Below are 72,089 nucleotides of genomic sequence, written 5' to 3' on the forward strand. Positions count from 1 at the left end.
GAACATTCCCCTTTCCATCAGACCTCGTAGGTTCCTGCCAGATTATTGCTCCTGGATGTGGGTTTCTTCTCATTTATTACCGGCTGAAATTCCTCCTCAATACTAACGCTATGTTACAGGACATTCTGTGCTTGGATTCTACTCTGGACTCGAAATGGAAGATGTTCATTTCACCCCAAACTGTAAGTGAGGTCCTGTGTCTGAAAATGAACATGTTTCTCCACGCCTCAGCTGTGGTTTGGGTTTAATATGCAGACATCCACAGTGAATTTAACTCAAGCTCCGAATTCGTCTTAGACTTTTCTGGATAATTAGTATTAGCTTCTGTTTTTTGCATGTATATGTTTGAGGTCTTAATTCATGTAGTATTCTTGGACATAAATAGAGGTGTGGAATTCCAATCACTTTGCTCTTACATCAGAGGTCTGATTTCTTGGTGCCACCGATTCAAAGCCAAATAATTATGTAGTTCCAACTTTAGTAGATAATGTGTCTTGAAATTGTTTAAGCTCCATCATTTGTATTTTAACTATTATTTCTCTTAGTTGCACTATCTTACGTTCATCCTAAAAGTCACTTTATTTTATCTTCGTATCTCCTTTAAATCCAAACGGTGCAAGTCTGATACCATCTCAGGGGCCAATTTCAATGAGGTCGGAAACGGTTCCAACAGCATCGAAATGTCCTGTTCGAATTCTTTTCTGACTGACCCATTATGATGTGTTCGGTCAGAAAGGAATCCGAACGGGCTTACCGAATGGCTTACGAGAGGCTCGGAGAGCCCGTCTGCCATTCGTAAAGGGACCAGTAATCCCAAGGGTGGCTCTTTCTGCCAGATGTATTACGATGGCGGATTCCCACAGCGTTTCGGTGCCAGCCTTTCCGACACAGAAAGGCTGTCGGAGTCTGACTTGGGAGGCCCCCAGCAGGGCCCCATGGGTGCAAGGCGTCCAAATGGCAGCTGAGGGGGCACATCTGGTGCCCCCCTGTTGATCCCTGCACCCCATGGCAGGCACCAAGGTGCCTGCCACAGGGTGCAGGGGTGAACTGCACCTCTGCTCTTTACATTGAGAGCATGCATTTTGGTTGGAATGCATGCTCCTGTTGTAAAGAATAGGATTGTAACCGAACAGTGTTTGGTTGCATCCTAGTTGCTGGTTTAGGACCGCCAACAGGAGATTGGTTGGTCCCAGTTCGAGATCGATGTCGGACTGAAGTCGAAATCGGCCCCTAAAATCGAATTTTAAAGGTTAAAGCATACTTTTGTACGGTAGGGAACCAAATTCTACTCTTGTGAAGTGGAATCTTTGATTTATACAGTCACATTTTGCATTCAACTATTTGTTTCTGATACACACACAAGAGCTGTGTGCTTCAGTCATTTTTTAATGTATATATATTTTTAGGAACAATTAATTATTTATAGTACTTCATCCTGGTACAAACACCGAGGTCTATCTTCACCTGCAGCTGGAGATCCAGTTTAATGCTTTTGCTTAATCTCTGTGCTGGCTCTTACGGTTTGATATTTTTTTATTAAAAACGGCACAAAAAAATTCAACTGTAACTCATTGTTTGTGTCCATTAGTACAGTTCAGTTGTTATTCCAGATCTATCGAGCTTGGAACAAGCGGTGGCCAATCACAACATATATACATGGCTCATGCAATAGGCATAGTGACTTTAATGTAGGTGTTATCGAGGCCAGATATGTTCATATCCTTGCCAGTCCAGTTTGAGTAAAATGACTTTCACTGCATATCTGGAATGTTTCCTGTGCTCTCACTATTTCTCTGGTTGGTTGATTCTTTAATCATCCATGTTGGAGTTAAGGGTTTCCATTTTTGCTACCGGACCTGTTACTATTATGTCTGTGCTGTTATTCTTTTTTTGTGTAGCACGTCCAGAAATGTTTACAGAAGTCTTTCCTCCTTGATGAGCTTGCCCACCTCCTTATCATTCACAGTGTGGAGTTACATGACAGGACCCAAGTCTACTGCCCTTAAGTTGAGAGGGTTGGAAAACTCTCTTTGAGTACTCAGGTCCTATGTTTCTTCCTTCTCATTTTTGCCTGTCCTGTTTGTCTTAATGTATATACTGTGCTTCTTCAAGATTACTCCAGGTTTCAGGTTCTGGAAGATGAAGTGTGAAACTGCACCCTTCTTCAACTACATGGGGTGTTCCCCGTCTCTCTGTTTTGTTCATCATGCTATTTTATCTCTATACCAGATCTTCCAGTGCAACACCAATACTCCTCCCTCGAATTTCCTAAGGATCTCTGCAGTCCTGCAATCTCTTGTGTATCTCCTTGATTTTAATTCTGGGTCCCACAGGGGTTTGTTTTGCCATAAGGTGCTTTGGGTAGAGCCTGCCATTTTGTATACAGACCTGCATATTTATTCACAGAGCTGGTGGGAAAAGGCCTGGACTGATATCTCTGCTCCTTCAACCATCTCTTTCCTCAAATGCTGTCAGCCGTGGATGGCCTGCGTTATCTGATGCAGATCATCAGTCTATCTTTAACGGGTGTGATGCTATCTGAAGTCACCCCAAGCCAAGCTGATTGTCAGAGCTCTCCTGAATAGCTGTGAAAGTGCAGTCATATCTCATTCCATTCCAGTGTTTAATAGTAAAGCATTTTAAGGGTTCCTAGTGATCAGAATCCCTACATACGTAAGATCTTGTGGTTCACAGTTTAGGTGATATGTCTCATAGCCATCTCTCCTATAAAGTTTTGTTATTGTGTCCTGGCTGACATACATCAATTGATTTGATACCTAGAGATATGTCCATAAATGTCCACCCCCTTTAATGGGACAGGTGTGGAAGATAAAATAGATGATACTAGGATCCATGGCAGCTGAAGCAGGTATCCAGGAGGGTCCTAGACCTTGACCTTGACAAATCACATAAAGTGTGACTACAGGTCGGGCCCCTGCATGGAACTCATGGGGCACTTTCCGGATATTGTCTGAGGAAGTGCCATTAGAAGAAATCCTCCTCTACCACATACCACACCTTAGCGCGTGTGTCACATTTATGGTCTTTCAATAACACGTTTTTAGGCCATTCACTCTGCACTACATATAGGTCCTGAAGAAAGCCATACCAGTAAGAGAGCATGGCTGAAACATGTTGACCGACAAGGATATTGGAGTTACCTAACATCTCCTTAAATATCCGTCTCTCGTTTTTAGGTCGAGCTATTATATAGCTCGAACATATTGTAGGGGAAACACCACACTTGAACAAGCGGATTCCTCCCAATGCATGTGATCTATTGAAGCGTGACGCTTCGCCAGCGCGCGCTTGGCCTCACTCACACCCCATATGCTCGTTCCCTCCCACTCGCTTGCTCCCCCGCCCCCCCACCCATCAGCCTCGCAGCACCAGACTTCACGTGCAGTTCATGTTATCCAGTCGTGTGAGACGCGCGTAGCCTCGCACCCATTTACTCCCAAGGAATCCCTTCCGCTCCCCCCACCTCACAAACCACCATTTGTCACACGCATCAGACCCGCCAGAGCGAGAGCTTCAGACTTCAAAGGAATGCTCTCCCCCGCCCCCCTCTGCTCAATGCCATCACACCATAACATTGAATTTTAGAATTTCAGAGCACACATCTGGTTACCGCATCATTTCAGGGATAGCCGCACAGCTGCCAGCTTCCCTGCTACCTTGTGATTTAAATATTAATGTATAGATAAAGGGAGTGCAGCCTTTGTACATCCCGACATTACACCACACCTATATAAAAGATCCGCGGCACCACTGAGCGAAAGAAACGCTAATAAACTCGCTTCACAACAATTAAGTTCCCGGTTAGGGTGGGAGAAAGAAAGCCCTCATTTCATTCCTTTCAGAGATAAGACTTACCTTTGAAGTTTCAAACACATCACAGGAGCCGCGCCACTGCCTGCAGCCAACCCAGCCGAGCACGGTTCACCCCAGCGCTCCATAGTACTTAAGAGCAACTACCCTGCAAGCCTGCTCCAGGTCGCAATAGGCTTATCAAGGTTATGTGCATTGGCGGAATGCACTGATGGCACGGGCGTATTTTACTATTTTTACGTCTTAATTCCCATAAAATTACATTTTTATTGCGGGGGCGTTTCTTTACAAAGCCAATCACTTTGGTTCTGTTAGGGCAGCTGAGCAGCGCCTTACCCCACAACATCCCATTGGGAATCTGCTGCTTTCGCTAAGAGGCAAACAGCTCATCTCTGTAAACAAATACCATTCATTAACCAACCACGCTCTAATTCCCCCACCAAAAAATTAGTGCATAACTAGCCTCAAGATCTTATTGCGTGCTATCACACATGTCGGGCATGTTCTCCTTACCCGTTGCCTCATGCACAACCTGGAACACTTATTTTTTTGACTCCTCCCCCACTTCTTCAATCATATGTAAATGTTTCTTCTTTGGCTTTAAATGTTTACACATCCTGGCATAATGCCCCTTCTTCTTACATTTTCTGCATACAATAGAACACTCAACGCCACAGCATCCCTCAACGCAACAGCATCCCTCAATGCCACAGCATTGCTCAATGCCACAGCATCACTCAGCACCACTCAACGCCCCAGCACCACTCAACACCACAGCACCACTCAACACCACAGCACCACTCAACGCCACAGCACCACTCAATGCCACAGCATCACTCAACGCCACAGCATCACTCAGCGCAACAGAATCACTCAGCACCACTGAATACCACAGCACCCCTCAATGCCACAGCACCACTCAATGCCACAGCACCACACAACACAACAGCATTACTCAACACCACAGCATCACTCAATGCCACAGTATCACTCAATGCCACAGCATCACTCAGCACCATTCAATGCCACAGCCCCATCCAACGCGACAGCACCACTCAACGCCACAGCACCACTCAACACCACAGCACCACTCAACACCACAGCACCACTCAGCATCACTCAACGCCACAGCATCACTCAGCGCCACAGAATCACTCAGCACCACTGAATGCCACAGCACCCCTCAACGCCACAGCACCACTCAATGCCACAGCACCACTCAACGCCACAACGCCACTCAATGCCACAGCACCACTCATCGCACAGCATCCCTCAACGCCACAGCATCACTCAACCCCACAGCATTACTCAACACTACAGTATCACTCAATGCCACAGTATCACTCAATGCCACAGCATCACTCAACGCCACAGCATCACTCAGCACCACAGCATCACTCAGCGCAACAGAATCACTCAGCACCACTGAATACCACAGCACCCCTCAATGCCACAGCACCACTCAATGCCACAGCACCACACAACACAACAGCATTACTCAACACCACAGCATCACTCAATGCCACAGTATCACTCAATGCCACAGCATCACTCAGCACCATTCAATGCCACAGCCCCATCCAACGCGACAGCACCACTCAACGCCACAGCACCACTCAACACCACAGCACCACTCAACACCACAGCACCACTCAGCATCACTCAATGCCACAGCATCACTCAGCGCCACAGAATCACTCAGCACCACTGAATGCCACAGCACCCCTCAACGCCACAGCACCACTCAATGCCACAGCACCACTCAACGCCACAACGCCACTCAATGCCACAGCACCACTCATCGCACAGCATCCCTCAACGCCACAGCATCACTCAACCCCACAGCATTACTCAACACTACAGTATCACTCAATGCCACAGTATCACTCAATGCCACAGCATCACTCAACGCCACAGCATCACTCAGCACCACTCAACGCCACAGCACCACCCAACGCCACAGCACCACTCAACGCCACAGCACCAATCAATGCCACAGCACCACTCAACGCCACAGCATCACTCAATGCCACAGCATCACTCAGCGCCACAGAATCACTCAGCACCACTGAATGCCACAGCACCCCTCAACGCCACAGCACCACTCCATGCCACAGCACCACTCAACGCCACAGCACCACTCAGCGCACAGCATCCCTCAATGCCACAGCACCACTCAACGCCACAGCACCACTCAACGCCACAGCACCACTCAACGCCACAGCACCACTCAACGCAACAGCACCACTCAACACCACAGCACCACTCAACACCACAGCACCACTCAACACCACAGCACCACTCAACGCCACAGCATCACTCAATGCCACAGCATCACTCAGCGCCACAGAATCACTCAGCACCACTGAATGCCACAGCACCCCTCAATGCCACAGCACCACTCAATGCCACAGCACCACTCAATGCCACAGCACCACTCAGCGCACAGCACCACTCAGCGTACAGCATCCCTCAACGTCACAGCATCACTCGTTACAGCATCACTCAACATCACAGCATTACTCAACACCACAGCATCACTGAATGCCACAGCATCACTCAACACCACAGCATCACTCAGCACCACTCAACGCCACAGCACCACTGAATGCCACAGCATCACTCAGCACCACTGAATGCCACAGCATCTCTCAGCACTACTGAACGCCACAGCATCACTCAGCACCACTGAAGGCCACAGCATCATTCAGCACCACTGAAGGCCACAGCATCACTCAGCACCACTCAACGCCACAGCATCACTCTGTGCAACCATTTAACAACAACTGGTTCTAATATGTTCTCTCAATATTTCAAGCTTTATTACAAATGTCACAAAAATATGTTAATATTTCACTGCTGTTCTTGGATTTTCATCACAATAAAATACAATGACCATAATCTTCCCAAAAGTTATTTACAAAAGTTTAAGCTATTGCCATTATAAATTACAATAACTTTTATTTAAGTATTAATTATAAAAAAAAATAAAAGCCATTGTTATTTGTAATATTAATACATCTAAGTCATGTAAATACAACCCATATTGCATTACAAATGCTATAGGTGTCACGTTTGCGAAAGTTAAAACTATTGGCATTGTAAATGACAAAGCTATTAATTTCGCTATTTTCAAAACCAACTCATAAATAAAATATTTGTCATTTACAATACCAATAGCTCAAACTTTCCTAATGCGAGACCTATTGCATTGCAAATGCTTGTTATCAACTGCCAAGGGCCCGTTGATTAAAATAGTCTTTTTCATCCCAGGGACTGTTAGGACAGCTTTTTTAACATTCACTCACTCCTTCTCACTGCACTCTCACGGCACAATACCAGCTCTGCTGTATCCAGGCGTCGTAGCACACCCAAGGTGCACTCAGTGCCTTGGGTGGGGCCGGATGATGAAGCATGTCACCAACTAGGTTGGTGAGTGAGGTCTTTACTATAAACATAATGTGTTTTCTTTCCAAAACAAACATACACTAGGAGCACCCACTCCAGAGCTAGTACTCTTTGATAAAACATATATACCAGGGGACGTGAACTGGCTCCAGTACCTTTCCTCCCTCTTCTTTTGATTCTTATTGATACTAGGCTTGATATACTACTTGGAAAGAGTCTGCTTTTCCCTTCCTTTCTGAGTTGATTTGAAACCTCAGATTTCATCATTACGGTGTGCGACTATTGGAATGGGCATCTAAAGGCAATAGAAAACAAATGGGAGATACGGGAAACACTTGTTTAGTTTGTTTGTGAACTTTTATCTCATAAAAAAAAACAGGAAATTATTATTATTAGCCATTACAGTCAACCAAATATGGAAAGCACTCATGTTGTTCTAAAATTCACATGCTTTAAGATCTCAGATAAATGATACCTGCAGCCGGACGGAGCATAGCATGAGATTTCAGTCACATTAGTACAATACGCACCATTTACCTGAAATTTTATTCTGCCTGTAAGAAACCCAGTTTGACTATATTTCTGTGCCTATGAATGCTTCTGTGTTTTAACAATTGTTAATGCATTTTTTAATATAAGATAACAGCATCACAAATGTCAATACAGTATATAATTGTGAGGTGAAATATACAAGCGATGGCTCAGCTAATTAGATAACAATGTAAGTGAAACATTTATATTGAAATGATTAAAAAATGTTTATCAAGTTTTTGTAAAGTAATTTAAATATATGATAAAGGAGTTATTACCATTACTACAAAAGGATGCGGTGACATAAAGATTCAAGGAAACAGGAAGAATGGGAAAGAGAGAAAGAAAAGAAGAGAAAATAGAGCCAGAGATGAAGATCCTAAGTATAAAATTACACATTGGTGGAAAATAGTTGAAATAAAGAAAGAAAATATACAAAGCGAATAAAAGTAAGAGAAGATGATGTTCACTGAGTTTTAAAAATGTCATCTTGAGAACAAGTAGGCTAAGTACGGAAGTACTTCAGAGATAAAAGAAACAGTTAATGATAACCAAAATATATCCATTTTAAGGAGATTCAGAGTTGAAAGTGGATGTGTTTTTATCAATTCTATGACTTGCAGGGATATCAACGAATGCTTTCTGTGACTTACTGAAATGTGATCAATTCTCTCCATCAGCACCGCAGCCTACACTTCCAGACCTTATGCTAGGTTAATCATTATTCTTCTGCCTCCTCGAAAACATTCCCTGACTAATGGCGTGACTCATGAATACTGGGAGTGAGTGCTGTGTAGCCGTCAGTCAAGTATGGTAATGTTTATTTATGCTGGTGATTTGTGGGGTGGGTAACCACGCAGGTCAAACATAATATGAACAACACATACATGGAATGTAGTTCGGAAATGGATAAAAATTAAATGTAGATGGATAAAATGTCCTGTCTGAAAAGACAGTGTACAAGATGCACTCTCTCTTACTCATTTGTGCTGAATATTTAAAGCAAGTTCTTTGCATCAGTGACCTCACAGCAACAAATTCCATTTAGTATCAACGATTAAGAGGGAGGAAGCGAACAAAGACATTTGCGCTCACTTTAGCACTTCTGTTGTGAGCTGAGTGTAGATACTACTAGCTCCTGTTTTTTGAGTGTATCTGGCACTTAAAGCTAGCTCTTAGTTTGTGGTAACTGCCTCCATAAAAAATGAAAAATTGGGGAATAACATGCCCTAAATGTGTGCAAACGCAGTTTTCTCTCATTGTTCCAAGATCATAACCTGATGCAAAAAATTACACAACAGTATTTTGAACCTGATATTGCATCTTGTGTTTAAGCTGCAAACCTTTAAAGCTGTAGATGTTTTTCTATGACTGGCTTCGGGGCTTGACCAGTCGCTATATGTATGAAGCCAAAAATCGGTCGCAAACGCTGCGAATCGCAATAAATAGCGTTAGCGACTAAAAAATCGCTAATCGCTATGTATGAAGCAAAATACGTTTGCGAAATAAGGAATCGTTATATAGCGAATCCCAAACGTTGCGAAAGTGCAACATAGCGAATACAAAAGCGATTCCTTATTTAGCGTAGAAATCCGTTAGCGAGATTCGCTAAAGCGGAAATCGCAATTCTGAAATCGCTATGGAATGTATCAACCAATTTGCATTAGCGAATCAAGCAAATTCGCTAAATAGCGCCTCGCAATTACCATCTAGTGGGAGCTGGTGGTAACCAGGTGCAAACTATAAATTGAAACCCAGAATGCAACACACTCCCTACCACAATGTCCGGGTTGTACATGATAGTGAGGAGGCGAAGAGTGAGAGCTCTGGCGCAGAGGAGGAGACGGCAGGAGAGGATATTCCGGTTGCGCATCACCATCTTCCAACGCACTGATGAGGATATCCACACCCATTACAGACTGGAGGAAGAGAGCATAATTGAATTGATTGAGGAACTCAGGCCCTACCTAGAACACCCCACCCGCAGGACCCAAGCCATACCCACACACATCCAGGTCCTGTGTTCACTACACCTGCTGTCCTCAGGTAGTTTCCAGGGGGTCATAGCCACTGCAGGAGGGGTGTCACAAAGTGCCCTGTTGCGCTTTTTCCATGCATTCCTCGACGCCATGACACATAGGATGCAACATCACATACACTTCCCCAGCACCCCACAGGAACTAGCACAGACCAAGCAGGATTTTTATAACATAGCCCAATTCCCCCACGTCATAGGATGTATAGACGGAACACATATTGCCATTTCACCCCCCACAAACATAGAGTATGTATTCCGGAACAGGAAATGCTACCATTCCCTGAACATACAGATGGTGTGTGATGCCAAAAACATAATCACCGATATAGTGGCAAAGTACCCAGGAAGCACACATGACGAATTTATATTCCGTCACTGTGGCCTATACCGTAGACTCTCAAGAGGGGAATTTGGAGAGGGATACCTACTAGGTAACAGCACACATTGTCAGCCCATATTACTCATGACCTGCATGTGCATCACATTGACTGACCTTTAAACTCTTCCACCCACAGGGGACAGTGCCTATGCAGTCAGGGACTTCATCCTGACACCCTACTTGAATCCTGCCACTGCTGGGGAGCACCGCTTCAACCGGGCACACATTACCACAAGAAACACCATCGAGCGAACATTCGGGATTCTGAAGAGCAGATTCAGATGCATCCACAAAAGTGGAGGTGCCCTTCAATACAGCCCTGAGACATGCTGCAAAATTGTTGTAGCTTGTGCCATGCTCCACAACATTGCAACCAGGAAAGGGACACCTATGGAGTCGAGTGACTCAGATACCTCGGACGTGGAGGGACCCGTACCCATACACATGGAAGCTGGCGTAGCTGCTGCTGCAGCTGGGCGCCAGAGGCGTGATGAGATCATGCGGAACTACTTCTAGGTGAGTAAAAATGATACAATGACAACTTCTTGCTCTGCAAACGTGTTTAATTTCCAAAACCAACAATGTGACTTCCAAAAAAAAGCAGGATGAACTCTCCTAAACCAAAGCACATGTTCAAATCACAGTGCAACTAAATCAGTCATTGGTATAGCAAGTGCTACCCAGTTGCTGGCCCCATATCCCCCCTGTGTGGAGTAGTCATTTTGATGCAGTCCCTATTGTTGTGTGGCAGGCCTGCTGCTCCGGCCACTACGGCGCCTCTCAACAGTGGGTGGTGGTGTATTAGAGCTCCGCACCGACTGTGAGTCCTCCTCACTGGGGGTAAGCACCCCGGGTCCAGCAGTACGCAGCGCACGCAGCTCATCCAGGGTGGCAGTTGACTGCACTACCACAGTGGCTATGTCCTGGATACCATGCGAGAACTCTCGCTGGGTCTCTATGGCACGCCTTGCCAGCATATTGGTGGAGGAGGCGAGGCGATTAATAGCACGCGTGTAGTGGTCCATGCGGGCAATTTCTTTGCGCCTGGCTGCGCGTTCAGCTCTCATCTCTGCAGTCAGCTCCTGCACAGCCCCCCTGATTTCCTCGCGTAGTCCTCTGTTCCCTGCCCTGATCTCTCTCTGAATGGCCTTCATGTGTTTCGCTTGCAGGCGGTGAACCTGGAGCATGTGCATTTCAAGACCGGCGAACACTGATTCTTCTTCTTGCACATTGGTGCTGATGGCCGTGCGGGGTCTACGCCTGCCTCTGGACTCTGTTCTGGACTCCTGCTGCTGGGGTACTGGTGCTTCAGACTGGACATTGACATTTTCCTCTTCCTCATCATCCATTATTCTGAATGGCCTCACGTTCCTCCTACTGTGTCCCTGTGTTTGGATTAAAGGACTGTCCTCCCCATCTGGATCATGGCCATGCCTGCCTTCTCCTGAGCCTCTGGCTCCTGTCTCAGTTGCACTGGCTGTAGCCTTCCCACTTGCAGGTGCTGTGGATAGAACAGCACACATTACTTATTTGATCATCACAAGTGATGTACTAATACATTTTTCACAGTGTTCCCTGACTTTACTTGTGTCATTCACCTCTCCTGACCTGCACATGTGTACAATTTGACAATCTCATGCTACTTTCTACATTGCTGACTGTTGTAACTACATCTCCCATAATGCATTGCTGTGTACTTGGTCTAGCCTGACATGTGGTTGCCCTAATCCCTAGGTCGCCTCAGGGGGTTCTGGGGGTGGTTTAGGGTGGGGAGGCATGCTTCTTACCTGGTCTTGCTGCTGGTTGTGCTGAGCTGTCGAGCACGGACACGCCCGCAACACTCTGATGAGGCAGTGTGCCCTCTACCAGCTCCTCCAGTGGTGTAGAGTCTGGGACGTTGGAGGTTCCCCCACCGGTGAGCTGGGACTGCTCCAGCCTGGCAGCCAACCTCTCCTTGGAGCGCTGGCGCAGGTCGTACCAGCGCTTGCGCAACACATCAACTGTCCTGTGGGTCACTCCTAGGGCATTCACTTTGGCTTGGATGCCCTCCCAAATCCTTCTCTTGCTGGCTTCTGGCACCTTGTGGGAAGTGGCCCCAAATAATGAGTCATGGTGTGGCACCATTTCGGTGATTAGGGTCTCTAGTTCAGCCTCTGAGAACTTGAGCTTCCTCTTCCTGGCTGCTTCCCCTGCTTGCTGCTCCTGCTGGCTTGCTGGGACATCCTGGCTTCCACTTTCTGCCATGGCTCAAGAGTTCCACACAACACTCTCACACTCTCTGTCTCAATCCAGATGCCCCATGGGAAATCACTCTCTTCCTGGTTGGTGATGTCATCATATAGCATCAGGATAGCGATTGGATGTTTCCAGATTTGTGCAAAATTGCGATTTTTCCCGGGGGTACCTCTCAATTTAGCGCTATGATGGGCGCGGTCGCGCTATTTAGCGGCGCGGTCGCGCTATTTAGCGTATTTAGGGGGCGGTCGCGCTATTTCACGGCGCGGTCGCGCTAATTAGCGTATTTAGGGGCGCGGTCGCGCTATTTAGCGACACGGTCGCGCTAATTTTGCGTATTTAGGGGCGCGGTCGCGCAAATTAGCGACACGGTCGCGCTAATTAGCGCTTTTCGGGGCGCGGTCGCGCTATTTTGCGAGTTTTGGCGTTTATGGAATCGCTGATTCACATTGTGCAAATATTTAGCGATTGTGGCCGAATCGCTAAATATTTGCTAATGCGTTGTTACATCCCGATTAGCGATACAGATTTAGCGTTTCGGTAATTTTCGCTATTTCTGAATCGCTAATCGGTTCCTTCATACATATAGCGGCAGAAAGCATGTGATTCTCTGCAGCTTCCTGTGGTTGTGAATCTGTTAATAAGCGTTATGAGAAAAACACACTCTCTCAGTCTCATGTCTCACCACTCACTCCTAATCGCATTTTATTTTCCCTGCTCTGATCTCATCCAGATTCATAGGGAGGGGTGGTCTGGAGACTACATCAGACCTATCCTATGAAGGTTTAATTTATTTGGGCACCCACTTGTTTCTGAGAATTGAGAGAATACAAAAATGTTATAATTACAAATCTTTATCATACACTAACATAGTAAATAAACAAGCATTGGTAATGTGAAAAGACCTCATTTTTTGCCGACGTATTGGCTCGGCCAATGCTTTTTTCCAAAGCCCTTTAACATCAGCAAAATAAGCAATAGGTACTGGCGATGCTGAACAACATTGGCAAAACAAAAGAAAGAGCAACGATGTATACGCAAGCATGTGTCATCATGTATGCATACGCACTCATCATGACACAGGGGCCATTTGCTGAAGTCCATTTTATGGAGAAAGGAGTGGCCCAGCAGCAAATTGCAGCTACCATGCCCTCCACAGAGTTCTTAAAAAATGAACAGGTGGTTGTGAGCAGGAAGAGTGGTGGGGGGTTAAAATAAAAGATGCTGGAAGCAGTTAGGGGTAGCTACCACGGACAGTGGTGGTTGGGGAGTTTCAAAGTACGAAAAAGCAAGAAACTTGAGTGGCACAGAGAGCAAAATAAAAAGTATGGTGAGTGGCAAGAAGGGGTGGGAGTGGAAAAGCAATAGACAAGCTGGAAGGAGGAGAGAGAAGTAACATGGAGAAGAGAGTGTTGGTGAGAATTTCACTGGGGAAGCAGCACGTGAAGGCGAAAGCAAAAAAACACATGCACTTTCACAGAGTGCTAAAAGAAAAAGTAGTTCCCCAAATACAGGCAGCGGAAGGATACAGATTGTAAGAAATCTGATTACTGGTTGAGGGGGTGAAATCCTTCTCAAGCAGCAACCAGAATTCTTCTCATGGTGAAGTCTCTAGGAAATCCTAAATTAAACTGTGGTCAACACTTGTGCAGCTAGGCACAGAGCATTCAGGCTTCGCTCAGAGGCAATGTGTAAAGTATTTGTGCAACACTTCAAACAGTAACAAAGTAATAACACACCACAACAAGAGCCAACAACAGAGTTAGAAAAATAGAGTAATTGCTAATAAATAAAACAAGGCCAAAATGACAAAATCCAATCAGTAGAACCGGGGATATTCAATTGTAAAGATTATAGTAAAAATAGTTCCTAAAAGTGTAAAGCGTGAACGTGGATAGCTGGCTGCGTCGAACCAGGACAAAATCACAAGTTCAGGCCCACCGCAATAGAGCGGGGGCTTGTTACAGAGACCCAGTTTGGCCCGCTGAACAGAGTAATTTAAATCCTGGTTTGCGGAGCGTTGCGATCATGCGTGGCAAAGATGTATCGCAGAGCCACAGCAATGTGTCGGTTCCGAGATGCGCCAAGGCTGTGGTGCGCGCATCCCATCGACGGGGGCTTGTGGTGCAAAGTCCAGCATCGAGGATGTGCTGCACTGTTAGGACGGTGTGCCAATTCCGATGAGCTGTGAGCCTGCGATGCGGAGGCAGGCATCGTCTTCGAGGCTGCCATCAATAAGAAAAGCGAGGGCCTGTGCCAAGGAAGCATCATGCAGAGGAGGTTCATGTGCTGCGATCGGCTGCTTTGCGATGCTGTTCTTTGAAGCTGGGCCAATATGTCAGTTATGCTCAGGTTTGCACCATGCAGCAGAGGAGATGTGTCTGTTCCACTGGATCCACAGAGGTAGGTAGAGCACATTAGGCCCACGCCTAAGGGTCTAAAGGGACTGGGATGACACCACTTGGCAGGGTAGATTCACAGGTGGCAGAGTCAAGGTGCAGGAGCAAGGTTGTTGGAAGCCTGTTGTATCCCTGAGACTTTAGATCAGGAGGCCAGCTAACTGGGACTTGGAGTCACTCTGGGGTGTAGGGTTCAAGAGATGCAGGTCCAGTCCATCCCACCCAGGCAAGAGGGAAGCAGGTCAGCACAGTCGTGCAGAAGGTCGTTCAGAGCAGCAGTCCAGCAGAGTGGCAAGCCTTTCAGCAGCACTGCCGTCCTTCGTGGTAGAGTATCCACAGGTCCAGAAGTGTACTGAAGTGGTGGTATCTGAGGTCCACTATTTATATCCAGTTGTGCCTTTGAAGTGGGGACGAAGCTTCCAGAGGTTTCCCTATCAAGTCCATAAGCATTTTTCCTCTGCTGTACAGAGGGTATGCAGCCCTTTGTGTGAAGGCAGAACACAGCCTATTCAATCGTAAGTGGGGCTGTGTCCAGCTCCCCCTCCTATCCTGCCTGTGATGGCTCATCTAGGTACACCTAAGATCCCCACTGTGTGTAGCTGTCTAGGAGGAATACACAAAGCTCAACTGTCAGCTACACACAGTTATGTGACCCAGATACAGGCCCTAAATAGCTAGGGCTGGAAAATGCAAACTTTCCAAAAGTGTCATTTTCAAAATAGTAATTTAAAATCTCACTTTACCACAAGTTAGGTTTTTTCAAAGAAACAAAACATGAACTGGTTACCTGTTCCCATTTGGAAATTACAGCTTATTAAATGTAATAAGGTAACTCCAATATTAGTCTATGGGAGAGGTAGGCCTTGCAGTAGTGAAAAAGGGAATTTAAGTTCCTGATTGTTTATTAATTGCTAATCATAATTATATCGTAGCGCTAGATTGCCAAAGTGCGCTTTAACATTCTTTTCAATTGTGCTGTACTGCCTGTAGAATCTATTTGTGCCTGATTGTGCCAGTGCCACTGCCATTTGCATCGCGTTTATTGTGACTGTGCCCCAATCCTGTTTCGATTTTGGCTTGCTGCCATCTTGTTGTTGTTGTCGTGCCTCCCTGCCCGGATCTCCACCCCGCTCCCGCCTCCCAGCTGCTCCTCCTTCCCACTGATACTGTAAGCCCTGCTCTCCCGTTGTAACGCTGTGACCGCCCTGATCCCATCAGAAGCGGCCGCTCCTCACGCTGCTCCCTGCTCTAACTGCCGCCTGGTATCGTAGCGCTATACCGCCATACTGCTGTCTGCTACCTCGCCTTGCTCCCACAATTGCTATTGCCTGATTGGTTATCACAATTATATCGTAGCGCTAGATTGCCTGATTGTTTATTAATTGCTAATCATAATTATATTGTAGCGCTAGATTGCCAAAGTGCGCTTTAACATTCTTTTCAATTGTGCTGTGCTGCCTGTAGAATCCATTTGTGCCTGATTGTGCCGGTGCCACTGCCATTTGCATCGCGTTTATTGTGACTGTGCCCCAATCCTGTTTCGATTTTGGCTTGCTGCCATCTTGTTGTTGTTGTCGTGCCTCCCTGCCCGGATCTCGACCCCGAACCCGCCTACCAGCTGCTCCTCCCTCGCCCCTCCCCCTCCACTATCCACATATGACAGTTGCCTCCGCGCGCAGCGTTCACGCGCAGCGGCCGCGCCACATGCGCGCCAAAGGTAAGCCCGTCTACGCCCGTCTACGCCTGGACCGCGCCCAGCGCCAGACCCCCTGGCCCCCGCAAAATCCCCTCCACCCGCATAACATACGACGCCGGAACCCTCTCAGCCCTTAACCCCGGCCGAATCCCAAACTGCTACCAAGCCGCCCCAGGACACAGCCATGGACCCTTCACCTGCCACTCCTGCAAGTTCGACTGCATCAGGACCCACACCAAATCCACAAACCCCAAACAGTGCTCCGACAACAACCACCTGAAGTGCATCCTACTCAACACCCGCTCAGTCCACAGACACTCCATCGAACTCTGGAACCTACTCGACACTACATCGCCGGACGTCGCCTTCCTTACAGAAACATGGATGAACGCCTCATCAGCCCCCGACATCGCCATAGCCATTCCGGACACCTACAAGATCATCCGAAAAGATCGCATCAACCAAACAGGAGGAGGCATCGCCATTGTCCATAAGAACAACATCCGCATCACGACCAGCTCCGACGATACCCTCGCTACCGCCGAACACCTTCACTTCCAGATCCACACCGACCCCAAAACCACACTCAGAGGCACCCTCATCTACAGACCCCCTGGACCACGCACACAATTCAGCGAAGACATCGCTGACTTCATCAGCCCACATGCCCTCCCATCCGAGAACTATATTCTACTGGGAGACCTCAACTTTCACCTGGAAAAGAAAAACGACAGCACTACCACCACCCTTCTGGACAACTTGGCCAATCTCGGACTCAAACAACTCGTTGACACCCCCACCCACTCTGCCGGACACACGCTTGACCCTATCTTCTCCTCCAGCAAGTCATCTCCTTCGATCACACCACAACTCTCCATTGGACGGACCACAGCTGCGTTCACTTCAACTACAAAAAGTCCACGACCCACAACCCCCCTCAACCTATCCCCCGAAGAAATTGGAACAAAATCACCACCGACCAGCTCTTCACATCGCTTCACCAAAACCCCCCTACCAATTCATTGGACCCTAACCAAGCAGCCATCAACCTCACACAATGGATCACCCACAGCGCCGACAAACTAGCACCCTTGAAAAACCATCTAATCAAGCAAGGTAGCAAAAAAGCCCCCTGGTTCAACGATGACCTTAAGAAATCCAAGAAGCTCTGTCGTACTCTCGAGAAAACCTGGAGAAAAAACCCAACCACTGACAACCTAGCCACCTTCAAGAACGCCACCCGCAAACACCACCAACTGATCCGATCCACCAAGAAATCAGCATTCAAGGATCGACTTGACAACAATGCCCAAAACAGCAAGGTACTATTCAACATCGTCAAAGAATTCACTAACCCCTCCGCCGGCACTAACGACATCACCCCCTCCCAAGACCTCTGCGACTCTCTATCCTCATTCTTCCACAACAAAATCGCCGAAATACATTACAGCTTTGAAAACCAGTCCGAAGACCAGTCCACTCCACCCACCTCCAAACCAAAACTGCACACTAACAACCTTTGCGCCTGGAACCCTATCACCACCGAAGACACCATCCGTCTGATGAACTCCATCCACTCAGGATCACCAACCGACCCATGTCCCCACCACATTTTCAACAAAGCAGACTCCATCATCGCACCCCATCTCTGCGATGTCATTAACTGTTCCCTCAACTCCGCTACCTTCCCGGAAAACTGGAAACATGCCGAACTCAGCGCCCTTCTGAAGAAACCCACGGCAGACCCAACCGAACTTAAGAACTACCGCCCCATCTCGCTCCTCCCATTCCCTGCCAAAGTCATCGAGAAAGCCGTCAACAGTCAGCTCGCCACCTTCCTCGAATCCAACAAATCCCTCGACCCTTCACAGTCTGGCTTCCGAGCCAAACACAGCACCGAAACCGCCCTCATCGCAGCAACAGACGACATCCGAACACTACTGGACAACGGCGAAACAGTTGCTCTCATCTTACTTGACCTCTCCGCAGCCTTCGACACAGTCTGTCACAGCACCCTCATACAACGACTCAGCAACGTCGGAATACAAGGAAAAGCATTGGACTGGATCATCTCGTTCCTCACCGGAAGAACCCAGAGAGTCCGCCTCCCCCCTTTCAAATCAGAAGCCACCGAAGTCATCTGCGGCGTACCACAAGGATCATCACTCAGTCCCACCCTCTTCAACGTTTACATGAGTCCCCTCGCTTCCATCGCACGCCATCACAAACTCAACATCATCTCCTACGCAGATGACACCCAACTGATCCTCTCCCTCACCAAAGACCCAAACACCGCCAAAACCAACTTACACGAAGGAATGAAAGAAGTAGCCGAGTGGATGAAGAACAGCCGCTTAAAACTAAACTCGGACAAAACAGAAGTCCTCATCTTAGGGCCATCCCCCTCTGCCTGGAATGAATCATGGTGGCCACCGGCCCTCGGAACCGCACCCACACCTACGGACCACGCACGTAACCTGGGCTTCATCCTGGACTCCACCCTCTCGATGACCAGACAAGTCAACTCCGTCTCATCATCTTGCTTCAACATCCTACGAATGCTCAAAAAAATCTTCCGTTGGATTCCCACCGAAACAAGAAAAACGGTCACCCACGCACTGATCACAAGCCGACTGGATTACGGAAACACCCTGTACGCCGGAACCACAGCCAAACTACAGAAAAAACTCCAACGCATCCAAAACGCCTCAGCCAGACTCATATTGGACATCCCTCGGCAAGCTCACATTTCCGGCCACCTGAAAGACCTCCATTGGCTCCCTGTCAACAAGAGAATAACGTTCCGTCTCCTCACCCACGCACACAAAGCCCTCTACGACCTAGGACCCGAATGCCTCAACACGCGTCTATCCTTCTACACCCCCTCCCGACAACTACGATCGTCCAATCAAGCCCTCGCCGCAATTCCGCGCATCCACAGATCCACCATGGGGGGAAGATCCTTTTCCTACTTGGCGGCCAAAACCTGGAATTCTCTCCCCACCCACCTCCGCCTTACACAGAACCACCACTCCTTCAGAAAGCAACTAAAAGACTTGGATTTTTGATAAATAAAACACCTTCTTCCCTCAAGCGCCTTGAGACCCCCTGGGTGAGTAGTGCGCTCTACAAATTCTAGAACTTGAACTTGAACTTGAAGTGTTTTTCACTACCAGCACATGAAAAACTTAAAAGTACATATCCCACCTTTTAAACACACTGCACCCTGCCCCTTGGGCTGTATTACAAGGGAATGTTTGAGCCTGGCAAAAGGTTTATTTTGCCAAATGGAAATAGCAGTCTAAACGGCACACACAATGCTGCATTGGCAGGCCTGAGACATGTTTGAAGGGCTACTTCAGTGGGTGGCACAATGAGTGCTGCAGGCCCATCAGTAGTATTTAATTTATAGGACCTGGACACGGGTAGTGCCACTTTGCTAGAGACTTACAAGTAAATTACATTAGGCAGTTGGGGAAAAGCCTATGTTACCATGTTTTGAGGAGTGAGGACATGCACTTTACCACTGGTTAGCAGTGATAAAGTGAGCAGAGTCTTAAGGCCAGCAAAAACGAGATCAGCAATAGTGGAGGAGGAGTGCGACAACAAAGATAATATAAAAATAAATAAATAAACCCTAGGCGTCCAAGCGCTTTTTTGGCGAGTAGCACGCTACTCCGGGACCCATAGAGGATTAGTGAAACATGCAAGTACATTTTAATTGGTGGATATGTGTCAGGTATTTGGATTCGGAAGGATAGCAGAAGGGTAGAAGAGGAAAGAATGTTTGTATTTATATAGCGCTTCTAATCCCTGATGGGGTGTTGAAGCACTTTGCAATTACAATACAATACAATACAATACCTTTCTGCCGGCCCGGGTCATACTGCTCCTCCTGCTCTCCTACCTCCGGCAGGAACAGGTAGCAGGCAGCCTCCCTAGCCTCCCTCTCCTCTCCTCCACTCCCCAAAGCCAATCACAACGCTCCAGTGGAGCATTGTGATTGGTTGGGACGCCACCCAGCAAGGGGCTGTAGGGGATGGCATGTTCTCCATGTAGGGGGCAATGCAGCCTGCATGGAAAAGTGCAGAGTGCGCATGACAGGTTTGGGCAGCCTGAGAGGGCCGACCTAACCAGTCTTGCAGATTCAGGAGTGGGCCCACCCGCCTGACCGCAATGCAGAAAGAAACATAAAATGGTAATAACCAAAAGTTTTTACCATTTAAGTTTTGGCTTTCTCGCACTGCGAGGAGGAGCCGCCCCTGTATAAGCCAACAACTCTACTCACTGAGAGCACAGTGCTTTACTCTCACATAACACTATTACGTTTGTATATATCTCCCTCGTTTGACTCCACTCATTAGGGCCTATTCACAAAGGTAAGTAAATATATCTTTGTGACCAAATTGATCTTACATGAGCATGCCAAGAGTTCACACAGTGATTCCGGGCAGGCATAAGCTTCTTTATGCGCAGAGATCTCCACTACGAGTGCGGAAATGTTTGCACCAATAAATTCCATTGAAGCCCTAGGATGCAGGATTTCTAAGCCGTGGTTATTTATTGAAGTTTATGAATGTCCAAACACCTGACTGCTAGTTGGCGTACCCACGCATCTTTCCCTTCCCCCCCCCCCTGGAAAAGGTTGGATGTTTACCCTGAAAAGGCTGGCGTTACTCCCTTTACAGTACTGGTAGAGGAACAGACCACCTGAGATTTGATAGGGTTTTAAGGTATTGGGTTTCTCCATGGGGAGAAAAAATCCTTGGGAAGAAAACAAAATGTGCATTTGCATGCAGATCCTATTGTCCTTTGTGCGGTTGTCCTTTATGGACAATTTCACACAGCTAGAGGAGGATCCTTCTGGGAATGCCACATGAACGTCCTATGAATACACATGGAAAGCTGCACTATGTGTGGATTCCAGAAAGTTGTGAATCAGCACTCCCACCTAGGTGAACACTTACAACTCAACGTGAATCAAGCCCATTATCTAGTCAGAATTGCTGCATGTCTCACTCCACTCAATGTCTACAATCTATCTGCATCTCCCTCACAACCCAGTCACTATTTGAACAGTGTTTCTGCCTCACTCACACCTCCCTCTATGTATAGTGCTTTAACCCCATTCACTCATACAAGCTGTTTGCACAGAGGTTCTTCCTAGCTCACCCAACTCACTGCACAGACTGAGTTTCCTACTCACTCAAAATCACAGTGCTTTTCCTCATTTAACTGATCCCACTGTCTCCACAGCCTCAGTGCATCATCTTTAACCACTTTACCCATCAATTCCTTTGCCAAACAGTGCTTTATCTTCAATAAACCGATTCAGTGGCAGTGCAGTGCATCTCCCTCACTCACTCCCCCACTGTGCAATGTGCTACTTCATTTGTCATGGTCTGACCTGTGTTTCTTCCTTGCTTACAGCAAGTATGGTTAATGATAAAGGTTTAATCAGTTATGTAAAAAGTGCGCTCTTGCATGCTTAGATCGTGTGATCAAGATCCATTGCATGGATGTAGCGGGGAGGTTTCAGCACACCCTGTTATGCAGTCCCTGTATTCCCACTAAGGACTGGAGTTGGGGTGGTCTCATATTCACAAGCCCATTGCTCTATAGTTCATGAAAGACTCAGAAGAGAATTGGCGGATACTTGCGGATTCTACTGAAAGAGTGTTAGTGCTGCAAGTTTTGCATACTGTTTTTAAGGTCTACTCAGCTGCAAGGCTGCTGGGGCTGTGGTAGGGTGATAAAAAGTCACCAGATTTGTTTATTACATGGTTTATTCTGTACTACTATCTGCACTATTGTCCAGGCAGCACATTCTGCTGCTCGAAGGCTGGCTCCGCAATCCCTGTCAGGTTTTACCGCAACATTCTAAATACATATAACGAAAACCAACACATTCCCCTTTCTACACAATGAAGCAAAGTCAAGACTTAGCACATTGACCCCCTTTTCTACCACAGAAACAAGAGGAAATAGAATACAAGCAGTCTCTACAAAATAAGTGAAAAACGAAATGTGTAGCAAGGTGCCTTCTTAAAGATCACAATGAGCAGTAGTTGAGGCAAAGTGTTAGTTTATTCTCTTAAAAAAGATTCCATCCAACCATCACAGCTGTTGTCCAACAATCAACAGCTTCAGCTGCCTTCCAGATTCTGCGCTGACCACACACAACATTCTACCCCCTTGTCATAAGACCAAAGCTTACATACTACAGAAACCATATTACGGTATGCAGTAATAATAAACAATAAAGGCGAATTTGTGAAATTGCTATACAAACAGAATGAAAAACAAGGACTCTGGCTAAAAGAGATCTTAGCACTTAACACTGAATGACTATCAGTGAAAACATCTTAGTGCACCAGGCAAAGAACAACAACAACAGAATGACAAAAAAGGACTTTGGCTAAAAGAGATCTTAGCACTTAACACTGAATGAGTATCAGTGAAGACATATTAGTGCACCAGGCAAAGAACAACAACAGCAGCACAATACAAAACAAGGCAGCATCTGTCAGGCCTGCACAAATAACATGACTACATTTGTCCTTCACTGGGAACCAATCACCCAATTGTAGCGCCTGACTCTCAGAGTATAGCGTTGCAGAGCAGTCTGAGGCTTACTCAAGGGAGTTGGTGTGGGCTAGTAATCGCCATTTGCAGGTGCGCAAAAATAACACTCAATAATTGATTGTACAGTCTGTATTTTGCTTTATATTTACAAATATACATAAGCTGTTCGAATTACTTTGTGACATTGCATAACATCTCCACCCCTCCCGTGTATGCACATCATCTTGCCCCAATGCAGTTAGTTGAACATAACCTGGAGCATGGGCCCTGTGCACTGGCACCATCCCAGTAGCGACCCCCCCTCTCCCCCATTATCCCAAAAAGCATTTAAAATAGGTAACCCGGCCTTGGTGACACCGAGCATTTCCTACTGAGCATGAAGTATACATCTCTACATCTTAAAGGCTAGCAGTCTGGGTTCTTCACCTAAGTGCAGCAGCAAGACAGCAAGAATACATGTTTAAGCATCACTTTAGAATGACAGTACTCCTCACATTTGGGTATCATTAGAATGCAAGGCAATTACAGCCCCTAAAGGCATCACAGATGAAATCACAGGATTACGCATATACAGTCAGACACCCTAGCAGGAATGTCTGACAACATAACCCCACTTTGCTTATGACATCACCTTACACATGTGACCTTCAGTCCCTTTAAAAGAAATAACGTTAGCAAAAGCATTTCTGGTGCAATTACACCTCTTCACCTCCAGGAGATGCCCTTCTCCAAACATCCCCAACTCATCCCTTCACTTCTTGATGCACTTCTCAATACACCCTCAGCTGCAGAACAAATGTTCCAGCCCAGAAGGTGTTAAATGCAGACTGAGACCTTGAGGGGTTATGCTTTTCAAGTCCCCATGTGACTTAGGGAGGGACTCCTCTTTGTTGTGCTGGGGGAGACTGCGTTCCTCCTGTAGCTCCCCCTTCACCCTGGTACACATATGGTGGTGACCCTGTCCTCAGGGGGCCACCACAAGCCGAGAAAAAGCTGATTTACCCTTGCATGCCGTTCATGGCCTGCAAGGCATTATGGGAACTTATGCATGATAGAACAGGGGTTCCCCCGCTACTCTGGGAGAGCCATGCTGCACTTTTTCCTGGTGCTTCGTGCCTCATTCCATCCTCGGTGGGGTGCCCGGTCCCACCCGGAACTCCAGGTGAGTGTACGGCCGGGGAGACCCCCGCCCTGCCAGCACCCTCGCGTGCTAGAGACCGCCGTCCAGAATTGGTCTGCCTGCTTCGGCGGGCAGACACGGACACACGCGCTGGCCTCTGGGGAGTGCAACGGCACTCCCCCTTTCTCCTGGCAGCTGCGGGGCACTCCCCCGTCCTCCCGCTGCACTGCAGGGGCCCTTCTCAATATACCCTCAGCTGCAGAACAAAAGTTCCAGCCCAGAATGTGTTAAATGCAGACTGAGACCTTGAGGGGTTATGCTTTTCAAGTCCCATGTGACTTAGGGAGGGACTCCTCTTTGTTGTGCTGGGGGAGACTGCGTTCCTCCTGTAGCTCCCCCTTCACCCTGGTACACATATGGTGGTGACCCTGTCCTCAGGGGGCCACCACAAGCCGAGAAAAAGCTGATTTACCCTTGCATGCCGTTCATGGCCTGCAAGGCATTATGGGAACTTATGCATGGTAGAACAGGGGTTCCCCCGCTTCTCTGGGAGAGCCAGCTGCACTTTTTCCTGGTGCTTCGTGCCTCGTTCCATCCTCGGTGGGGGGCCCAGTCCCACCTGGAACTCCAGGTGAGTGTACAGCCGGGGAGCCCCCTCCCAGCCAGCACCCTCGAGTGCCGGAGACGGCCGTGCAGAATTGGTCTGCCCGCTTCGGCGGGCAGACACGGACATTCGCGCTGGCCTCGGGGGAGTGCAACGGCACTCCCCCTTCCTCCTGGCAGCTGCGGTGCACTCCCCCGTCCTCCCACTGCACTGCAGGGGCCCGGAGATGGGGTTTCAGGCCCCTTTGGGCATTTCTTCACGGGGAGTGCAACGGTGCTCCCCGGCTTGCCTTCTCCGCCGGGGCCCGGAGTTGAGATCCCGGGCACCTTCTCTGCTTTCACGGGGAGCATGACGGTGCTCCCCAACTTGTGTTCTTCTGCGGGGGCCAGGGTGGGCTCCTGGCCCCCCCCCCCACGATCGCCTCTTCACAGGGAGCGCGACGGCGCTCCCCGGGTTTGCTTTGGGGCCCGGTGATGGGATCCCGGGCCCCACAGAGACCTCTCCGTGGGGGGAGCGACGGCGCTCCCCGCCTCCTCCACACGCGGGGCCTGGAGCTGGGATCCCGGGCCCATGAACACCTTCGAGGGGGGGGGGGTGACAGCGCTTCCCTCTATCCACAGTCCGCGGGGGCCAGGGTGGGCTCCTGGTATCCTGCTTGCGTCCTTTTCGTGCTGGCTTTCTCTTCTGCTTGGGGGCCGCCCCCGAGACCCGATCCACCCCGGGGGCACATTCAAGACTGGTGGCAGAGCCCCATGCTCTTCGCCGTCGGTCGTCTTGGAGGTCAAAAGGTCGCCTACCTTCTGGGGGGCGTACCTCGGCCCCTAGGGGTCCGATCTTCTCCATTTGTGTATCTTCTTGCTCCTGGTGATGCCACCAGGCACTGGGAGCACTCTCCTTCACCCTCCTTGTCTACAAGAGGGTGCACTCTGCAGGGAGCGGTCTTCACTGGCTCTCTGCACCAGCCTTTCACCTGGCTCTCCTCCTGGGCCTCTCTTCTCCCTGCGCAGAGGCCTGTGCTTCGGCACCCTGGTCCTGGGCTCTTCTCCTCGCGCTGTTCAGGGCCCTGGGGGGCAGTCAGGGGGTTCCTCCTTACAACTGCCCATTGCCAGGCTCCAGCACCTTCTTCCCCAGCAGACCACACCCCAAAGACAGCTTCTCTTCCTGTGCAAGCACTTTTAAAAAGTTCAGTAGGGGCTGGCAGGAAGTCTCTGTTTGTCCTATCAAACAGCAACACATCACTCCCTCCTTCCTGCTCATCCTCTGGGTTTGTTCAAGATGACGTCGTCCAGGGTCTCTTGTCACATGGTCTCTGAAAAAGCCCCTTCCCCCCTTGCTGCCTTCCCTCCTTGGTGCAGTCTGGTGCCTGGCACCCAGTGATAGCTGCTGATGGATGATCATGTAGCCCCACCTATCTTTTATTCCTGGAGAGGAGGCCTTAGCTTGTGGAAGAAAGGTCATCACTCCATTCTACTGATGTCAGCCCCCAGCCAGGGCCTGGCTATGGCTGGCTCAGAGAAATATGACAGTTCTGGATGACCCAAAAGCAGTACAAATATGATTTTGGACTCTGCAGAATACTCCTTATCACATCCGTTACAGTAGACTTTAGTGCATGTCTGGAATCTGTAGGCCTTATGAAAGTTACTCTAGCCCATGGGTTCCACATCCCCATAGGGGAATAATGAACTGAAACACAGTAAAACACACTGACTTTCCCTGGCATGTTTCTTCTCAGTGTATAAAGCCTATTCCATGTCACCACCCCATTCTGCATAATTCCTGCCACACCAGTCTATCTGCACCTGCTCTTTGGCTACGCCTGCTAGGAATCTCCCCTGTGCAGCTCCTACACATGTGCACACGCATGTACACATGTGTCTGCTTGTAACCAGCCCGGTGTCCCTTACTCCAGTTGCTGCGCAGTGGTACGGTCAAGCCAGGGGGACACCAGTAAAATCCCGATGCAGTCTCTTACATCCTGAGTTCACTGTGGGTGAGGGCCAACTTATAAGGCTCCCCCACAGTGAAAGCTCAACAATTAGGTGCTCAAAAAGTGAAAAATCAGGGCAGCCCATAGTATCAGAACCACTTTCTAACAACACTATTTTATATAATTCTTAAATCTCAAGGGTTTGCACCCTTGCCATTACTCATGCCACATTTTCCCATACATATCCTGACATTGAGCCTGGAAATATTGGCACGAAACACTAATTCTACCTTTACCATTCTCTAGTACTTTAGTCATTGACTTCCTTAACTTGCACAGGGGCAAAGAAGTTGGAACACCCCTTAAGTACATTACATGGCTTCTTGATCTTTACCCAGTCATCCACTTTGACTAGAAGCGTTTGGATACTTTTCCCATCATACGTTACTTACTCTGTACTGCACTCCTGACAATCAAAACCCCTTCAAATTTGTCCACATTCACTTTTTTCGTGTCTGTCCTTCCCTTGTTTAAATTAGTTCGGCCGGTGAAAGGTGATACACCAATACTGATGTGTGGTGTGGTCCTCATGGCCCATAGTGTACCCTTGATTATAGACTTCCATCCCAACCCATTAACCAATGCCAATTTCAATTGATTATAACATTCTCCCTCTCTACTAATCCATTGCTATGGTGAGGTCCTGACATGCTTTATACTAACAGATTCTAGAAGTTCATGAATTTCGCCTTGGACACCAGTTGCATGCTATTATCTGTCATCAGCTCTTCAGGGCACTCTTCTCTTAAGAACATTTCTTGGAAAAACTATTTGATTACATACAGGTTAACATTCTCCATTAATTTTATTTCAGGCCATTTGGAGAAATAGTCTATCAAAATGAGGGCGCACTTCAACGTACTCTCTAGAACTCCAAACAGTCCAGTGTGGAAAAGTAAATTTTGCCATGTTATATGTGCCTACGTGTTCCCCATCTTATGCTATATGTGCATGATCGATATGCATGTATTCCCCTCTGATCGATTAAAGACGCAATTACAGTTGTGTCCATCTCTAGTATGCCAGTTTCCAGTCATCATGAAAACAACGAATATCAGGCCTATGTAAACCTACGTTGCCATATTTCACAGTGTGCACGTTAATTCATTGAATTGTCCCCGTTTCTAGGCCTCAAAAGGGCCCGGATTCAGATTCAGCTCCAGTCTTCTGAACCCTCTCCGAGGAGCGATACAGCCCCCACCTGCATCCCTGACCCTTAGCTTACTTCATGCCTCGCAGTGCCCGGCCCGGCCTGGCTCTGCCTCCCAGTCTGCCAAGAGTATGTTATGCTTCCAGTTATCAGTCCAGCCCTCCTTCTCTGCATTCCTAAACTACTGAATCGCATCAATAGTTTCCGTCATGGTCTAGCCTTTCTGTCTCCATGTAAGAGAAATACTGTATTAATATTCATAGAATATTCCTCGCACACACAATACATGTAGAATTATGCACGCATCAGTCCTAATGTCTAGTAGCCTTTGCCCTGATAACTTTTGGATTCTATCAATATGTACTCTAAGCACCAGATACCAGATATGCCTTGGGTACATGTCGCTCTGACACTCCAGACTTTAGTCTCCTCTTCTAGCGCAGAAGTCATAGCCCCCAGTTCTCCCTGGTAACACGTCATTGCCCGTTTGCGCGCACCACTAGGTTAGAGGTCCCAGCTGCTCAGGTAGCCCCCTCCATGTTTCCGCCCCGTTCATGACACTTCTGTTACATTTACATCACATGTCTATGTCTACGCCCTGTACACGCCTTCTTGTTACATCATTTTGCCCTTATCTTTCGCGACTGCTACGAGTCACGCCTACTGCTACGCCTACTGTATTGAATATAATGCAATTGTTTTGATATATATACTGTGAACTGTTACTGAAACCCGTCCAAGCCCAGTTTCCCTTGTCCCTTCCCGTGCAGCTGCCGTCCCGTGCTTCCAGGCTGTTCTGTCCTTTTCTCTTATGCCTGATTAAAGCCTGAAGACTCAAGATACCTCGAATCCTGACTCTTATTTATTGAGCTACCTGTTTTATTGCTTATACTGAAAAATAGTACCGGTAATTAATTATTTATTTACCACATAATGGCGCCCGAATAGGGACTTGCCCTTTCCCCACGCGCCGGAGAAGCCACGCAGGCCCCCTGATCCTCTGCAGCCGTGACGGAACCATACCGTGCACGTGCAGATATTTCTGCTTCAAGTATCCCTCAGGCCCACGGAGGAGACGGAGGTTGCGGTCCAGCGTCCAGACGAGGCGGTGAGGAACGCGGCGAGTCCCGACCAGAGCCCAAGCCGAGAGTCCAAGGTCCGAGGTATCCGGAGGCCCACCTGTAACTGAAGTCCGAAGTTCGTAGTCCGTCGTCGTAGCAGTCCAGTCCAGTCCAGTCCGAGGCTTTCCGTTCTTGCTGCCCGGTGAGTACCGTTGCTGGGGTAGTATCTAGACAGGGTCAATTAATTTGTCCGTGGGTTTGGGTACGCAAATCCAACACGAAGTGTTCACCTAGGTGGACGCGGGTCCTGACGTGTCTCTTTATGGGACCGGTAAGTTTTCGTGCTGTTTTAGCAGTACATCTAGTCATTCTAGCAAGTTCTGTTCTCGAGAAAATTCATGTGTTCTGTTCTCAGTATACCAGGTAATATTCTGTTCGAACTGTTATTCTAAATGTTATTTCATGTGTTTTCAATGTTGTGGTATGAGTGATTTGTTTTTCCAGTTATTATTGTGTTTATCGTGTATTGTATTGTGTCCAGACTCCAGCCTAAACTATGCCTCTATTCTCGAGGTTACGTCAGTTAAAAACCAGAAAAGGTCTGCTCGAGGAAGCAGTTCCTGTCCCGCCTAGGGACAGTCCAGGTCATTTTATGTATCATAAGCATGGCTTAAGTGCCATATTATATCTAGACTTATGGGTGGATTACACCAAGGAATTAGAAGAGAAATATAGATGGCCCGTATCAGGTACGTGGGATGCCGAGTGCATTATGCGAGTAGAAGAAGCATTATGGAAAAAGAAATCCAGACAGTCCCAGAAAGATGCCATCGAGTTATGGCGCAAAGAATCTCATAGAAGAACCGAAAAAGAAATCAGAAAGACGGAATTAAGTAGGGAATCCTCAGAAAGAGCCCAAGAAAGGGAATTAATCGAAGTAGGTGAACAAGTTAAAGCCGAACAGTCAGACAGACAGAGAAATGCCCTTATTAAGGGTATGTATCCTCTTCTTGCTGAGGGCTTGCCGAAAGCAACCCCGGAAGTACCATGTAATTTTCCGCCGCCATTAGTTCCAATTAAGCTACGTCACAAACCGACCGCAGCTGATATTTTTCTCTCGTCCTATTTGGACGACACAGTCCCAGAATATGCAAATCCTGTTCCGCCAGCTCCCGTAAATAATGTAATTCCTGCTCCTCCAGCCACCGGGGCACCCGTTACAGCACCTGTTACGGTACCCCCGGTCCAGCCTACAGTACAAGTACCCGCTACATCAGTCACTCTCCCAGCACGAACAATACCCGTCGACGCTTCTAGTCTAGGGGCCACGGGGGGAAGTCCTCCTGGAACCCCGCCTCAGCACAGACGTCTGACATTACTCGAGCTACATGAACGAGCGTTACAGCGTTCGCCCAAACTTCAGTCAGTCGCCGATATCAAGCGAGCCCTTACCGAATGCCGTTATGATCCAGTCCCAGGCGATGATGATATGGTCCTGTATTCATTGCGTGTAAGACGGGTGACCGAGTATTTGGACACCCTACCGAATATGAAAGGTTATCTAGACAGAATATATCGTTTCATCCGTACAGGAGCAGATCCAGGAAGCATTGGCGAGGCCATGGCTCAAAGGAAAGTCGAGATTCAGCTCATGCTTTTAAAATTTCTAATTAATTGCTTAATAAGAGAACAAGATTATCCGGATAAAGATCCGGAAGAAATGAAGGTCCTGACCAGGTGGAGTGACCATATAGCAGAGGGAAGACAAAAGACACAGAACTGTATAGAGAGTATGTACAAGAAAATCCGTAGGGAAATAATAAAGATACACGAGAAACGAGAAGCAGCACGAGTAACCGAGAAAGAAGACAACTCTTCTACTGAAGAGGTAGACGACGAGAATCCCTCCAGGATAGCGTATGTAGGTAGTACTAGACTTCCCGACCGACATTCACGCCTAGATCACAAGAAAGTTTTCCCTCCTCCAGCACCAGAACAAGGTTCTCTTGAGCAAGTATTTCAAGCTACCGATCACATTCTGAAATCACGAATCGGTTATAGTGAACTGAGTACAATGCATGAACAAGAACTAGCCCGATCAGCAGTCCGATGGACTACTGATTCTACCACTTTTCCAGACGAAATAGTGGCACAAATGTTTCTGAAACAGCCCCCAGCCGAGCAGCGACTGGTGGGTATGTATATGATCCAGCACCTCATTACACTGTATGAGGGACAGCATTCTGATCCAGGTCCGTTACATGATGTTCTGAACGAGTTACTCCAGTATAGATGGAGAGGTCTAGGTACTGATTTAATTAGTATCTTCTAGAACAGCGCCACAAATATCGAACGTTTCTGAATCCGCATTTTGTTCGTGTCTCACCTCCAGAAAGTAAGTCATTTTACATAGATAGACAGCATCCGTTACGAGAAGTACACCCAGTTAGGACAACGGGTGGTGATCTAGAACGAGTATTTGTTTACACCCCTATCACAAAGATGGAACTCTTAGAGATGAAAAAGTTAATTCCCTGTCACGACAAAGATCCAGCAGGGTTCCACCGAGAATTAAAAGACATGCTCCGTATGGGAGAATACACGTATCCTGATATCATTAAAATGTTAAAGGTTCTATTGCCCGCAGGGGTATATGAAAAACTCAAGGAAAAAGAATGGGAGGTGGGAGAGAAAAAGATAGATTGGACAGCTCTAGAAGCTGAAGATACTTCACGAGTACCAGGTACCGGTCTTGGGGGTAAAGTTAAAGAATTGCCCGAGTTATTGATCCAGGTTTTGCCAAGATTACTAGCCACGAAAAAGGAAGATTGGGATGCAATCTCAGCTTGTAAACAGAAACAGGAGGAAGACACTAGTGATTTTTATTCTAGATTTGAAAAATGTTTTATTATTAATAGTGGTCTGAAAACGAGTAGTGAATCGTACCCTCATCTTTTTGTTACCAAACTAGTCGAGAATTCAAGTCCACAAGTTAAAAATCGAGTTTTGAAAGTCGAAAGTAGTTGGCAAGCTAATACTCCGTCACAAATGCTCCAGATGCTCCAGTATCACCAGAATAGAATCAGGGAAGAGCAAGAACACGAAAGGAGACGTATGAAAGACACGAAAATGAAAGTATTAGTTGCACAATCTGTTCCACAAGACAGTCAGAAGAGGGGTCCGAATCAAGCCAGTCATCCTGCAGCTCCCGTTAAAGGGACCTGCAATTACTGTAAACAGCCAGGTCATTTTATAAACGAGTGTGCAGTTCTGAAACACAACATAGCTACTGGTAAGACTAAAGAAAGACCACGTCCGCCTAGACAAGAACAAGTTTCACAGACTTCTCAGTCACCCCAGAATGCACAACAGACAGTTCCAGCATCGCAGCCTATCGCTGCAACACAGCATGTTACACAGCAGATGTACCAGTATGCACAGACAGAATATCCAGATTATCAGCCATATTCATGAAACAGCCTAGAGAGGGAGGTAGGCTTGCCTCTCATCGAGATACCTGTAGATCAAGAGGGTCCCTATGTACACAGTCAAGTATTAGGGAAAGACAGAAAGTTTTTGATTGATACAGGGGCAAATAGGACTACTATCAGTCATGACGAGGTTCCAGGGGCTCCGCTCTCAGGCTCTAAAAATGTTTCCCTTGGATTTTCAGGAAAGCCGATTGTTAATGAAATTTCGAAACCAGTTTCTCTAGAAGTTGGTCCATTGTCCCGAACTACTGATTTGTTACTCACGAAATCATGTCCAGAAAATTTGTTAGGCATCAAGACATTAAAAGAATTAGGTGGATCACTGACATAATATCGACGACACAAATATCGAGATACACAAATATCGAGTCAAAAATATCGATTGACAAAATATCGACTCCCTATCTTCAAACAGGTAAGTACCAAAATATCGACTCCAAAATATCGACTTACAAAAATATAGACTGTCAAAATATCGATTTTTTAAAATGTCTTAAAAGTAAGTTAAAACTAATATAGTAATAAATATATTTAATATAAACTTAGAAATAATTATTAAAAAAATATAATTTTAATAAATAATTTATATAATTAAAAAAATTATATCACCAAAAATTACACACACACATATATATATATATATATATATATATATATATATATATATATATTTAAACATATTATTAAATAAACATATATAACATTTTAGAAAATGTTTAAAATTTATTGTTACAACTATAGTGAGTTCAACATTAGCAAAAGTGTTGGATAGCGTAGAGGTAAAATTTACTACTCCCACTCCAGTGGGTGCAACAGTAGGGAAAGCGCTGGATAGCGTAGAGGTTAAAATTACTATTCCCACTCCAGGGATGTATGACGTTACAACGCATACTTTTACAACGCCTACCATTACAACAAAACTTTTACAACGCAAAAACTTTTACAACGCATACATTTACAACGCAAGATTTTACAACGCATATACCTTTACAACGCATACCATTACAACATAAGTATTGGTAAGTATATAATAATTTTTTGAATATAAATTAATAAAAAATATTATAATATAATTTAATATAATTAAATTTTATTAAATAAATGTAATTTAAGTGTAATTTTACCTTATTTTTACAAAGTACCCCTGTACCCCAAAAACCCAAAACTGACCCTGAACCCTAAAAATACCCCATTACCCATAAACTGAAAACTGACCCTGAACCCTAAAAATACCCCTTTACCCGAAAACTGAAAACTGACCCTGAACCCTAAAAATATCCCTTTACCCAAAAACTGAAAACTGACCATGAACCCTAAAAATACCCCTTTACCTACAAACTGAAAACTGACCCTGAACCCTAAAAATACCCCTTTACCCCAAAAACTGAAAACTGACCCTGAACCCTAAAAATACCCCTTTACCCAAAAACTGAAAACTGACCCTGAACCCTAAAAATACCCCTTTACCTACAAACTGAAAACTGACCCTGAACCCTAAAAATACCCCTTTACCCCAAAAACTGAAAACTGACCCTGAACCCTAAAAATACCCCTTTACCCAAAAACTGAAAACTGACCCTGAACCCTAAAAATACCCCTTTACCTACAAACTGAAAACTGACCCTGAACCCTAAAAATACCCCTTTACCCCAAAAACTGAAAACTGACCCTGAACCCTAAAAATACCCCTTTACCCAAAAACTGAAAACTGACCCTGAACCCTAAAAATACCCCTTTACCCAAAAACTGAAAACTGACCCTGAACCCTAAAAATACCCCTTTACCCAAAAACTGAAAACTGACCCTGAACCCTAAAAATACCCCTTTACCTACAAACTGAAAACTGACCCTGAACCCTAAAAATACCCCTTTACCCCAAAAACTGAAAACTGACCCTGAACCCTAAAAATACCCCTTTACCCAAAAACTGAAAACTGACCCTGAACCCTAAAAATACCCCTTTACCCAAAAACTGACAACTGACCCTGAACCCTAAAATTAAAATATTTATCAATTAATCAATTATAATTAATTACCAATAATATTTTAATTAATTACCAATTAATAATTAATTAACAATTAATTTTTTAAAAATATCAATAAATAAATTAACATATTTAATTAATTATAATTAAATTACTTCCCACCCTATTCCCCTATAAACCCACAACCCGCTACAGAAAATAAATTACTAAAATTAAAATATTTATCAATTAACCAATTATAATTAATTACCAATTATATTTTAATTAATTACCAATTAATAATTAATTAACAATTAATTCTAAATTATTATCAATAAATAAATTAACATATTTAATTAATTATAATTAAATTACTTCCCACCCTATTCCCCTATAAACCCACAACCCGCTACAGAAAATAAATTACTAAAATTAAAATATTTATCAATTAATCAATTATAATTAATTACCAATTATATTTTAATTAATTACCAATTAATAATTAATTAACAATTAATTCTAAATATATATCAATAAATAAATTAACATATTTAATTAATTAGAATTAAATTACTTCCCACCCTATTCCCCTATAAACCCACAACCCGCTACAGACTTATATTACACAAAAAATAAAAATTATTATTAACTTACCTTAAATTCGATATTTTTGTTGTCTATATTATGTCTAGTCGATATTATGTCCATTCTATATTTTTGATTCGATATTATGTCCATTCTATTCGATATTAATTTTCTCTAGTCGATATTTTTGTTGTCTATATTATGTCTAGTCGATATTATGTCCATTCTATATTTTTTACTCGATATTCTGTCCAGTCGAAATAATTGACTCGATATTATGACTGTACACCGAATTAGGTGCAGTAATTTGTTGCTCCCCAGAAGGGGTCCGATTGTTCCTGAGAGACTTTAAAGGTCATTATGTATTACATGATTTTGATCCAAGATTATTGAATATACCACAGCATTTATGGGCGCAAGGTCCAACTGATGTAGGTTGTATGCATATCACACCCCATCGTGTGACTCTCAAGCAAGGTATAGTTTTGCCACGAATCAGACAGTACAGATTGCCACCTGAGGCTGTAGCAGCCTTATCCAAAATTATTGACGAGCTCATTGCTCAAGGAGTGGTTGTAGAAACTGACTCCAATGTATGTAATTCTCCTATCATTACGGTCTTGAAACGTACTGATCCAAATGCACCTCCAGTATATCGATTAGTGATTGACCTTCGAGAGCTTAATAAATGTATCATACCTCAGTATCCAGTAGTCCCAGATATTTCTTCCCTATTGACAGCCATTGATTCTGAAGCTACATTTTTCACAGTTATCGATCTCAAGAACGCATTTTTCAGTGTCCCCATTCATCCAGACAGCCAGTACCTTTTCGGTTTTTGTTTAAATGGAAGGAGCTATAAATTCACACGAGCTCCTCAAGGTTTCACAGAAAGTCCCAGTATTTACAGTCAAGCACTTAAGAGACAACTAGACAATATTCACATGCCATCTGACACTGCCCTGCTCCAGTATGTCGATGATCTACTGATCACGGCCCGTTCTGAACGTGACTGCGAGCGAGCGTCACTTACAGTTCTGTATTTTCTGGCCGAGCAGGGGCACAAGGTGTCCCCTTCCAAATTACAATTCTGTGTCCAGCAAGTGGTATACTTAGGACACTTACTGTCCAAGTGGGGTAGGCAGTTGACACCAGACCGTATCCAGTTAATAGCGAGTCTTCCACAGCCCAAGACACAGAAGGAGGTACGAGCTTTTATCGGCCTCACTTCTTACTGCAGACAATGGATTCCTCAGTATGCATTTCTAGCCAAGCCACTGATACAGTTAACGACACAGGAGGCAGCCGTATCGACTGTCCTCCCTTGGACCCAGGAACATACACTTGTATTCAATGAATTAAAGAAAGCCTTATGTCAAGCACCTGTTCTAGCGACACCCAACTACAGTAAGCCTTTTACACTTTTTGTTACAGAACGTGATGGTACTGCATTATCTGTTCTCACACAAGATCAAGCAGGACAGTACAAGCCCTGTGCTTATTTCTCGAGCACATTAGATCCAGTAGCCCAGGCTCTGCCTGCGTGCCTCAAGTCAGTTGCAGCCACAGCTCTAGCTATCAGACAAAGTGATTCCATAGTGTTAGGACATTCCCTGACAGTACAAGTTCCACACTCCGTGGAAGTTCTTTTAAACCGAACCCAGACTCAACACTTGACCATTGCACGTTTAACAGGTTATGAACTGACACTGTTCCAGCCACACATAGAAATCAGACGCTGCAACATTCTAAATCCAGCCACACTGTTACCGTCAGTTACTTGAAATCCGGCCACACATGACTGTGTGGAAGTTGTCAACACTATGACAAAGCCAAGACAAGACCTGACAGACATTGCATTACCTAACCCCGACCTGACACTTTATGTGGATGGTTCATGTATGAGAACAAGTACAGGAGAACTAGTAGCCGCGTATGCAGTGACTACTGAAACCGAAGTTATAGAAACACATTGTATTGACACCCTGTCTGCTCAAGCAGCAGAGCTAGTCGCTCTGACCCAAGCCTGCATACGTGCCAAGAACCTGAAAGTAAACATATATACAGATTCACGTTACGCATTCGGAGTCGTACACGACTTTGGAGTGCTCTGGCAGGAGAGAGGTTTCATGACTTCTCATGGAACCAAGATTCAGCATGGTCTCCTCATTCAAGCTCTGTTAGATGCAATACATTTACCGACAGCTATCGCTATCATGAAGTGCAAGGCACATACGAAAGTTACTGACATCATTTCCCAAGGTAACGATCTAGCAGATCGAACAGCCAAGCTTACAGCTCAGGCTTCAGACATTCTAGTTAACTCGACACAGACACTCACTCCAGATCCGACTACTTGTATGACAGTTAAGGACCCTACACAAGATGTCATAGACATACAGTTACATGCTACTCCCGAAGAAATCAAGAAATGGTCCGAACAAGGAGGGGTCCAGACAGATCAAGGGTGGTTGACGAAGGGAAAAGCCACATGGTTTCTCCCCGACTCTATGGTTCAAGTCATTATTAATACCGCACATAGTCCAGCACATCTAGGAGAGAAAGCTATGTTAGACAGTATTCAGAACCTTTGGTTCAACAAACACTTACGAGCTGCAGCCAAGCAGAAAGTCCGTACCTGTATGATATGTTGTCAGTTCAATCCAGGTAAAAGTGTCCCGGTGGAACAAGGTGGATTCCAACCCCCTGACCACCCTTTTGAAGTCCTCCAGATGGATTATATTCAGATGGAACGATGTCGAGGTTTTAAGTATGCCCTCGTAGTTGTATGCGCTTTGTCCAGGTGGACAGAAGCATATCCAGTTCCAGATTACACAGCCGCGACCACTGCCAGGCAGTTGGTTCGTGAATTCTTTCCCCGCTATGGACTCCCTAGGGTCGTGTATTCAGATAACGGCCAGCCATTCTCATCCGAGCTTATGAAACATGTTTCCCTTCTGTTAGGGTACCAGTGGAAGTTCCATTGTGTGCGCCATCCTGAAGCAGCCGGTCTCGTAGAGAGACATAATCAGACTCTGAAAATCCGCATTGCTAAAATTTGTAGAGAAAAAGGTGTAGACTGGCTAGTTGCCCTGCCAGTTGCTTTATTTTTTATGAGGATGGTTGCACATTCCAGATCAGGTCTGTCCCCGTATGAGGTCGTATTCGGCCGCCCCCCAAACATGTGGGGTACACCTAGACCCCGCAGTATTACCGATGTTTCCAGTAATATGCTGACAGATTACCTAGCTTCCTTGATGTCTGCCCTACACTCTTGTCGTTCACAGGTTGCCGCCGCATTTCCAGACAACACCGAGGTGAAACCGCATGAAGTCATTCCAGGCGACCTGGTGTTGGTGCGGAATTTTGATCGTTCAAGTCCGCTGGAGCCCCGTTGGAAGGAGCCCCGCCTCGTTTTACTAACAACAAGGACCGCAGTAAAGCTCGAGGGGAGAAAAGGATGGGTCCACCTGACCCACATAAAGAAATTCCATGGACTACCAGAAAAGACTTTTGCTAAGGACTGCCTCATTCCAAAAGACTGCCTAAAAACAGACTCTGAACTTGACTCTGAACTCAAAATTCCCTTGTTAGAGAAAACTCCGCAACAGGAGTATAAACAGAAACTCCGGTCTAGTAAAATAAGTCAGCCAGTTTAATTGTCTAAGTCCCTCTCGGGTGAAACGGTTAGACAGGTCCCTGACATGTATGAGATAGACCCCCATAGTGAGAGAGTTAGTCAAAACTCTATAAGATGTATCATTGTTCTAAGTTTTTTATTATTTTTGAGTCTTATGGTTACCTGCACAAGTTATGCTTTACATTTATGTTTTCCAGTTTCACATGTACATATGTTTTCTAACACTACAGTAGAGCACACATTTAGTGATCTGCCTCCTCACGAGCTATCCTATCGTCTTGCTATGCGAAATAATACATTCATCCGGATGTTGCATTATTCACACCAGACCAGCAATGCCACTAATTGTTGGGTGTGTGGTCGACTCCCCCCTTTCCAGACTCCGAAGGGAGTTCTGCCACTCTTTCCTTATCCGTTTTCACATAATGGTTCGTGTGGAGCATGGTCCACGTTAACATCATCCTCAAATGATATGTCCCTTCTGAATAGAACATGTTTTCCAGACAAGCAAGGTCTCTCCCATAGAACAGGGTTAGATCTAGAAAATGAAGTATATGATTTAGGTAATTATTCTTCGAATTTCATGGTCCTGAATGTTCAGTCTGATACTACTCCAGATTTACCTGCCATTTCAGTACTACCAGTCAAAGGCGAATTATGTGTCAGAAAGAATGGTTCCGCACATGTGGGACATAGTGATTGTACTACTACTATCGAGTATAGTGACAGTGGGAAATCTATTTTCAAAGCCTCACGTCATTCTTATTTTGTTTGTGGTCAGACCGCATATGTTCGTCTGCCCCTCGATTGGGATGGAACATGTTATATTGCCTTCCTACTGCCACCAGTTTTTCTAGCCCCATCTGATTATCACAGAAACACACATCTAGTACACGTCAGACATAGAAGGGAGATCGAGTCCCCAATTGTCGATCAAACTGAAACTACTCTAGAACAATATCAAGACTTCAATAAAGGTTTCTTCTTCTTTATAGGACCTATCCAGAATAGTAAGCTAATACGTAGGTTAACCAGAACCCTTGAAGCAGTAGTGAATGAGACTACTTCCGCTCTAGGTAACTTAACCGAAGAGCAATCTGCTATGAAATTTGTCGTGCTCCAAAATCGTCTCGTTCTTGACGTCATACTGGCCGATAGAGGAGGAGCATGTAGAGTCATCGGATCTAGTTGCTGCATTTTCATTCCTAATAACGCGCCGTCTGTTTATTCAGCTATAACCAGACTTCATAAAATTGCCCATCAGTTACACCAGAATCCAGGCACCTGGACATGGTCCGGTTGGCTCTGGAGTATCATATCTGCTTGGGGATGGAAAGTATTGTCATTCCTAGGTGTAGCAGTAATGATCATATTCAGTTGCTGCCTCTGTATACAATGTGGCCCTGCGATTTGCGGCATGTGTGCTACCTCTTGTATCCCCAGTCCTAAGTCCCGTTCCAAGACAATTCGAGACGAACAAATGATGCTATATGAAATGATAGATGGTATCATGAATATTGATGTTTCCTGATGGAAACGTAGGGCACAAGGAGGGAATGTGGAAAAGTAAATTTTGCCATGTTATATGTGCCTACGTGTTCCCCATCTTATGCTATATGTGCATGATCGATATGCATGTATTCCCCTCTGATCGATTAAAGACGCAATTACAGTTGTGTCCATCTCTAGTATGCCAGTTTCCAGTCATCATGAAAACAACGAATATCAGGCCTATGTAAACCTACGTTGCCATATTTCACAGTGTGCACGTTAATTCATTGAATTGTCCCCGTTTCTAGGCCTCAAAAGGGCCCGGATTCAGATTCAGCTCCAGTCTTCTGAACCCTCTCCGAGGAGCGATACAGCCCCCACCTGCATCCCTGACCCTTAGCTTACTTCATGCCTCGCAGTGCCCGGCCCGGCCTGGCTCTGCCTCCCAGTCTGCCAAGAGTATGTTATGCTTCCAGTTATCAGTCCAGCCCTCCTTCTCTGCATTCCTAAACTACTGAATCGCATCAATAGTTTCCGTCATGGTCTAGCCTTTCTGTCTCCATGTAAGAGAAATACTGTATTAATATTCATAGAATATTCCTCGCACACACAATACATGTAGAATTATGCACGCATCAGTCCTAATGTCTAGTAGCCTTTGCCCTGATAACTTTTGGATTCTATCAATATGTACTCTAAGCACCAGATACCAGATATGCCTTGGGTACATGTCGCTCTGACACTCCAGACTTTAGTCTCCTCTTCTAGCGCAGAAGTCATAGCCCCCAGTTCTCCCTGGTAACACGTCATTGCCCGTTTGCGCGCACCACTAGGTTAGAGGTCCCAGCTGCTCAGGTAGCCCCCTCCATGTTTCCGCCCCGTTCATGACACTTCTGTTACGTGTACATCACATGTCTATGTCTACGCCCTGTACACGCCTTCTTGTTACATCATTTTGCCCTTATCTTTCGCAACTGCTACGAGTCACGCCTACTGCTACGCCTACTGTATTGAATATAATGCAATTGTTTTGATATATATACTGTGAACTGTTACTGAAACCCGTCCAAGCCCAGTTTCCCTTGTCCCTTCCCGTGCAGCTGCCGTCCCGTGCTTCCAGGCTGTTCTGTCCTTTTCTCTTATGCCTGATTAAAGCCTGAAGACTCAAGATACCTCGAATCCTGACTCTTACTTATTGAGCTACCTGTTTTATTGCTTATACTGAAAAATAGTACCGGTAATTAATTATTTATTTACCACACCAGAACAGTTAAATGTCAGCTTGTGGCATAAAACAATATTTCAAGCAATAGAAGTGGCAGGATTAGGTATGGTTACTTGCATTTTGTCACTGCGAATGAATGCAGAGCAGTCCATGACAAACTGTTTCGCTGCCTTATCAGTTCCAGGCCACCAGAAATGCTCTTTTAATATACTTTTGATGATTTGTATATCACAATGCTCCTCAGGTATTAAGTTCAACAATTTCTCACAAAGTCCTCTTGGAACTACTAATAACCCACATGCGAGTACTATATCATTCACTAAAGACAGCTCTACTAAAATCTTTTGCATGGAATGAAATTGTCCTGCAACTCTTTAGATGAGAAAACAATGTCGATTCTCCAATTATCATGCTGAGAGAATCTTGATTTCATTAAAGACAACGGAGGCTGACATTATGCAATAACCTTTTATTGCTCCCAGGACATGCAGCCCTTTAAAGTGTAACAAACATCATAAAGAAACATTCCATAGCAACAACAAAGCACCATGACGACCAGCCATCTTCCTCTTAGAGCTGCAAACGAATAAAACAACTTCTTCCAAAAAACATGCTCCATAGATTCTTTTATAATTATGAAGATTCTGAAAAGGAAGAAAGAAATTTATGGTAAAAAACGCACAAAAAATAGAGACATAAAAAGCAGGCAAGGATTAAAGATGTGACATCCTGCAAATGTTAAAAAACACAGAATAAACAAATCAACCACCAGGGAGTGGTGGGGGGGATAATGTCAGCCTCCGTTGTCTTTAATGAAATCAAGATTCTCTCAGCATGATAATTGGAGAATCGACATTTCATTACAAGACCGGAGGCTACATTATGCACGTTTAAAGCTCTGTAAAGCAACGTTACTCACATGTTCGACAGGTTTAAGATAAAAATTAACAAAAGTGGAGGCATTAGACCAATCTGCTGCTTTGAGGATATCTGAAATAGAACCACCACTCCAAAAAACCTTGCTGGCCATAGCACCTCGAGAAGAGTGAGCACCAAATTTGGATAGATCTATGCCAGCTTCAAGCATAACAGTTCTCACCCATCTCGAAATTGTAGCAGAAGAGACTGCCCGAAAGGGTTTAACATATGAAATCAGTAACTGATTTTCATTTAAAGGTCTTAGAACACTCATCTTTTGCTCATAAGCTTTGATACAATTAACAACACAGAGTTTGGGACAATCCAAAAAGTAAGGATAAAAAATATTTTCAGACATAGTTTTAGTTCTTTTCCAAATTTCAAACAGTACACCATCAGGAGAATACATTTTATTACAGATTTCTAAAGCCTTAACATCAGAAACACGTCTAAAAGAAATTAGACAAAGGAGAGTAGCTAACTTAGTAGACAGCTGTTTCCTGGAAAGAAAAAGGTTATCAGGCCATGAGGTAAAAAGATCAAAAACAAGATTAACATTCCATAAAGAATTATACTTAGCCTTAGGAGGACGTTTGAGTCTTATACCTTTCATAACTCTACGAACTAGAGGGTCAGTACCAATAGAGAAATCATTTGATAGAGAGTGACCTGTAGAAATTGCAGATCTGTAGCAGTTAACTGTTCTGTAAGAAAGTCCAGACCTAAAAAGATCTGCAAGGAAATTTGCCACTTCTACAGGAGGGGCAGCCACGGGATCCAAATCCCGTTCCAAGCACCAACTACACCACTTTTTCCAGGAACCAATATATCTTCTCCTCGTTCCCGGAGCCCATGATTCCTCCAAAAGATCTTTAGCCTCTCCTGAAAGGCCAGAGTATCTTCCCGAACTCCTGAAATCTTCCAGACAAGAAGGTCCATTTTGTCTTCTAAGAGAAGAGGATGAAATTCTCCGTCGGGACCCCGAAGAAGATCTAAACTCCCGGGGATAAGGCGAGGGAAGTCTATTGTTAACTCCATCACCCCTGGGAACCAAATCTGAGAACTCCAAAAGGGAGTAATTAGAACAGTTTGGCAAAGCTCTCTTCGAACTTTCAAAAGAACTCTTTGGATTAGGGCAAAGGGAGGGAAGGCATAGGACAGCAGGGACTTCCAGGGTTGGAGAAGACCGTCCACTGCTAAGGCCAAGGGGTCTGGCCTCCAACTGAAGAAGCGATCTACCTGAAAGGTAAGTCTGCTTGCAAAAAGGTCTACTTCGAAAGGACCCCACAGCATTGAGATTTTCTGGAACACTGAAGGGTCCAGTTTCCAGTCGCTGGAGTCCCTTAGGAATCTCGAATTCCAGTCCGCCCTTGTGTTTAGGAGACCCGGAATAAACTCGGCTCTCAGAGAAATCTTGTGATCCCAGCAGAAATACCAGATCTTTTCCGCAAGATCCGCTAGGGATTTCGACTTTGCTCCCCCTAGCCGATTGATATAAGTAACGGCTGAGAAATTGTCTAGCTTGACCAGGACCACATTGTTTTTGAGGATAGACTTGAAGCTCATCAGGGCATTCAAGCACGCCAACATCTCTAGAGAGTTTATGTGAAGGGTTAGCGCTTCTCTCGACCATTTCCCCCCAGTTTCCACCTCTCCAAGTCTGGCACCCCAACCAAGATTGCTCGCGTCGGATTCCAAGACAAAACTCGGTGAATTTCCGAAAATTGCCTTTCCATTCCAACTGTCTAAGTTGTTTCGCCACCATATAAGATCCTCCCGAGCATCTTGGGAGAGGGGAACTATGTCTGAGTACCAAAGACCCCTCCTCAGACCTGAAGCTTTGAGTCTCTGTAAGGCCCTGTAGTGAAGGGGACCTGGAGAAATAGCCTGGATGGAAGAAGATAAGAGACCCACTATTCTTGCTAATTCTCTCAAACTCACTTGGTCCTTGGATAAGACATAAGAAACTTCCTTCTTTATTTTTGTTAGCTTCTTTTTGGGAAGTTGTAACTGGGTTAAGGTCGTGTCCACCTGAAAACCTAAAAATTCCAGATTTTGAGAAGGCGTCATAACAGACTTTTCTATATTGATAATAAAGCCAAGACTCTCCAAGAGACTTACTGTCCAATCCATATGGGATAGGAGTTCTTCTTTGCTCTGGGACATCAGTAAGATGTCGTCTAGATAGATAATAAGGCGAACCCCTCTTCTTCTTAAAGAGGCGACTACAGGCCTGAGCACCTTGGTGAAGCACCAAGGGGCGGAAGATAGGCCGAAAGGGAGACATTGGAACTGGTAAGTTACATTCCTCCAAACGAACCTCAGGAACTTCTGAGAGAAAGGATCCATAGGGATTGTAAAGTAAGCGTCCTTGAGATCCAATTTTATGAGCCAATCTCCTCTTTGAAGGAGATCTCTCAGGAGGTGAATACCCTCCATTTTGAAATGGCGGTAGACCAGAAAAGAATTCAGTTCCTTCAGGTTTATTACAGGACACCAACAACCCTTTTCTTTTTTCTTCACCAAGAAGATTGTACTCACAAAACCCTGACCAAAATTTTGGACGATGCGTATCGCACCTTTCTCTAGCATTTGATTCACTTCTGCATCTACCAAAACTGACTGTTCTTGGTCTAGAGAAAGCTCCCTGGGTTGTCTGGCCTGAAAGGGAATCGATATGAAATCTATCTTGAATCCCCTTACAGTCTCCAAAATCCAAGCATCGTTTGTTATAGAAGGCCAAACGTGACTGAAAAGGGAGAGTCTTCCCCCTACCCTTGGAAGGGAAGAACCAAGAAGAGGGAGTCTTACCTTGTCCCTGTCCTTGGGACTGGAATCTTCCACGACCGGTACCACCTCTGTTACGATAGTTCCGGCCTCTTTGGGGAAAGAAGTTACCGTATCCCCGGTAGTTCCTTGAGTAGCCACGCTGATTCTGTTGGTAGTAGGATCTGTTGTAACCACGGCCGACAGCCGATCCTCCCCTGCCGACCCTTCCAAAAAATCGTCCGCCAAACATTCGTCTCATATTTGTCTGTGCTTTGTTAAAAGCTGCAAAGGTGGATACATATTTGCCAAGGGACTTAATAAAGGACTCTCCGAATAGAAGACCATTGGGATCCCCTTGCACATCTTTGTTGGCCAAATCCCCTAACTTGGGATTCATACGCATTAGGATCGCTCTCCTTCTCTCCGAGGTAAGGTTAGCGTTAGCGTTACCCAAAAGACATATGGCACGCTGGCTCCAGCCTCTAAGGAGTTCAGTGTCAACTGGAGTGCCATTCAAGGAGGCCTCTTCAGCCATGTCAAGGATCCTAGCCAAAGGGCCGAGGGTATCCAAAAGTTTATCCTGGCACTGCTTAAGGCAGCGTTCCAGGCCTTTGCGAGGATCTCTCCCAGTTTTAAATAAAAAGGTCAAAAGTTCAGGATCAAGATTAGGGGTTGACCCTGCTTTGTTATCCAAAAAGGGTTTGGGACACTCAGACTTCATAAGGTTACGCGAATCCTTTTCAAGAGGTTTGCCAATCCAGGTTTTAATAAATTGGGAGACGTGGTCCAAAGGCCACCAATCTGAACCTCTAGGATGGGTGATCTTGGAAGGATTAAACATTTCATTCCCCGATGGGTCTTTAATGGTGTTGAGATTAGTAGAGGTTAGAGTCAGGTCCTCGTCAAGGAGGTCGTCCTCAAGCTTTTCTAGAGGATCAAATATGTACTCATCAGCCTCCTCTTCCAAATCCAATGGGGATAAATAATCGTCATCATCATTGACGAGGTCAATTGTGCCGCGATGGACACCCAATCTCTGCGTGCCGCAAGGGACACCTGTGCTCTTTGCGCCATTAAGGCCGCTCGATCTTTTTGTGCCGCTCGGGACACCCGCATCACTCGTAGCGCAAAGGCTACCCACAGATAAAACTTTATCAGATGTTCCCCTTGGAAGATTTTGAGGTTCAATGTGTTTAGATTTTTTAACAGCCTTACCGCCCTTAGAGGGGAGCGGGTCCACCTCATCATCATCCGATGAAAAAAGCGTTGGCTCAGTAGGAATGTCCCTTTTCCTCTTAAGAGCAGCTTCGATAGCTTCATTAAGGGAAGATTTTAAATGGCTCTCAAAGAGACCTATAAGGGAGGCTTGAGTAATGGGGGGGTCATTAACAGAGGAGTCTCCCTGTGACATAATGCAACAAGGGATGTCAGAAGAATAAACAATAAATAAATAAGCGCTACCTGTTATAAAGTGTTCCCCCTTTTTTTTTTTTTTTTTTTTTATACTAATATCGAGTATTCAGGCTAAAAGGGAGAGATCCGCTGAAAGCGCTACCTAAACTAGGGATTTAAGGCCCAAAGGTCAGGAAAGCGAGGGTAGGCAGTCGGGTCGGCAAACGGAGACAGAGAAACAGGCAGTTAAGAGCGCTGAAGGACGCGAGAGCGCGAGGACGGGTCTCGCGCTGTGTTTACAGTCAAATTTTTGCCTTGCGGGTCACAGCAAGAGCAAAAGTGAACCATTTTGGCCGAGCGGGTCACCTCCGAGTAACGGGAGGGACCCGGAAGCAGGCCGCATAGCGCAGCGGGTCTGAATCAGGAGCCCGCAGCCCGCCGAAGGCACATCGGCTCAGTGAGGGGCGGTAATGAGCGTGTTTGGTGGCGGAAACGCCGATATCGAGCCTGTTTGGGGGCAGAGAGCGAGCGGAGCCTCAGTAGCGGTTACTACAGAAGTTTGGAAAAAATAGGAAAGAGAAAGGGACCCAACCGAAATTGGAAGGGTATCCGAGAGAGGTAGGAGATATACTCACCTTCCAACGTATATATTAATGACAAGACGCACAAAGTAAGGGCACGAATAAATTGATAACTCACAAGAAAATGGGGGCTAAGAAAAATCATTTCATTCATTAATTACACACATGCTGAAAGAGATTAAAACAATGCCAAAGAGGCAATAAATCAGCCTAAATATCTTAAAAAACAGAAAGTCATGAGAGACAAGAAGAAGTTGTACTTAACTGTCCGTGGGCAGCGAATAAAAGAGGAAGATGGCTGGTCGTCATGGTGCTTTGTTGTTGCTATGGAATGTTTCTTTATGATGTTTGTTACACTTTAAAGGGCTGCATGTCCTGGGAGCAATAAAAGGTTATTGCATAATGTAGCCTCCGGTCTTGTAATGAAATCTTTGTCACCCCTGTTAGCCACAGAAGTTCATAACCCTCCCCCAAACACACCCACCACACATGCATGGTCAACCTCCTTGTATGCAAGATGGGGGCTTAGCACTAAGCAGTAGAGCAAAGATGATGGTTATGCATAGCCTAGAGAGTCCAGCAAGGGCCGTGGTTCACTGCACAATGGAAATGCAACATGGCAAATGTGGGAAGCAGACAAAACATCTGGGGTCCAGCCGGGGGGTGTCTGATACTGTGTCAGGGTCAACAATATCAAACTACAATTATATCACATCTAGTACATCTTCATGGGAAGTATATTATTACTATTTTTACCTTACTAGTCTTTTTAAGTTTGAAAGCTTTATTGAAGAACAATAATGATAAACAACAATAGGGCATCAGCCAAAAGATAAAGGAAATGCGAAAACATAACCTGAATATTGCTAATGACGAAAAGAAATAAAGCATTTTATGGGACTTTTAAGGTTATGGGGAAGGGGGGAGAGGGGAAGGCAGAGGACAATGATACAACAGAATAGTATCTATAGAGAATAACGGCAAATAAATAAATGATACAGATATCAATACAAAATTAAACAGTATATGAATACATTGCAATATAAGAAAAACTGTAAAAAATATCAAATAAACAAGAAGGAGAGAGTAAAGTCCTTCAAGGGGGTTTAAAGTTTTCTGAGTTGATATGAGTAAACTTCTTTTGAGTGGATTGGCTTAAATATACGGTAAGAGGTAGCCAATAGAGATCCACATTACGCTTTGGCTTACAGGAGGAGGCAAAGGCGTCATCAAGTCTATGAAAGTGACATAAAGAGTTCCACCAACCCTGTATCGAAACATTTGTAAGGGATTTCCAATTGGAAGAGATATGATAAAATTGTTCTTACTTTATTTGGAGCTCTTTTGAGTTCACAATATTTGTTCTGTTGGGCATCAGGGGAGAAAGGGTCTCTCCGGTCCACCGCGGCTCTGTTAATAGCGGTTTGAAGTGGAGAAAGGTAACCCCCTCCGAGGCTACTGAACTTAGGCGCCATCTTGGACGGCTAGCGCTGTAGCGCCAGGCCGCATTCACCCATAAAAATCCCACAATCACAAGTGCAAGTGCAGAGACTCCGGCTCCAGACAAACCTATATATTCAAAACTGGAGTACTTTGCCCCTATAACATTGGAGCAAGTGCTCTCATCTTTAAAACATAGCAAGTCTGGCTCGCCGGCTGACGTTGCTCCCCCCCACATTTTGTTTGACCTAGGACTGGAATTGGCTAACCCTATTAAGGAAATCTGTAATCTGTCCTCATCCTCTGCCTCTTTCCCGCAGAAATGGAAAAAGGCATACATTAAGCCCGTGCCAAAAAAACCTTCGGCTGACCAAGGGGATCTTCAAAACTATAGGCCCATTTCTCTTCTGCATTTATGTTAAAAAATCATGGAGTCTTTGGTGAATCATCAACTATCAGATTATTTGGAACAGCATAACTTTCTTGACCCATCACAATTGGGCTTCCGTGATGGTTTCAGCACGGAGTCTGCACTAACTGATGTATCAGACACAATCAGGCTGTTGTTGGATGAAGGGACGCCCACTATGCTAGTCCTTTTAGATCTATCGGTGGCCTTTGAGACCATCTCTCACAGGATCCTATTAGAGAAACTGCGGGAGATTGGTGTCATGGGGAAAGCGTTGGACTGGATGCAGAGCTTTCTCTCTGAAAGATCTCAATGTGTACAACTGGACACTTTTCTGTCCAGGACCACAATTGTGGATAAGGGAGTTCACCAGGGCTCTGTATTAAGTCCCACACTGTACAACATATACGTGTCGTCTTTGGCATCCGTTATTAAATACTGCGGGTTTCATACCATCTCTTACGCCGACGACACGCAGATTATTGTCAACAATTTAGCCAAAATCCATCTACCATCTGTATCTTTTTCTTCACATAGAACTTTACACTTCAATTTTTTATGACACAAGATGGCAACTCCATTCTTTTTGTTATTAGAAGGGGAGAATAAAACTGTACCAACCTAGTTTTGTTTCAATTTAAGGGATTCTGTTTCAATAAGGTGAGTTTCTTGTAGAAGGACAATATCAGGATTATAGAAAACTAAATGAGAAAGTACTCTCTGCCGCTTAATGGGATTCATAAAACCTTTTACATTCCATGAAACAACTCTAAAAGTGAGATGAGATAAATTTAGTAAGAACGAAAAGTGCAAAAGAGTATGCATACAACATAATGCAGAGAAAAGAGAAGAGTAAGAAAAGGAGAAAAAAATAGATAACAACTTCAAAAAGAGAACAGGAGGAAAAGAAGGGGAGGAGAAAGAAAGCTATATGAATGATGAGTATAAAAATATTATAAGAAAACAGTGCAAAAGAGTATACACGCAACATAGAGCCAAAGAGAAGAAGAATGGGTAAAAGGAAGAGAACAGGCCAAATAGTGACAAAAGAGATGGAGAAGATGAAAAAAAGGGAAAGAAAAGGGAGATGGGAAGAGAGGGAAGGTGAAAAAGTAGAAGAGACAGTACATATCCAAAGGACGACTGAACATGACATACCTGAGGGGGACATACAGGAAGGAGAAGGGGCAATGGCGACACTCAACAAGATGAACCGCTCGAAGGATGGAGGTCCAAAACCGAACCAGGACACGAGAATCGGAGAAGAGGAGGTGGATGGGATTAGGAAACAAACATCACGAACCTAAGAGAGGATACATGGAAGAGAAAAACAAGGGACAATAGGCAAATCACAATAAGGGTATATAATAATGTGTATAACAAGGAAAGACTACAATAGAACAAATTTAAGAAACAACACAAGGTAAATTAAAACAAACAAATGAGTAACACCAAGGCTGCTTCTAAAACACTATAAGAAAGCAAAACAACAACTATAAAAGACAAATCAACCAGCCACTAGGAGAAGAAGAGGTATCCATGTTACTGGTAGAATGAATCTGAATAAAGTTCTTAAGTTCTCCAGGACCTTGAAAAGTCCAAGTTCGATTCTGATGGATAACTTTGAAGATACATGGGTGAAATAATCCATATCTAGCTCCAAGAGAGCGTAATGGTGCACGTAGACTTAGAAACTCCTTTCTTCTGGATGCAGTAGCGTTGGAGACAACTTGAGAGAAAAACACTCTTTGACCCAACCAAGAGACTTGACGTTTGGATCTGGCCGCAGAAAAAAACTGAGAGAAGATCTGTGAATTTCAAGAAAAGAATGATGACTCCTCGTGGCTTCGGCGAAGTGGTAAGAGATGGTAAGAGAAGTTGTAGGAGGCATGTCTAGTAGCTTCGGAAGAAAAGAGGTGAAGAACCCGACAGGATCATCCCCTTCCAAAGATTCCGGTAAACTATAAATGCGGAGATTATTCCTCCTATTTCTATTTTCAAAATCCTCAGTGTGATGCTGGAGGGCTAGTATGGACTTTTCCAGGGAAGAGATGCGTTGAACATGAGTTGGTATCTCCGAAATTTGTTGTTCCACTGAGGTAATTCTAGTATCCATGGAAGACCCACTTTTCCTTCTGGAATTGCATTTCATTATTGGTTTCTTCAACAAATGGGCAGAGAGCGCGAATCTCCTCCAAAATTAATTCCATGGAAATAGGAGAGGATGGTTTGTCTGGAGACGGAGGATCTTGTTTTAGGCGCTTGGATGAGGTAATAGAAGGAGAAGACTTTGAGGATGTAGACGGCATTGAAGAAGAACGGATGGGCGCAGCACCAGCCATTGGACCTGCAGTAGTAGAAGCAGAGGAGGCTGAAGAAGGTGGAACCTGAACACTTCGAGAAGGGCTGAAGACAAATTTTGGTTTGCGCAATTTGCCCATAGGACAGAAGAGTCAGTGAAGATAGAAGCACGAGAAAGTGGTCGTTTATAAAGCAAGTCTGAGAGTATTGAGCCGCGAAGGTGCAGGAGTATTCAAGAAACTTCCACTGACGTATGGCTGGTCACTAAGTATCTCCACTTGGCATCCGCAGGAGTATAGTAAAGGCAAAGCACCTGAAGCACAGTCAGATAATCAGGTGCCACACAGTAGAAGATGTTCAGCAAGCATATAACGTTTTAAAGAAGCTCATGAAAAAAAAAGAACATGGCACCAAAAGTCGAGCAAAACAGTCCCTATTATAGGTTGAAAAATCAACAGGGCAGCTGATTTTAACAAATGCAGGCTGATAATATGAAGCTTCGAACATTAGAGATAACAAACCAATTTAGTCAGCAAAACCGGCAGAATCCACATAGATTGCCGAAGGTTGCAATAACACAGAACGACATTTGTGTATAAATCATCAAAATGGCGGCTAATGCTGACCGAAGTACTGCATTGACGGGCTCATGAAGGGCAGCGCAGTCGTAGTACAAGCTGGTAAAGGCAGCGTGAATTATAGGCAAGTCTTAAAAGCAGAGGAGTGAAAAAATGAGCACATTTATTGGTGAAGGCAGCAAGAGGAGCAACATACTTGAAGAGAACGCAGAGTCCGCCACTCATCAGTCAGTCGTGGGGTTTTGTAAAATGGCGTCGGACATTGCGTGTGAGGACACGATGTCAAAAGTCCATTAAAGCGGCTCATTTATAGGGCGGAAAAGACCTCACCAGACTCCTCGTGTGTTCCGGTGTGCAGAAAGAGTTTCCGACATCAAAGGGAACTGAAACATGCACACTTAATGAGGCAAAGGTGTCCCGGTGGGGCGGAGCTGCTCCTCTAGGCGGCCATCAGGAACGGCGCCGTAACCACGCCCCCTACCTTACTAATCTTATTAACTACTTTACTAGTGTAATATAGTTACCTGTCATTACCATAAGCTGTAGTGATTAGGTCATGTAATATAATGCCATGTACCAGGGGGTTACCAGTTACTAACAGTGAGTTTGGTTTCTTTAAACAAAAAACAGAGGGCTCTGATGCAAAGGGAGTTTTGGGGCGATTCTGTATATTCTCTGCCCATGTCCACAATGCAGTGAGTACAATTTGACAGTCATCACACCTTAAATAAAGCCAAATGGCCATCACTGTGACTTCGCATATCTTCGCAAATAGACTGCGAGGTAAGATGGTTATGTCAACAGAGACAAAGTAGACTCATCCTATTAAACCTTGGTCTATCCATGGATACACAATCCAAGTTTACATGTTCAGAGTATTGGTGGTCTTTGAAACCCTGAAACAGACATGATATGGACAGGCTTCGGCCTGATTGCTTCTCCTTGTAATAATCTCGTGGGTGTCATTCTGTAAGGAGCCCCTCCCTATGAAACCACCTATCCTGAAGAAAAAAAGAGAGCAAAGCAGATATCACACCAGCCTTAGGCGTAATTACGATCGCTGTCTCTCGGCTCTCCTCTCCTCGCTTCATGCAGGTCTTTCCTGGACTTATTTCCTCCTTTGGCAGCATCCCTCTCTCAGGTCATGCCCTTCCCATTCTTGTCAGTCTTCATTGATACAAGAAAACTGGGAGACTAACCCACCATCTTCCTGTTCATAATTTGTCCCTGCCCTGTTTCCCCACAGGATCCCTGTTATGACATTCTTCTCTAAACTGACTTCCTGAGTAAGCCTCTAGTCAGGTATTGGAGAGGTGCTCTGATGCCACTGATGGTTGCTTCGCTAAATCGCCCTTATGGAATAGAGTGGCACTCATGGGATTCTACATTGCTGTGGCTGATTCAGGGGGAAGCCTGTGGCACTGTATCCATTTATAGGTGCAAGATGCCAAAACTGTTCTAGTTGCATCAGGAAACCATATATGGCTGCCTGAATGAAAGGCTCATTACTTCAATGAGAGAGAGATATGACAAGGTTGCAGAGTCAAGGCCAAGAATCACATTGTCTCAAAATGTCATCAAGCTAGATAGTAATAGTCATCACTCACACTTGGCCATGCATCCTGGATGGGCCACACAAGCTCATTGCATTCTGGGCCGGGCAACCATTGGCATGCACAATAAATGGCCAGTCAAGGGTGTGGGGCCTCATGCCCAACCTTGCAGGGCCCTAAAACAGAGATCTGGCCAACAAACAGAAACTTTCACTTGACCTTAACTTTGGGACGGCGTTTCCTCTTCTCATATTCTCCAACTACTGCTATGCAGTTCATCTGTGGTTCCGGTGTGGAAACTTCTCCAGTGGCATTTAGCAATGTACATGAATCATGAACCTGGCACATCTAGCTCTTCTGTAGATTTTCAGTTCAGATCACCCCAGACCTTCTTCTTTACATTTACATTTTCAGTTCAGATCATTTAGGACCTACAAAACCCGGTTCCTGGAAAAGAAAAGAAAAAGGAAAGTACAAACATAATGCCGAGTAAACAAGCATCAAGCAATAGGAATTTGATAATAAGGCATAGAAAATAATTTTCAGACTGTGATAAGCCTACTTTCAAAGGCACTGATGAGAGCTCTAGTAAGTCATCAACCATGGACTATTGGGGAGCGCAATAGATGCTGCGTTGGGAAATGGGAAGAGGTAAATGGTATGGGCTTCTTTATTTGGATATGACATGTTTGTTCTTGGCAGAAAAACTCAATTCACCAAAGCAAAACCACAGCAAGAAGAAGAGCTTGGGAGCATGAGCTCGAGTGCCAGATCAGAAGACCATGTGAAGCCCTCTCTCTCATTCCCTTCATCTTTCCCATATGTTCCTTTGGATCACCCAAAGTGTCATATGCTTCAATGTGGCCATAGGGAATGGAAGTCGGGAACATTCGTCATCCTGCTTCTGCTGAAACCTTCACGTTCCTGACAGAGAGACAGAAATTGTCAGGCATTTGGAAGCAGGTAGTTCAGGCAGACATTGTGAGCACGGAGAAAACCTGCAAGAGCTGGTGATGATGACCTGTGAGTACATGTAGGCACTGACAGAGACTGCGACAAACTGCAGAGGAGGGAGCTGAATGGTAGCGTTGTTCTGGGTTTATATTTTTCATGAATGAATAATGATGATGAATAATGTTTTTTTAGGATGGATCCAATATGCATATGCTAAAGTAACATGATTAGATTTGAAACCAATTTAATTTAAAGTATAGAAGAATGTTGATTAATGTTATTTAGTGGTGCCACATTTTCATAAAAACTCCATATTGGTTAGCATGGATGCTGTGCTAATGCTGTTCTGACATACCTTCCTGCTCTTACCCCTCTTATCTCGTACCCCTGAGTATCTTCTCTCCCCACAGGCTACGCAGAGCAAAGAAAAGCTGATGGCATAGAAGTTTACAGTGTGCATGTATTGTGAATGAACTTTCTAGTGCTCCTAACTGTAACATTTTTCAAGGTGCTTCTGTTGTAGATCCGTTGCTGGGCTTAGGCATATTCGTTTGTGTGGAGACTCATTATTGAATAGTTGCACATTATTGTGAACACCTCTGGATAGCGATAATATGGAAGAAGCAGATGTTTGTTAGAATAGGTTAGTGCTTATGAACTTGATAGTGATGTAGAACCTCTGATTTGCCTAAAACTTGTTACTTGTGATCATGCCAAGATGAGACTGCATTTTTCCTAATTTGTTATGCAAGAATTGTGTATTAGAACTCCTTCGTTTTGGGGGTGAACCATAAGACTGTGCCATTCCCCTACACATTCTGTTTGATTTCATTTCTTTATAATTGTGCTTTTCACTTGGGACTTAGAATAATTCTGATTCTTGACTGCTCTGTATAACGCTGCATTTGAGCCTTCATGGCAGATTTTTCTGTACCGCTTGATTTTAAGATTTTGCAATAAAACCTTTGAACTTTTCCCCTGATCTAGAACGTAGTTATTGAGTGGTCCCAGTTACTTATGTTTATTACTCAGCTAAAATTAATGTTGGGCATGTTGCCTTTTAGCGCAAGATCAACACGGAGCACAACCACCTGAGGTAAATTTGGGTGATTTCAGTTTTGGGGGCGTCCTAAATATTGTGTTACTAGGTTCTGCTTCCACTAATAGGTAGCAGAGGACTGTTGCATTTTAAAGAGCACCTAATCTTTTAAGTGGTCTACAAAAGCATTTCCTGATCCCTAATGCCCAGCCTGAGAGAATAAAGGATTTCCTGGAACTCTGCCAATAGGCTCCAGCGCTGGGCACACTCATGAAGTGACTTGTAGTGCATTTCTGAGCAATTTGAAATTTAAGTAAGGATAGGGTGAATTGATTTGCGAATGGGGTCTGCATATGTGAGGTGTGCTGTAGTATGTGTTGGGAAATGGATGCTGTGCTTCTTGTGATCACCCGGTGTTACACTTCTTCCGCGACTCGAGCCCTGCCCGAGCTCTCTTGCTGAACCCTCGCAGGTGGGTGAGGCGAGTATTCGGAGGGCATGTGATGGACTGGTGGAAGCCTAAACTTATCTTGCGGCAGCTGAACCGCCGGTATTGCCTTTGGGGATGTCACTCCTCACATGCAGTGGGAGGTTTGGGGTGTTGGCAGATCCTTTTTCTACCTGATCTAAGGCATCCTGGTACTTATAGCTATGCGTTCCAAGATGGCCATCACATAATGCTTCCCTATGGATCCTTCCCAATCGAAGATGGCAATACCTATCCTTGATGTAACTTCCTGCAATTTTCTATAAGGGAGGGGGGTCCTAGAAAGAGAACTGTTGTTCATGAAAATGGCTTGCTCTGAGTGGAGATAATTTTTGATGGGTGCTCAGGAGCCTTTTGATATCCGCACACACTATCGTAGCCTACATTTACTTTGGACTTACTTTTTTCAACCAATGTTTTTTTTATTACTTTTATTACTGGCTCTGAAAATTTCTTAGCTGATGCCCTTTCATGTAGACCAACTTTGGTCAACACATTCTCACTCCACAAAAAACAGTTCAGAGTGATATAGTGTTGTCTTCAGAAGGTTCAGTCTAGCTATTACCAGGCTAACAGGAAAAGATGGGAAGACTTTCAGAGACAAATTTGTAAGAAGGGGAGTTTACTGTTTAAAGGAAAGGCCTTATTTATCCCTTCCATGGAATTAAAGACCGAGGCCCTGGAGATGTGTCAAGCTTCCCCAGCAGCTGGGCATAGAGAGGTTAAGTCCAGGCTTGAACTCATATTCCATTTGTTTTTGTGGCCGTTCCGTTCAAGGTGAAACTGAGATTTATGTTTGTTCATGTCCAGTTTATGCCCAAAATAAGTAAACCATTTCTCGACCTGCTGGACTTTTACAACCTTTACTGGTACCTCCTGAACCTTGGCATACTATCTCTACCCCTTCATTGTAAGCTTTTCTCCATCAGAGGGAAATCAGCAAATCATGGTCACCATTGATTCCTTTTCTGAAATGGCCCACTTACCTGCTCTTAAAGGATTGCACTCTGCTAAAACTTCGGGGCACATTTTTATAAGGAATTCTTTTGCTTACACGATTTGCACCAGGTTAGTGTTTCAGACCGAGGTCCTCAGTTTATTTTCTATATCAGGAGATCTTGTAAATCTCTTCAGGAGGTGGCACTCTCCTCTGCTTATCACCCTCAGGCTAATGGTCAGACGGAAGGTTTGAACCAGGTACCAGAACAATGCCTTTGGTGATTTTGTAATTCTATTTGCAGCGACTGGTCCTCCTTTATGGCCTTGGCTTCGTTTTCTTATAACAACTCCATCTATAGTGCCACTCAGTGCTCACCTTTCTTTTGCCTTTATGGGCTCTATCCTAGAGGTTTCCCTCTAATAGTCGGGGCACAGGCAGCATCCCTGCTGTTACTGCTTTCCGTTGACAGTTACAACTAACTATACGCAAGAAATCTCAGAACCTTTAGCACTGTAAGAATAAAATTATTCATTGATGTCCATCACAGTCTGGCTCCTGATTACAATGGAAGATAAAATATGGTTGTCTTCTAGAGTTTTGCCTTGCCGTCTCGCCCGTATCAAATGTAACCCCCTTTCAGGATTACCTAAGTCATTAGTCCTGTTGTCTTCAAAATTCAGTTGTCACTAAACTGGAAGATTCACCCTGTGTTTCACTCCTCGCAGGTGGAACCTTATCAAGATGATCCCTTTCTGCATTCATTTCCTATGCATATGCCTGATTTTGTGAATGATGATCCTGAATTTAAGGGACAGGATATTTGTAATACTAATTTTTTCAGAAGCATACCACACTTTTTGATTGATTACAAGGTATATCTGCCTTTTGAGAGGTTTTGGGAGGATGCTTCCTCTGTTCATGCCCAAGTACTGGTATGATATTTCTTCTGACTATTCACAGATAAGCTTGGGGCTTCAAGAGGAAGGCATACTGTTGCACTTCTACCGTGACTCACACACCACCAGAGCTCTGTTGCTTGGCCCTGCGCATACTCGGAGGACGCAGGAGGGGTGGGCGGGCCACTACCACTTAAACTTACAGTACAGTGGTGGGCCTGCATTTGTTGCCCTTGGTGACATCGCTCCTCGCCTTGATTTTGCCAGAGGCTCTGGTAGAGTCTGCATCTTGATCCTTCTTCATCTTCTTCCTGTCCTAAGAATCCTGGGATTTATGGGTTCCCATTCCAAGAGGAACCCCACATAATGCTGCCCTATGGTTCCTTCCAAATCCAAGATGGTGGTACTTATCCTTGATTTAACATCCTGCCATTTTTGTATAAAAGAGCAGGGAATCCAGCTACTCCTAGTGTTGCAAAGCTTCTTACTGTGGATCTGTTGTGTTCCTCACTCCTGGCCTTTTTCTGGTGTAACTTTCTCCTGTATTTTGCCACTTTCCCTCCGGTCCATGTTATTCCTTGAGCCTTCTTTTTGTCTCCTGATCAGCTTAAGCAGCAATCCTTATCTTATTCCTGTAATATCCTAGAAGGCGCTAGTGGTTCCTCAGTCACTGTGTCTCTGTCATCCTAAAGCCCATTTCCACTAACTCTTTGGGGCTCCTTCCTAAAGGCACTACCGGCTTGATGGGGTCACCTATACTTCAAGAAGAAGTAAGTGAAGTTCAGATCCTCAAGAGTTGAAGACAGTATCAAGAGCTCACCTAGATGTCAGCCGAGTGACACCCAGAGCAGAACCACTTAGTGTAAACTTGACTGATTTAAGTATTGGGGGTGTCCTGAATATTGGATTACATGGTTCTGCTTCGACAGTCCCCCAACGAGCAGGGACAAGACCTTCACCATCAATCTGAGTGGTTGGATGCAGACAGAACATCTGCCATTTGTGGCAGTATAATATATACCCACCCACCTCTAAAGTGCCCTCTTGATGTGAGACAATTTGCCTGTCAGTGATGTGCTTTAGAAGCTGTTTTTGGCCTTCATTACAAGTGGTTGTATTCCGTGGCTGAATATCACTTATTCAGTGTTATAAGTGGGCTGGTGTCTTTGGGTCCAGAATTACTGGATGTGTAAATTTGGGACCAGGTAATCCCGGGCCTGCAAATTCCACACCCAGCAATTCCAGGTACCCAAAATTGTGAGCCGATATTTCCAGACCGAGAAAAACTGAGGTAGCAAAGCTCGGCCTCCTCTCTACTCCTGTAGCTCCATGGGGAAGAGGACTACATTTATCACAAGCAGGCATAGGCCTTCCCCTGAAATCGGATCCCTTCATGCTGCAAGCCCGGGTGCTGCCACATCCAGCGCCCTGGGCCAAAGCAGGCAGGGCCCCTACCCGCTTCAACATCTGCATGGGGGAGCAGGCTGCACTCCACTCCCGTATGTTTGTTTGATGCACTGAGGGTGTTTAAAGTCATACTGGAGAGTTCATCAAAGTGATCAACCACATAGGTAACCGTGAAGTCTTAGTCCTCCACCTCCATGAATTTTATCTTCCTTTTACTATTTATTGTCCCCATTCTCTGAGTCTGGCTGTTACTATATGTACCTAAGGTTGAGGAGAGCAAGCCTTTGCCAAAACCAACTATTTATGTGCTTAGGTGTGTAATTGCTGTCTGCTAAATGTGACTGGTGTTAGTTGTGGATGTTTTCCAAATTCCCCCATTAGTATTAGTGTGACATGTATGTTAGGATAATGCAATGTTATAGTTATGTGTAAGATTGTGTCCATCTGCAATTTAAGCATGTGAAAGTTAATGGATTGCAACAGTATGAACACAAACATTTTGATGAATATTCCTCATCTTTGATTTGCATATGCAAATAAGGGTGGAGTTTCCTAAACCCCTCTATTTGTGATGTTGTAAGCATGGGTTATGTGAACTGGTCAGTCTTACGCAATTGTGTGAGATGGTAAAATTACACATGCGGAATATTATGCTAAAAAAATGTTGTTTCTGAATTAGATCACCAGAATGTAGAATTTAGTAATGTTGACTATTATTGTGCATATTATTGTACCGATCGTACCTATGTTGGTAACATGGTGGGACTGTGACCGGAAATGTGGATGCTAATGACAAGGGTAACTCGTCATGGAGTTTCCATTGATTTCAATGGAATTTACATTGACCCCATGAACATGCCATAGCATCCAAGTGGTTAAGGAGTATAATGAGGGAAATTAAAGCATATCGGTATATTTCAGCAGGATTGTGCCTGACGTAATGATGTTTGATTTTTTCCTTCCTGCATGACTTCACTCAATGGCTTCTTTCATCTTTAGGAAATGTGATGCTGAAAAATAGGTAAACACATTAACTAGTTTACATGAATGTTAGACGAATGTTTATCAAAACTTGGTTTTGATAAACAATGAGTTTTTATCTGGCGTCAAAATCATTTGGAAGGAGGCGGTTAGTTATAAATATTTTGAAAGTGAGACAGCAACCATGGGAAAGTACTTGCATGAATGAAACTGTGTTTTTTCAGTTGGGTAAATAATTGTGGCCCGTGCACTTCCTAGTGATTGTGGAGTCTGCTCCCTGTCGAGACCATCATCAAATTGTGTTCTCCAAAGGTCAACAAATAGTCCTCTCCAAGAAACCCCTTCCTCGTTTTCCCCAATGGAGCAGTCGCTTGGCAAGACTATACAACCAAGGCAGATCCTCTGCAATCAAGACTTTTTCACTCTAATTGGAGGGGTTTGGTCCTGTGAGATTTCAAATACTGTTACAGGATCTTGCAAATCACTTAAGATTTATGTGATCATATGTAGCCATTTTGGATAGAGGTCTGCATTAAAGCACAAGCATGCATTTTGTCTAGGTTCCGCTTTGAGGACATCTACTTGGTACCATCTAGGGTTCAAGTTGCAGTTGAACCTGAGAGTCAATGCACTTCTTGGAATTTTGAAGCAGTTCAGGAAGCCAAACTTACCTAGTTCCTGCCAACCCCCAGCTCATCCCAATCTCTGCTTCAACACATCCTAATTCCCAAATCCTCACAGTAATTCAGTATCCCAGGGCACTTGTAATACCTGTAAATAGGGTAACAGAGGCAGGTGTCAATGCAAGAAATAGTTAAACTCAAGAAACTAGGTTGCATATTAAACATACGAACATGTGTGATGAAAAACTACAGGAAAAAGCTTATCTTCAGCATCTAACCAGATGCAGCACACCTCATCAGAGCTGTATAGAAGAGGTAACATGATAACAGTTAAGCAGACCCAGTAGAGGTTAAGGCTAGGGCCTCATTTAAAAGTGGGCAGCAAAGAGAAATCCACCAAAAAATGAAGATGTCCTGACCACCAGCCCTTCCTTTGAGGGCGATGGAGGGCCAACTCCACCATCAGGAATACCCTGTAGGCAGAACTGACATCTGAGAAAATGGCATTGCAGGGGGAATTAAGAATGGCCCTTTTGAGTCCAACTCCATCAGCATCCTTTCTGAATGGGACCACCATATGGTAGTCTCAGACAGAAAAACCTTTCAAAGATCACCTACCCCTTGAAGAAAACACTCAGCACTTGAGGAACCCTAGTTATTCAGCGCACACATTTTGCTGGTTTATCTCAGTGAATGACATAACTGACAACAGGACCACTATGGCAGCATGGCAAGAGAGTCCTGCCACCTTGGACCAATTTTTCTGTGTATCTCCAAAGCAACTCCCACTATGTACACCGGAGCAGGTTTGGAAGAAAATGTCTGCAACAATCGGAGACAAGATCAAATTTGGCAACCCACCTGCCTATTGTATGGCAAAGGCACTGCTTACGTCACATTAGCAGATTTGATTCCAGGTCAGAAAACTGAAACAGAGGCCTTAGATCACTGAAAAAACTCTTAAGTTATGGGTAACTGTGCTTGCAGTGCCGAAGAAAAGGTTTGATTAGTGATGATTTTGAAAGTTTTCTTACTGCCCAGGCCTGTCAGTCGCTTGTTTGCTTCAATAACCATCCTGTGTTGTCAACCAGGAGGAGCTTTGGTAATTCAACTTATTATGTTTTAATCTGCAAGTCGATAATGCTTAATAGGGATGTTACATATAATTAATGCTCCTTTTTTCCATAGTCCAGGCATCTGATATCTGTGAGTGCATGAGGTAGAATGAATAACTGACAGATGCAATTGGAATGCCAGATGCCAATCACATTCTTTTTTCCACCAATTTGATCAAAACTTGAGGCTGTGAGTATTGAGTCTTGGCCAGTAGCGGCTCCTGAAGGGAGTGCTGTGGGCGGTGGTGTGGGGCTGGGGAGGGGCAGGGAGGGGGGTAGTAAACTCTGGGGTGCAGCTGAACTGAGGTAAGTACATAAATAAATGGATAAATAAAATGAATTACATTGTGCACGCTGCAACGCCAAATGACGATGCAGCGTGCTATTCAAAACTTAATAAATACAATTAAAACTAAGACCAAACTGACAAAAAACGAATCAGTGGAAGTAGAGATATGAGTTTTTAAAGGTTGAATGCAAAAACAGTGCTTAGAAGTCACTAGTGGTCAAAAGGTTTTTGAGGTGGCGAGGGACCAGTGCAAATTCAGAGTTCAGGATGACTGCGATGGAGGGCAGGCCGCCTACAGGACCCATGTGGTGCCTGCTGAGAAAGTACCTTGGATGGAGCACTGCGCCGAAGCTTTGCGCGCAGTCAGGTCGCTGTGTTACCACCGAGCTTTGCTGAGGTGAAGGCAATGCGTCGTCGTCAAGCTGTGCAAAGCGTCTCTGTTGGGCCGAGCAGGCTGTGGAACTGCTTGTTCTTCAGTTTCATGCTGAGCTTTCTGGTATTGTCTGTGGGAGTGGGCAAGGGGCCCCTTTCCACTGGCCACCAGGAGTCGTCCAATGGGCAGGTTTTGAGGATCTCTGTTTTGTCGGTGTTGAGTTTGGGGCATTTGTTTTGCATCTATCTGGCTACACTGGTCATCCACCTGGCCTGTGGGAACTGGGTTTGGTGTTAGTGGGGTTTGAGGATATGGGAGAGAATGAGCTGAGTGTGGTCAGCATATGAAATGATGTTCATACCATAGGATTTGAACAGCATGGCCAGGGGGGCATGTATGTGTTTAACAGAGTTGGAATCAGTGAGGACCCTTGGGGAGCAGCAGCCAGCACGGCAACAAGCAGAAAAGCAGTCCCTCTAGAAAAGCAGTCCAGTTGAGGCCTTTAAGTAGCACAGAGGTTCTATTCATGATCTGGAAGTGTCTGATTTTAGGGGGTCAGAGACCCAGTACTTATTCCCAAAAGTGCCTTTGATGTAGGAAGTGACTTCAAAGAAGTGCACAATGATCCATTTGAATGTGGTACTGTCTGCCCAGCTATCTGTGGGGGTTACATCAGTGCTTTATGTGTGGCAGGACACTACTTTTTGAAGTGTAAGTGTTAGCCCCTCCTATTCCTCCCTGCCCAGGAAGACCCATCAGAATTCAGATGTGTGCTCAGAATGCAAATGTGCCTCACCTTCCTGTGTTTGTGGCTATATAGAGGGAATGTACAAAGTGTAGCTGTCACCCACCCCAGATGTGTATTGGAGACTGGCTGTCAGGCACCTGGAGCAGTAAGTGCAGAGAAATGAACACTTTCCAAAAGTGGCATTTCTAAAACAGTAATGTTAAATCCAACTTCACAAGCAAGGGGGGTTTATTATTACCATTCAAAAGATATGAAACATGTTGAAGTTACTCCTCTCTGACCAGGATTTACAGCTTAAAAGTGTATTAAGGAATTCCCAGTGCTGGCCTATGAGAGGGGTATGCCTCACAGTAGTGAAAAACAAAATAGGCTGATTGTCACTACCAGCACGTGCCAAAAATAAAAGTACATGTCCTGCCTTTTACTTACATGGCACCCTGCCCTTAGGGTTGCTTAGGGTCTACCTTAGGGGTGACTTATATGTAATAAAAGGGGCGTTTTAGGCCTGCCAGGTCGTTTTAAATGCTAAATTGAAGTGGCAGTAAACTGTACACACCGGCACTGCAGTTCCAGTCCTGAGACAGGTTTGACATGCTACTTGTGTGGGTGGCACAATTAGTGCTGCTGGCCCACTAGTATCATTTGAAGTTCAGAACCTGGGTATATGGTATACCACTTTACAAGGGACTTAACAGTGCATCAACTATTCCAATCAGGTGTACACCAAGGTCATAATGTTGAGAGGAGAAGCATATGCACTTTAGCCCTGGTTATCAGTGGTAAAGAGCTCAGAGTATAAAGGCCAACAAAAAAGAATCAGCAAAACGGTGAGGTAAAACGCAAAAGGTCTTGGGGCAGACCACCCTAAGGAAGCCAGATCTAACAGAGGGGCAGTGGGGAAGCACTATTAAGCATGAAGCGGCATACCTCAGCGCGGGTCTCTTTGCTCTCTTCACTCCCTTCTGGACAGGACTGGACTGCTGAGCCCATAATCCTCTACGACTCACAGTTGCTCAGGAGGTGGGCTGCGGGGGAGTGCTATCAAGCGCGATTCAGTATCCCGCAATCCAGGTCTCTTTGCTGGCTTCACTACTCTCAGGACCAGGCTAAACTACTGAGCCCAGAGCCCCCACACCTCACAGCTGCTTGGAGCAGGAGGGGCTGCAGGGGGAGCACTAATAAGCACAACACAGCATCTCTACTTCACTTCCAAGCACACATTATGTATAGAAAGGTTTCCCCGTTAGCTCAGGGACACAATAGTTACAATACAAAACATAGACACTTTTTTTTATCCTTTCTTTTTAGGCTTTTATTCTTTTGATTTTAGCCACAGCCAACACGTGTTTCGTCGCAATTGGGGTGTGATCCCGCGACTTCTTCAAGGCTACATTCTTCAAAGTGTTGAAATTTTGAATGTGGTGATACTTCCAACCCACATTGGGGTTCCAAATAAGTTTGCGTTATTCTTGATACAACTTCAATATCCAAAATTCCTTTGTCTTTCACGTGGTATTCTACCGAGTTCCAGAGTACGGCATCTCCTAGTATATCAAGGCATCCACCGAGTGCAAAAGAAGGGTCTGTGAGCTGTGGCTGTGGCTGAAGTCAAAAGAATAAAAGCCTGAAAAGAAAGGATTAAAAAAAAGTGTCAATGTTTTGTTTTGTAACTATTGTGTCTCTGAGCTAACGGGGAAACCTTTCTATACATAACGTGTGCTTGGGAGTGAAGTAGAGTTGTACAGAGCCCATGCTATATTCTGTGGAGTTTAGTGGTTCTCCACACCTTTGAGCACCGTTGACATAATCTTTCAATAGCTATAATTTGTGCAAATCCACTAAGTGGCGCCAGAATCCCTATACTTAATACCACGTATCTTAGGACTCACAACACAGCATCGTGCAATGTGGGATGCACGTGGTACATGCCCTGGTGTGGTCCAGGCAAAGACCGGGCCAAGAGAAGGCCCGTCTGCACCCGTCAGAGCCCAGAAGAGGCTTGGCTGGGCCACCCCTCTAGGATTACAAGGTATCTTTCCAGTGTAATGACACTGTGAACTCTGAGAACAAATACATTGCAACATGTGCATCAATTTTCAAGCATAGACCATGTTGGTTTAGGGGTCTCAATGATACTGATAGACATTAAGAGTAGAAGGTCAGAGATTCCCCAAAGACATCAATCCTTGAACCCTTGCGTGATTGCCGTGGAAGACTGTAACATTAGTATTGTTTCCAATCCCCATAGTTTGATTAGTGCTTCAACACCTCCTGAAAAGAAATGAGAACTGACTGAGCCTCAAAGTAAAAGTGGTAAGGCTTAAGTTGAAAGCAGGACGTACTAAGGTTCCCGGTCAAGCCATCAACTGCTTCTGTAAAATTATAACCCAGGACTGCATTCCTCAGGCCGATATTACTAATATGCACTTAGTATTGTTGAAATACTTTATGAAACAATTGTAAAAGGCAATGTCCAAGCTCAGTGATATGGATAACATTATAAATAATCTTGCAAAACACATCAACCTGAGAAGTTTAACTGACTCAGTGGGTCCTATTATTGCCCGGACTACGCATGTACCCCTCGATCCAACCCTGACTGACAGGGCAGGGAATGTATGGACTTCTACCACAAATTGTAACCCTATGCAAAACCTAAAAGTTCAAAATAGTATGGGGGAGTAAAGGGGGTCAGATAGCAGTCAATCATCCTAATGAGCCAAAGGAGGCATTCAGGTCTGTAAATTCGGACATTGAGATAAATTTGCCGAAGGACAATCATGTATTACAATGACCCCCAGAAGCAATTCCATATGTCTTAATACTGAAAGGTGTACCACCTTTTCCCCCTAATCAAACTGAATCTAATGATTCATTGAGAAACAAATGGATTCAATGATTATCAAAAAGGGTCCGAAATGCTCAATAATTAACAACAGAAATTCTGATGGTAATAAGAGTACCAGTGATAGGGATCTCAAGGAAAACATGTACAGGGGCCTGCATCATCATTAACTTTAGTGACCGCATTTGCGGTCGCAAAACACTCTCAATTTACCACCCTTTTCAAAAGGGTGGTAAACCATTCGCAAAGAGGAGGGGTCCCCAGGGGACCCTTTTTCCTTTCTGAATAGATCTGAAAATATTTTAAAGAGCAGGCAGTGGCCCCAGGGACCACTGCACTCACTTAAACAAAAAATGAAACTGAAAAGTTTAATTTTTCTTTTTTAAATGCATCCCGTTTTCCTTTAAGGAAAATGGGCTGCATTTAAAAACAAGCATTTACAATGCAATGGTCTCGGCATTGTTAAAGTTAGAGCTATTGGCATTGCTCATGACATTATTTTTACTTATGTTTTGGTTTTTAAAACATAAATAAATGGCATTTTCATTTACAATGCCAATAGCTTAATCGCTCGCAAATGCATGACCTATTGCATTTACACCCACACAGAGCCACACACACAAAGCCACCCACACACACATACAGAGCCACCCACACAGAACCACCCACACAGAGTCATTCACATAGAGCCACACACACACAGAGAGACACCTACACAGAGCCACCCTCACACACACAGAGCCACCCTCACACAAACAGAGCCACCCACACATAGAGCCACTACAAAAAAGCTATCCATACAGAGCCACACACACAGACAGAGCCACACACACACACACACACAGCCACACACACAGACAGACAGAGCCACACACACAGACACAGAGCCACACAGACAGAGCCACACACACACACACAGAGCCACACAGACAGAGTCACACACAGCCACACAGCCAGAGCGACACACAGCCACACACAGGCACACAAACAGAGCCACACACACACACACACAGACAGAGCCACACACACAGACATAGCCACACACACACAGAGACAGAGCCACACACACACAAGCAGGAGGGAACAGAGGCACAGAAAATGGATAACAAGCAGGAGGGAACAGAGGCACTGAAAACGGATCACAAGCAGGAGGGAACAGAGGCACGAAAATCCGGATCACAAGCAGGAGGGAACAGAGGCACAAAAAACCGGATCACAAGCAGGAGGGAACAGAGGCACAGAAAACGGATCACAAGCAGGAGGGAACGGAGGCACAGAAAACGGATCACAAGCAGGAGGGAACAGAGGCACGAAAAACCGGATCACAAGCAGGAGGGAACAGAGGCACGAAAAACGGATTTATTATCTTTCCCCGTGTTATTTTAATTCACTCTTTCCCCACGTGGCCAGCAGCAGCTATTTTTATATTTATTTTTTTAGTTTTACTTTTGAGCTCACCCAGATATGGTCAGAGACCGTGACATGGTGCTGGAGGGTTGAGTGCACGGAGGCAGAGGCAAACAGACTACGGTGGAAGTGCAAAAAGCTGACAACAGAGACTGGGAGCACAGGAGTCCAAAGAATACCCCTGGCCCAGAACGCCTTGTCCAAATAAAGCACAGGTTGCTGCAGGGCAGCTAACACTAGCCAATCAGTAATAAGCCCTGCCTGCAACCACCCAAGTCATACCAAGCACAGCGAGCAGCACGTCCAGACAAATAAACGTTCCTAGCGTGCTGCCCCACCAATAACGGATTAACTTACCATGTGAAACCTAGTCAAGTCCAATTGGAGCACGAACGGGAAAGGTCAGGACAACCACAACAGATATACATACATCTCCGATTAATAGATCTATAAACTAGTTCTGAAGCAATTGTTCGACTTAAGAGCTGGTTGTTCATAATTCTGCTTGCATCCAAATGGGGGGGGGGAGCAATTTTAGTTGTGTTTATTAAAGGATATCAGCTATTCAGTAGAGCTTGCCCCTGCACTTAAGCACATGCACACTTGTCAAATATAAATAATTTCTTTAGTCCATGCCCCATGTATACTTTTAGCCAGTTTTTACTTTTTCCAACGCTCCACTATCAAGCTACTCAATTTCTGTACAACTAGTTGTTGTGACTGTCAGAAAGGGAAATGTGGCAGCTATTAACCTGTGGGGATTTTCTGCTGGTTAACTGAACAAAAAATATCCTGTGACAAAAAGTTTCCATTCAGCCAGGAAGCACACCTTCAGATCGCTTACATACTGGAAGCAGTAGTGCACAAACGCAGACAATCACGATTTTATGCTGCCAGTTATGCCAAGTCCCTCTCCAATGCCAGACAACCCGCTTTCAGCGCTCATTAAATTATCAAGCAGACGAAAACAACCCTCAAGTTTGCTTCAGTTCCGATTCATAATATACGATTCTATATAAGTGCCATTCCTAGGTTAAAAATGAAATATAATCCAATTGTACACGAAAAGTAATAATTGTTTATGTTGTCTTTGCGAGAAAAGAGGCTAAATTTAAAAGAAAGCTACAAAACGCTCACACTGCATAATAACAAATATTTACGTTGATATGATTATTTTTTTTAAAAGGTCATGTTTGGCAAATTTATCGGTTTTCCTGGGGACTGTTTGTTTTCCCTATATACCACCATTGAAGACCGACTGCATTACGAGCAGTTTGGTTGACAAGGGACCACAAGCAGCCGATTTCAGGCATTGTTAGGTCACGCCTAGGCAGCCCATATGCAGGGGAGCAAGCACAGCGAGGGGGCAGGGGAGCAAGCACAGCGAGGGGGCAGACGCACAACAGAGGGGACAGACGCACAATGAGGGGACAGAGGCAAGAACACGGGCACAATCAGGGAAGATAGGCAAGAAAAGCGAGCACTCACCGGAGGACTCGGCAGCTTCTTGACTTCTTCCGGGGGCGGTCGGGCAGAAATGGCATCAGAAAAGCGCCGCCATTTTCGCATTTGGGGGCGTGGGTTTTGCTGTTGAGTGATGGATGACGTCACAGAGTTAAAAACTGCAAAAAACCACGCCCCCGAATCCAAAAAACACAGGGCTTGAACGGAGTGACGCCCCTCTGCTCCAATGGCTGGCCTCCGTTTAGGAAGCCAGCCAATGGAGAAGAGGGGCGGGTTCAAGCCCCCATACTTGTAAACATAAAATCTCTGCTGCGCGACAGTGCTGCGCAATGTACGCTAGGCCGAGACCTAAAAAAACTGATTTATTAAAAAAGCAATCACAGCAGCCCACCATCCCTGGGAGTGCTAGCCATTCACAATGGGGTTGCACATTGCGACAGCCTCATTAATATTCATGAGGCATGCAATTTCCGACCCCATTGGGAATTGCAAACAGTAATTTTGGCGAGTTGCAAATTGTGAGCCGCAAATTTGCGCAATTTGCGACTTGCGATGCTTAATGGTTGTACATCTGGCCCTTAATTCACAGCATCACAGTAAGGAAAGCAACAACCCCCCCATAACAAAACATGCTATTTCATATGGCCAGAGGATTTTAATAATAATGCACACTTATGTGTGAAATCTGCCAAGGAAGTTTATGGGTGGAAGCATACTTGGTGGGAGTGGGGAGGGGGAATTTCACTTTGCGCATTCCTAGTTTGGAAAAACAATAAATAACCTTCTGGTGATGCTTAATGTGCACTTAGCAGTCGATGCAGTGTGTTCAACTCATGCAATATGTTACCAACTTTTTATATCTTCATCTATTATTGACTATATATTTTCCAAAAATCTAAACCCAAACGCTAGAGAACACAAGGTTAAACACAAAGTCTGCAGTGACCATTGTATAGTATCTATGGAATTAACATTACCTTTAACCAAATCCACTCACCAGCAAAGAAGAGGTAATATATAGGAAGAATGGGTTTCGTCTAATAGAACACAAGGTTAAACACAAAGTCTGCAGTGACCATTGTATAGTATCTACGGAATTAACATTACCTTTAACCAAATCCACTCACCAGCAAAGAAGAGGTAATATATAGGAGGAATGGGTTTCGTCTAATATGGTCTGGAATCCAGATGGAAAAGGCTTTAAGCGATATGATGAGTTTAACATTACCTGACTTTGAGGTGTGCTTGCAAAAGTATCCCTCTCCCTCCCAAATTATTGCATCGTATGAGAGCTTATGTAGAACAACAAATCGTTTGCTCACAAAAACCAAAACAGCAAATCATAGTCACTCGAGAGATTGGCTGGATACAAAGTGTATTCAACAATAAATACCTCCTCCAACAACAGACACCAAAACGTCAAATGACCAGAGGCAGAGTTGCACAATCAGTCGTACTCCAGCCCCAGATGTGTTTGCTTAACACTAGTCTACAGGTCGTGGTGTGTATACTAACAAATTTACTAAGGTCTAATCTAGTTCCCGCTGGTGGAGAGAGTAAAACAATGTGTGAACAAAGAGACAGCGCATCACGGTAGTAACACCCGAGGGGGTTCCTAGCATGTAATTGCCAGTTTACGCTCTTCTCATCATTGGTCGCTCTCTCTTCGTAGTGACAAAAGAACAGAGAATAACACCAAAGTAATAATGAAGGTGAAATCCCAACTCATATAAGTACCGTGTATATAAACAATCTATCTATCCACTCATCTATATTGAAAATAATAAAGTGGGTGTTGTGCACCTAAAACCCCTGCTATGGCCAAAAGGCGAAATGGCCACCGCTGCTAAAATGTGGAACCACTTGCTGGCTATAGTAACTTTATTCTGCTGCTGCAAGTAGTCCGCTGGAGGCCTGAATGTATGAATACGGTATGAATTGCTGCCGTATTCATACATTCAGGCCTCCAGCGGGAGCGGGGTGCAACGATGTAGACTATAGAACTTATGCCATATGGATATATAGCTTTGCAAATCCCGGAAGGATGGTTACTTTCCAGCCCCACTTTCTAGACGGCTTTCTGAACAGCGTTTTTTAATGTTTTTTATTATCGTCTGAAAGGCAAGGCAATGCACGGTGGCCAGTGGCACACCACATTGGTGTGTCAGGAGGGGCGCTTCTAACATAAGTGTGGAAAAGTAAATTTTGCCATGTTGTATGTGCCTACGTGTTCCCCATCTTATGTTATATGTGCATGATCGATATGCATGTATTCCCCTCTGATCGATTAAAGACGCAATTACAGTTGTGTCCATCTCTAGTATGCCAGTTTCCAGTTCTCGTGAAAGCAACGAATATTAGGCTTATGTAAACCTACGTTGCTACATTTTACAGTGTGCACGTTAATTCATTGAATTGTCCCCGTTTCTAGGCCTCAAAAGGGCCCGGACACCAGATTCAGCTCCTGTCTCCTGAACCCACTCGGAGGAGCGATACAGCCCCCACCTGCATCCCTGACCCTTCGCTTACTTTCTGCCTCACAGTGCCCGGCTCGGCCTGGCTCTGCCTCCCAGTCTGCCAAGAGTATGTTATGATTCTAGTTATCAGTCCAGCCCTCCTTCTCTGCATTCCTAAGCTACTGCACCGCATCAATAGTTTCCGTCATGGTCTAGCCTTTATGTCTCCATGTAAGAGAAATACTGTATTAATATTCATAGAATATTCCTAGCACACGCAATACATGTAGAATTATGCATGCATCAGTCTTAGAGTCTAGTAGCCTTTGCCCTGATAACTTTTGGATTCTATCAATATGTACTCCAAACACCAGATACCAGATATGCCTTAGGTACGTGTCGCTCTGACACTCCAGACTTTAGTCTCCTCTTCTAGCGCAGAAGTCATAGCCCCCAGTTCTCCCTGGTAACACGTCATTGCCCGTTTGCGCGCACCACTAGGTTAAAGGTCCCAGCTGCTCAGGTAGCCCCCTCCATGTTTCCGCCCCATTTATGATACTTCTGTTACGTTTACATCACATGTCTATGTATACGCCCTGTACACGCCTTCTTGTTACATCATTTTGCCCTTATCTTTTGCGACTGCTACAAGAAACGCCTACTGCTACGCCTACTGTATTGAATGTAATGCAATTGTTTTG

Source organism: Lissotriton helveticus, chromosome 10, assembly GCF_964261635.1.
Source record: "Lissotriton helveticus chromosome 10, aLisHel1.1, whole genome shotgun sequence".
Classification (NCBI taxonomy): Eukaryota; Metazoa; Chordata; class Amphibia; order Caudata; family Salamandridae; genus Lissotriton; species Lissotriton helveticus.